Raw genomic sequence first — 72,089 nt, 5'->3', positions numbered from 1 at the left:
TAAATATATATGCATGCAATACAGGAGCACCCAGACTAAAGCAAGTCCTTAGAGACTTACAAAGAGACTTAGACTCCTATACAATAATAATGGGAGACTTTAACACTCCACTGTCAACATTAGACAGATCAATGAGACAGAAAGTTAACAAAGATATCCAGGAATTGAACTCAACTCTGCACCAAATGGACCTAATAGACATCTACAGAACTCTCCACCCCAAAGCAACAGAATATACATTCTTCTCAGCACCACATCACACTTATTCCAAAATTGACCACATAGTTGGAAGTAAAGCACTCCTCAGCAAATGTAAAAGAACAGAAATTATAACAAACTGTCTCTCAGACCACAGGCAATCAAACTAGAACTCAGGACTAAGAAACTCAATCAAAACCGCTCAACTACATGGACACTGAACAACCTGCTCCTGAATGACTTCTGGGTACATAATGACATGAAGACAGAAATAAAGATGTTCTTTGAAACCAATGAGAACAACGATACAACATACCAGAATCTCTGGGACACATTTAAAGCAGTGTGTGGAGGGAAATTTATAGCACTAAATGCCCACAAGATAAAGCAGGAAAGATCTAAAATTGACACCCTAACATCACAATTAAAAGAACCAGAGAAGCAAGAGCAACCACATTCAAAAGCTAGCAGAAGGCAAGAAATAACTAAGATCAGAGCAGAACTGAAGGAGATAGAGACACAAAAAACCCTCCAAAACATCAATGAATTCAGGAGTTGGTTTTTTGAAAAGGTCAACAAAATTGATAGACCACTAGCAAGACTAATAAAGAAGAAAAGAGAGAAGAATCAAATAAGCACAATAGAAAATGATAAAGGGGATATCACCACCGACCCCACAGAAATACAAACGACCATCAGAAAATATTATAAACACCTCTATGCAAATAAACTAGAAAACCTAGAAGAAATGGATAATTTCCTGGACACTTACACTATCCCAAGACTAAACCAGGAAGAAGCTGAATCCCTGAATAGACCAATAGCAGGCTCTGAAATTGAGGCAATAATTAATAGCCTACCAACCAAAACAAGTCCAGGACCAGACGGATTCACAGCCAAATTCTACCAGAGGTATAAGGAGGAGCTGGTACCATTCCTTCTGAAACTATTCCAATCAATAGAAAAAGAGGGAATCCTCTTTAACTCATTTTATGAGGCCAGCATCATCCTGATACCAAAACCTGACAGAGAGACAACAAAAAAAGAGAATTTTAGACCAATATCCCTGATGAACATCGATGCAAAAATCCTCAATAAAATACTGGCAAACCAGATCTAGCAGCACATCAAAAAGCTTATACACCATGATCAAGTAGGCTTCATCCCTGGGATGAAAGGCTGGTTCAACATATGCAAATCAATAAACGTAATCCAGCATATAAACAGAACCAAAGACAAAAACCACATGATTATCTCAATAGATGCAGAAAAGGCCTTTGACAAAATTCAACAGCCCTTCATGCTAAAAACGCTCAATAAATTCGGTATTGATGGAATGTAACTCAAAATAGTAAGAGCTATTTATGACAAACCCATAACCAATATCATACTGAATGGGCAAAAACTGGAAGCATTCCCTTTGAAAACTGGCACAAGACAGGGATGCCCTCTCTCACCACTCCTATTCAACATAGTGTTGGAAGTTCTGGCTAGGGCAATCAGGCAAGAGAAAGAAATAAAGCGTATTCAGTTAGGAAAAGAAGAAGTCAAATTGTCCCTGTTTGCAGATGACATGATTGTACTTTTAGAAAACCCCATCATCTCAGCCCAAAATCTCCTCAAGCTGATATGCAACTTCAGCAAAGTCTCAAGATACAAAATCAATGTGCAAAAATCACAAGCATTCTTATATATCAATAATAGATCAACAGACAGCCAAATCATGAATGAACTCCCATTCACAATAGCTTTAAAGGGAATAAAATAACTAGGAATCCAACTTATAAGGGATGTAAAGGATCTCTTCAAGGAGAACTACAAACCACTGCTCAGTGAAATAAAAGAGGACACAAATAAATGGCAGAACATACCATGCTCATGGATAGGAAGAATCAATATTGTGAAAATGTCCATACTACCCAAGGTAATTTATAGATTCAATGCCATCCCCATTAAGCTATCAATGACTTTCTTCACAGAATTGGAAAAACTGCTCTAAAGTTCATATGGAACCAAAAAAGACCCCGCATTGCCAAGACAATCCTAAGTCAAAAGAACAAAGCTGGAGGCATCACACTACCTGACTTCAAACTATACTGCAAGGCTACAGTAACCAAAACAGCATGGTATTAGTACCAAAACAGAGATATAGACCAATGGAACAGAACAGAGCCTTCAGAAATGATAGCAAACATCTACAGCCATCTGATCTTTGACAAACCATACAAAAACAAGAAATGGGGAAAGGATTCCCTATTTAATAAATGGTGCTGGGAAAACTGTTTAGCCATAAGTAGAAAGCTGAAACTGGATCCTTTCCTTACTCCTTATATGAAAATTAATTCCAGACGGATTAGAGACTTAAATGTTATACCTAAAACCATAAAAACCCTAGAAGAAAACCTAGGTAATACCATTCAGGATACAGGCATGGGCAAGGACTTCATGTCTAAAACACCAAAAGCAACGGCAACAAAAGCCAAATTTGACAAATGGGATCTCATTAAACTAAAGAGCTTCTGCACAGCAAAAGAAACTACCATCAGAGTGAACAAGCAACTTACAGAATGGGAGAAAATTTTTGCAATCTACTCATCTGACAAAGGGCTAATATCCAGAACCTACAAAGAACTCAAACAAATTGTGAGAAAAAAACCAAACAACCCCATCAAAAAGTGGGCAAAGGATATGAACAGACACTTCTCAAAAGAAGACATTCATACAGCCAACAGACACATGAAAAAATGCTCATCATCACTGGCCATCAGAAAAATGCAAATCAAAACTACAATGAGATACCATCTTACACCAGTTAGAATGGCAATCATGGAAAAGTCAGGAAACAACAGGTGTTGGATAGGATGTGCAGAAATAGGAACACTTTTACACTGTTGGTGGGATTGTAAACTTGTTCAACCATTGTGGAAAACAGTGTGGCGATTTCTCAAGGATCTAGAACTAGAAATACCATTTGACCCAGCCATCCTATTACTGGGTATATACCCAAAGGATTATATACTATACTGCTATAAAGAGACATGCACACATATGTTTATTGCAGCAGTATTCACAGTAGCAACGACTTGGAATCAACCCAAATGTCCATCAGTGACAGACTGGATTAAGAAAATGTGGTACATTTGGGAGGCCGAGATGGGCGGATCAGGAGGTCAGGAGATTGAGACCATCCTGGCTAACACGGTGAAACCCCGTCTCTACTAAAAAATACAAAAAACTAGCCAGGTGAGGTGGTGGACGCCTGTAGTCCCAGCTACTCAGGAGGCTGAGGCAGGAGAATGGCATAAACCCGGGAGGTGGAGCTTGCAGTGAGCTGAGATCCAGCCACTGCACCCCAGTCTGGGTGACAGAGCGAGACTCCGTCTCAAAAAAAAAAAAAAAAAAAAAAAAAAGAAAATGTGGTGCATATACACCATGGAATACTATGCAGCCATAAAAAAGGATGAGTTCGTGTCCTTTGTAGGGACATGGATGCAGCTGGAAACCATCATTTTAGCAAACTATCACAAGAACAGAAAACCAAACACCACATGTTCTCACTCATAGGTGAGAATTGAACAATGAGATCACTTGGACACAGGAAGGGGAACATCACATCACACACCGGGGCCTATTGTGGGGAGGGGGTGGGGGGAGGGATAGCATTAGGAGATATACCTAATGTAAATGACGAGTTGATGGGTGCAGCACACCAACATGGCACATGTATACATATGTAACAAACCTGCACGTTGTGCACAGGTACCCTAGAACTTAAAATATAGTTAAAAAAAAAAAAAAGAGAAAAAGAAAAAGAAAAGTTTGACTTAGTTTTCTCCCAAGTACAAGAGAAATTACAGGAGAAGTATTTTTCTTAAACATGCAGAATTTCAGGCCTAATCCCCACATATTAAAAACAGCTGTGTGGTCTTGAGAAGTTACTGAAGTTTTCTGTGTCAGTTTCCTCATCTGAAGATCCCAGCAGTACCTGCTATGGAGCTGTTTGAGAATTATAAGGATTTCTCCTTTTTTTGTGTTCCTCTGATTATTATTATTTGTATGAAGTTTTATTTATGAGCTATTACATTTAGAAACACATGGCTTTTTAAAATGCTATTGTCATATATGTCATTTAAATTTTGAGAAGTGGAGACTTTCCTACAGGATCGAGACTCTTGGTTTTCTTTCTCTGCCCAGGATGTTAAATCTTGAATATAAATCTCAGGTCCATCTTTAAAAGCTGTTTTAAGATAATTCACAGTCAAGTTGCAGTTCCCGCAGGACTGGTGTCCCTTCTCACTGTCATACCTCTGCTCCATGCTGCCTTTCTAGCAAAGCCAGCCTCTGGGTAATCACCACTCAGGCCATGCAATTTGACCTGTGCTGGGCTGGAATGTATTCCTGAGAAGCAGTAGGTAATATGACCTAATTTGGCTTGAGCCTCTCATGAACTGAGATGAGATTACCAACTGAGTACAATTATAGAGGGTGATTTGGTGCTTCTGACCTACAGTCAGCTGGAGACTGAAGTTGGATCATCTCACCTATGAAACTTCCCCCAGGGCTTCCAAATAATGATTTTAAATGCTAATTACTACATGTAGTCAATGCTCTGATAAAATTGAGAGCGTTTTGATTTATGATGGATATTAAGTAAGAGTAAGAATGAAACCCAGTAGAGTTAGAGGATTTAAATATACTTACAAGGTTTTGGCACTAAAAGAAAACCACAAAACCCTTCCTTTGCAATAGTCATATTTATTTCAGTTCAGAAACATGGTTTTTCTTATTACTTCTGTGGATGCCACCATAGAAATTGATGAAATTCTGTCCAAATCTACAATCTTTGTTTAAATTTTAAAAGAAGTGTCTTCTCCAGTTTGGCAGTAATTCTAGGCACAGCCAGAGGCAGATTTGGCTCCTATACAGAAGATTTTTGTGTTTAGAGAGATCCAATCCTGGGCTTAATAGAATTTGAAAGGCAGGACCAATCTGTGGATAGTTCTTCCTGGATCTACATAGCTGAAAGCACACCAAGGATGATCCAGGGGAAGGCACCGGGGTTTCTAGCCTCAGATTCACACAACTCTAGATTCTTAGATCACATATTCAGTTTTGTGATATACATTTTGGCATGGAGTGTTAAACTAAACAGTATTCAATAAAAACTCTGATTCTGGTCTTTATTTGTCCTGTAAACGTGGTCAATCACTTGACCTCTCTAAGTTTCAATTTCTGCAAAAATAGGGATTATAGTACTAATTTATCATATGTAGTGATACGCATTAAATGACTTAAGTGCCTAGCACAAAATGAGTGCTGAGTGTATGCAAACAAATATGATTTAATATTATTTTGGGGACCTGGGTTTGAGTTTCACTTTTGCCAATATGTACTCTTGGGCAATAATGTTTTACCCTTTAGGCCTCAATCTCCTCCTCCGTCAAATGAGATGATGAAGCTAGATTAGTAAGTTCTCAAACTTTGTTTTAAGGAGCTGTCATATTCTACAAAAATGTCTCTAACAGTATGACTTGGGTCTCCCTCTAAAAATATATTTTAAAAACTTTAATAGAATAACGTGCATCTACATCCATATTTTACTAAGTTGACAGAACTTAATAACCTAATAATCTGTCAATATTGTACTTGGAACTTGTAAAACTGATTTATCTAGTGTCCATATTAACTACTGGGGATTTTTCATCAGATTGCCTTTGAAATAAAGGATTTGATTGCTAAAACATTTTCAAGCCATTGAGCTAATGATCTCTGAGGATCCATCCAGTCTAATATTCTAAATAATTGATTTTATTAAATTCATGTGAATAAAGACAAATACAAGTGTTCCTTGGCATTCCCTTGATGCACTAGATATGTTGGAGTACTGAAGGCATTTGAAAGTCAACATCCTCTACATCTCTCCCAGATGTAAAACAAATGTTCCTGCAGATTTCTTTGAATGGTTGCTTAGCTATTTATTCAGAGAGAATATATGTGGCATGGCAATTAATGCAGCAACACCTTCACAATTAGAATATGAGATAAATGTGGATGGCAACACTTTTGCCTACATTTTAAAAAACAAAAATCTGATGATGACAAAGTCACTATTCTTATGGAAACCTCACCCTGAGCTTTGGAGCCAGATTGATTTTTAAGAATGCTCTGGCCCAGGCTTTGTGCAAGAGAAGGATTGTTGCCATTTTCCATGTTGAAATAAGGACAAACAGTAAAGATCAGTATCAACTCTATTTCAGCAAGGTTTACATGTACCCAGCCAGTTGCTTAACTAGTACAAAAGGAAAAAGAATTGTCATTGTTTTTTAGTGGAAATTCTTTAAGAATGAAGTTAGTCTTTGTCTTAGGGACTGTTTTCATAAATCAATCTGTGGTTGAGTCCCTATGGAAAACATATTTCATTTATAAACTTTTTCTGTGTCTTTTTGTTGGGAGACAAATGTGATTGATTTTACAAGACTGATGGTTTGATCAGATTAGTTTATTGGATTAGCCTTTTAAGATGACTATGATTTGTTTTCCATGAAGTATTTATTTAAGTATTTTATTGTTGCTTATCCTTGTACAATTTTTGAAGATTGAAGAAAGCACTGTGAGTATACAAGTCAACATTTAATTATGATATGGGGTGAAGGCTATATAAATTGTATGAGAAAGACTCCATTAATTTTTACACTTAACTGGGCACACTATGGTCATTTTAAAGTAGTGACGACTTAGGGGAAAACAAGATGAATTGTATTATGTACTAACCTATATTTAATGAAGTAAAATTCATGGGGGGGGTGGGTATTAAGTCCCCCAATTTAAAAGCAATAGGCATTTTTTTTCCTACTGCTTAGGTTTGCAGTTAAGTCAGCAAAGTCCTCCATTCACCTAAAAGGGAATAATTCTATAAAATATTCTGGCTCAAAAGTCAAGGAAATCAAATTTACTTTCAATCAAATATTTATTAAGATTAAGCTAATTACAGCATATATTGTGAAGGACTTATCTATATTGTCATCAGAAGAAAAGATTAAAATGTTTAATATTTTTATTTCTCTGGGAAGAAAGTTCCCTTCCAAAATTTGGGTCTGGCTTTTAAAAATATGTTAAGGATGCTTCACATACAAATGTAGAAACTACATGTACTAAGGTTAAGCATTAAAAAGGCAGAAACCAAGTCTGTATTGTTCCATGGTATTTTTTCTCTGCTTTTCATAGACCTCACACTCAGGATCCATAAATCCTTGTTGAATGAATGGTAGGCATTAGTTGAGCAGAGTAGCATTGCAGTAGAGCAGCTAAGGGCATGCAATTGGGAAACACAGGAGCTCTGTAGAAATTCTCACTTTACCAGTACCAGTTCTGTAAGCATATGGCTTAACTTTTCTGAGTTCAGTTTCCTCATCTGTAAAATGAGAGTGATAATGTTTGTTTCAGAAGGTTGCTGTGAGGATTAAATGAGATAACCCCAGTACAAATGTTAGCACATGTCTGGCAAGTGGCAAATGTTCAATGAATGCTAGCTCTGAGTATTCTCAGTAAAGCACAGAATGTTTTCTAGGTAACGGATTTATCTTTATTTTTTATGTTTTCTAGTTTCATAGTGTATTTTGTATTATACAATTATAAAATATACTAGTCACATTCTCCCATGTCAAACAGAATTCTCTCATTTTCAAAAGTCTGCTGATGGTACACATCTGATCATATAATTACATGATGCTAATGTGTAGTTAAATGTCAAGTATTCCTAGTTCCATAATCTTTCCAGTTTTCCCAAGATGTGAAGATCATTTGAAACAGTTACACATTCAAACCAATAAATGTTTCCAAAGATATATTGAATAAACTATGATCAAAATACATAAACAAACCTACAAATCTAGAATGCACTCATCATGAAATGCCCAGAGTTAATACAAGCATATAATTTGAGACTGCAGAGCTGTGGATACAATACTAGACATTCTCTGCCCTTGGGTGTATGGTGAGTTCTAGAATAGAACAGGAAAAGAACTGGAGAACAGACACGTTCCACTGGAAAATCAAGTAGAAGAAATGCTTCTGCAAAAAGTGCTAGAGGGGCCGGGCGCGGTGGCTCAAGCCTGTAATCCCAGCACTTTGGGAGGCCGAGACGGGAGGATCACGAGGTCAGGAGATCGAGACCATCCTGGCTAACACGGTGAAACCCCGTCTCTACTAAAAATACAAAAAACTAGCCGGGCGAGGTGGCGGGCGCCTGTAGTCCCAGCTACTCCGGAGGCTGAGACAGGAGAATGGCGTAAACCCGGGAGGCGGAGCTTGCAGTGAGCTGAGATCTGGCCACTGCACTCCAGCCTGGGCGACAGAGCGAGACTTCGTCTCAAAAAAAAAAAAAAAAAAAAAAGGAGTGCTAGAGGATTTTGGCATTGTTTCCTGTTGTTGTTGTTTTTTTTTTCTACATTAGACCATGCCAGAAGTTTTCTTGTGACTCATATGAGATTACAATAGCCCCAGTTGTTGAGAAGAGCTCCAACAATGACAGATAGAGCAACTGTATCAGAATCTCCTGTTAGAGCTACATAAGCCAGGCCCCCAAAAAGGATGAAGAGATTACTTTCATGACAATTAACCTACTTGGGGTTGCCATCCATCTTAGTTTTCCCAGGACCATCCTGGTTTTAACACTAAAAGTTCTGCATTCCTAGAAACCCCTTATTGCCAGGAAAATCGGGGCAATTGATCCCTGCCCTCCACATGCTTCTGCCTACACTTGCTTTTCAAAATGACCACAGAGTGTCTAGCCTGCTTCTTCCCAATCTGTGTTTTCTCTTGGACTGATACTGTCTCACACACATAGATGCATTGAGGCAGGGGAACACACACAGGAATGCGAGATGGAAGAAAGGCATTTATCTGCAATTTTCAGAAGGCAGACTCTTGCAGATTCAAAATATAGTTAGGACCCTGGTCTGAACTGTGCCCCCTTTCTCTTTCATAGGGAGCATAATTCAGAAACAGATTTAAGAACTGAAGATGAATACTTTTGTGTGTGTGCAGACACAGGCAACACTTCATCTAAAATACAATTTTACATCATAGATACACGATAATACATCATTGTACAAATGTGATACATAAGGTACATTACTGTAAACGTCTTATGATGTTCTAACCCTGAACTCTGGCCCAATTTTCTGACTAAACATGTTACTTATTGTCACTTCAACAATTTAGTGACAAGGCCTTTGTCTTCTTGGATGAAGTCTGTGCACAATTTCCTGGCAAAAAGGCCAGAGTTAGCTCGGAGATAGATCTTTGATCAAACAACATCTGGAGACACTGAAGAGACTGGTGAGTAAACTAATTAGACTGTTCTCAGATGTGGAGTCAAGGAACTAATGAATCAGATTTCTTAGTTGCACAATGATCAGACTCCATCCTGTGAATGGGGTTAGGTAGAAGTTAGCCCTGCTGTTAACAAACTGGACCCTATTTCAGTTTCACACCATTCTTTCTTGAGGTTGTCTTCATTCTCATATGCTTGCAATTTTATTACACGTAATACCACTCAAGAATGTTAATTGACTCTCATTACTAGAACCACATTTTAGAGATGTGATTTAACATTTAGCACTGAGCTGAAGAAATCTGATTATAAGGTAGCCAAGAATTATTCAATCAGTTATGCCTAAATAGTGTACAGTATAAAGCTCTAAATTATGTACAATGCATACCAATCATTTCCAGTAAGTTTTCTACAATTATATAATGATTTTGGTGCAAAGTTACTCACTTTGATGTAGTGGAACCCTCTTGAAGAATATACAAATCTATAGATGTTACGCTCTTTAGTGGTAGTGTTTCTCAGAAAATGGAGAATTTATTCAAGATGACAGGACTCCAGGACTTTTCTGACTCAAATGCCAGGGGTATAAAACTCCTTTGGAAAGAAAATGTTAGCTACCATGCAATATTCATTTTGTACTTTTCAAAATGCTGAAAAACCTGTGTAACACCCAAGAAGTACAGGAAGTAACAGGAGGCAAATTTTGCAAAGCAAAAAGACCACACATAAAACAGACCATGGGATAATCATTCACTTGTTTATTAATTTTATACATCTATTAAATGTTTGGTACAGTACAAGACACCAGGAAGATTGGATTTTTTTTTGTCCTAAAAATCTTATGTTCTAGAAGAGGAGATGAAATTTTTTGAATAATAAATGATAAAAAGCTGACTTAATTACTATAAGAAAACAGAGATTAGAGAAATATTTTCTTCTTCCTCTCTTCCTCTCTTTCTTCCTTCCTTCCTCTCCTCTTGCTTCTTTCCTTCACTTTCTTCCTCCTTTCCTTTCTTTTTTACCCTGTTCAGAGTTTCATGGAAGATTTCTAAAAAGAGCTTCAGTTTTGTGATCAAAAAATAATGTTTACATATGTTAAAGCATTCAGAATAAAAAAGACATACAGTGAAAATCAGCCTTGAGTTTCTTTTCCTAGAAGCACCCCTTTTGCCAGTTTCTTGTGCATCCCTTCAGTGTATGGGCAAATATTTGTAAACATTCCCTCTTTTTCTTTTTACATAAATGAAAGTATCACAAATATGCTGTTTTGTCCTTGTTGTTTAAAAAAGTTAATATATTTTAAGACTTCACGTATATTTAATTAATGTAATTTTAGTACAGGAAAATTAGTCTTTTGCCATATGTGCTGTAAATATTTTCTCAGTTTATCATCTGTATTTTGACTTTGTTTAGGTATTTTTACCATGCAAAATTTAAAATATTGTATTTGGTCACATTTATCAATTTTTTATGACTTTTTTGCTTTTTTTTTTTTTTTTGGTAAGCCTTTCTCAGATTAGAGATGAAAAATAAATCCATGTGTTCTTTAAATGCTTTCATGGTCTTAACTATTTTTCGCAGTTAAATCTTTTCTCCACCTATGATTTATTTTGGGGTAAGACTTCATTTTAATCCAGTGGCTAGCTGCTGAACCCCAAACTAACTTTGAAATAATTGATCTTTCTTTTCCCATCGATATGAAATGCCAAGAATGTCAGTTTCAGAACTTTTAGAGAAGGAAACAAAAAAATCCTCAGGCGGTAGGAAAAATGTGAGACAAAGAAATCTATACCAGTCTTCTAACTCCTCAACCTATGTCCACTGTTTCATCTCAACATTTTCTGAAAAATCTCCTCTGAAATTCAAAACCCCTCTCACCACTACTACCACCAGAGTACTTATTCAGTCTTCATTGTGTATCTGACATAGTGTATTTTACAGGTATCACACTCAATCATCACGTCAGCTGGGTAATGTAACTGTCTCCAATCTTAAGGCAAGGAACCTGGGAGAGTGAGGCTAAGTAATTTTCCTAAGACCACACATCTGGTAGATATCGCAGCATGAGCCTGAACTAACTAGGCTGTTTGACATTAGGTCCTATGTTTTTAAACCCTGAGTTGCACCATATCTCAATAGCCCCACTTGAACAAAAACCCAGGTTTCCTCTGAAAATATTCACTTCCATTATGTCCTTCTAAGTGATAATTTATTATTTTCCAATACAGCAGGTAAAGAAAGACGGAATTCAAAACTGGAGGCTGAGAAACAACTTTGGAGGCTATTCCAGAAGTTCAGGGAGCCGTGTGAAATGTCTGAATTAGTCTAATTAGAATGGAGAGGACAGGCTATGTTTCTGAAATATAGAGGCGATGTAATAGGCCACATTTAATGGTTGAATGGTTATAGAAGGGAGAAAGAGAGTTCAAGGATGACTCTTACATTTTTAATTTGGTTGACTGACCAGGTAAATGATGTTTGCCATTAATTGAGGGATAATTTAGAAGGTATAAGCTGGATTTGAAGGACAGAATTAGATGAATTTAGTTTTTGACTGAAAATACTAAGCTGTTTTATTACAGGCAGTCTATGTGACTCTGAAAGCCAGAGACTCATATAGGAGAATTAAATTTGGGAAATGATTAGTGCATGGATAGAAGTTTAAATTTTGGAAGTGAGTGAGATCACCTGGAAAAGGAATAAGGCATGAGAAGAACTTCCGGACACTTCAGAACTTTGGTGAACATCAGCATGCAAAATATAGGTGGCATGGAATACTACACAGCCATAAAAAGCAAAATCACGTCTTTTACAGCAACATGGATGTAGCTGGAGGTCATTACCCTAAGCAAACTAATGCAGGAAAAGAAAACCAAATGCTGCATGCTTTCACTTATAAATGGAAGCTAAATATCAGCTATGCATGGACATAAAGATGGCAACAATAGACACTGGGGGCTACTGTGGTGGGAGGCAGAAGGCATGGGTTGAAAACTAACTATTGGGTACTATGCTTACTACCTTCATGACGGGATCAGTTGTACCCTACAACTCATTATTATACAATATATCTAGGTGTATTGCACATATACCCCCTGAATCTAAAATAAAAATTGACAAAAAATGTAGGTAGCTCATATCAAAAGGGATAGAGGAAAAAAATGGAAGAAACTAGAGAGTATAGTGTCAACAAATAAAGTGACCAATAGAATAAAATGTAACTAAAATCAGTGATATCAATAGACAAACACTATTTAGACAGCAATGATGAGGTCACTGGTGATTTTAATAAGAATATCTTCAACAGAGTGGAATACAGATGCACAGATGTAGTCATTAAACTCTGAATAAGAGGTTATGTTGAGGGGACCATCCAGCTTACTATTCTATGTAGTCTAGGAGAGAAACAAAGAATGGTAACTTGAAGAGAATGTGAAGTTTGGAGGTGTGTTTTGTTTTTTTTTTTAAATGAAAAACTAGAGAATGTTTATTGGCTGAAAGGAGAGGAACTAGCATAGAGATGAATGAAAGACAACTTGTTTTCATGATACACAAAGAGTTCAAAGACACAAGTAGTATGAGGAGGATGGCTTCATCTTTTAAAGATGAAGGAAAATATTTTTGATGGATGCAAGGTAGACAGATTTGTGTATAGGGGAATTAGCAAATTGAGGGAGATTTGAAGAATTTTCTCTTAATGACCTTGATTTTTGTCCTGTAATAGATAAACTTATTTACTGAGAATGAAGGAGCTAGAATGGTGTCAGATGCTTGAGAAGAGCAATAAAAACTTGTTAATGCTTGATAAGGGCAACACAAATGTTGGAATGATATATTTCTGACTAAGAATATATAAAAATCATTTATTGGCAGTTCTGGGTACCTCGCTGACAACAGAGACTGAATTTTTTGTCATGCCAAATCATATTGTTGTGTTGTTTTCTTGGTGTAGAAGAGAAGGCAGAGTTTGACAACATTGATTTTGTGTTGTTTGGATAAGCTAAAGATGTAAGGAAATTTAGCATATCTGCAAGATAATGAAGATGATAGACATTTCAGTACAGGGTACATAAGGAAAGTGATGAGCAAGAGGGCAAATAAGCTGGAAGACAATAAAAAATTGATGTCTCTACGAGATGCAAGAGTGATGTAGTCAGAGTTTGAGGGTAAGGGTAAGGGTTACCGTCAGAAAGTGAGGTGGAGTAATTCTTAATGATAACTGAATTGAGAGTTTGGTAAAGGTTATAGGTGAATCTCAGTGAACTGGAGATGAGGGTCACTTGATAAGAAAGGTTCAAGGATTTGAAGGCAAGTTTAAACGATAGGTTATTAAAAGAAACTGACTTCACAGATTACCATAGTAAAGGAGGAAGATTCTGAGTCAGAGGACTGACAGTAGCCAGGAGGTCAATAATGAGGATATAGCCCGATGGCATGAGTATTGAAGGTGATGGACAGTTTTACCTGTAAAAAGAGGTGTAATTAAATGATAAAGAGAGAATCTTCAAGATAAATTGTTTAATGAAATAGCATTTCACTGGAGAAAGTTATTCGGATATAGATAGAATTAGATACATAGTGTGAGGACCATTGCCATTTTAACAAACATATTTGAACTTATGTTGATGTTTTTCATTAACAACGATAATTCATTAACCCTTTGACACACCCTCCCAAATAAGACAAGGGTTTGAGTATGTTTTTACTTCTTCCTTTTTGCTCACCACCAGATTGTTACTTTTTTAATCATATTTGTGGCACTATTTTTTACGTATCTTTTCTTAGTGTAGTCACTTTAAAATATGTCAGTCTAATTCCTCTTCCCTTGAATTTGGCCTGGTCTGTAGCGACTTGCTTCTAGTGAATAGGAGCTGGTGGAAGCTATGCTGTATGATTTCTGAGGCCAAATCACAAAAGAGATACAGCTTTCACTTGGTTTTCTCTTTCTTGGAATAGTTGCTCTTGGAACCTAGTTGCCGTGCTGAAAGGAAGCCCAGGCCACATAGAGAGGCTTCATGAGGTGTTTCAGCGAACAGTCCCAATTTTTAGGCAGTATCAAGTCTCAAATATGAGTGAGGAAGTCATGGAGATGACTCTACCTCTAGCCATCACTTGATTGCAATCACATTAGCAACCCCAACTGAGAACCTTCTAGTTGAGCTGAGTCACTTCCATAACTTTTATAGATAATAAAAATAAGTGATAATTTTGCACAACTAAGTTTGGGGTGGTTTTTCTGCAGCTATGATCAGAACACTCAACAACTGAGTTAATTCTCACAGTTCTATTATCAGTAAGTATTTAGATGTAACCATGTATTTTATCGATTTGTATTAATCCATCTCATGTTATCTATTTCTTTGTGTTCTTTTCTCATTCTGCTGAAATATTTATTAAAGGTTTTTTCCTCTCAGAATAAACCCTGTGTCCTTACATGTCTAAAAAGTATTTGAATGGTAGTTTGACTTTTTACAAAATCCTAGACTTAAAATTATTTTCTTCTTTTTCTGCCAGGTAATTTTAAAGATGAGAGTTCTCATTCCAGAGTCATTCTCACTCCAGGATGGTTGATGTTTCCTATGTATATGTTTTTAAAGCTGTGGTTTTTGGAAATTTCACCTGATATTCCCTCTGCTTGGCATACTTTTCTCCCAGATCTCTTCATGGCTAGCATTTTCCTGCCATTCAGCTCTCAACAGCAAATGCCAGTTCCTCAGAGGTACCTTCACTGCTATCCCAGTATAAAGTAGCTCCACATGGTCATTATTTATTATTACCTATACTTCTTTCTTCAGAGAATTTATTTCTTTTTGACTTGTATTTGTTAATTAATATATTTTATCTCTGATCTTTACAATGTAAGATCCATAGAGGGAGAATTTGGTCTGTCCTCTTCATGGCAGTCCCTAATCCCTAGAATGGAGCCAGGCATATAGTAAATGTTACATGAAATCTTTGATAAAGGATGAATGAATGAATGTGTTTGCTTGTATTTCATCTTACTAGATACCCAGCATGCGTTTCAATGTGAAAACTGGATCATTTTCAGGTCATTCTTCTAAAAACTATTTTTTGATTATTTATTTTCTCATTCCTCTTCTCTCCTAGTATATGAATATTGGATAGAGTGGAACTCTTCTCCATATCTCTGTAATGTTTTTATATTTTATTTCTTTTACTCTTGATTTTACATTCTTTGGCAACATCCTTTCACTTATTCAGCCCGTCTATTTTTTAAAAATTTTACCTAACATGCTTTATTTCCAAGAATCCTTTATTTTTTATTGCTATTTTTTTAAATTAATTTATTATTATTATACTTTAAGTTGTAGGGTACATGTGCATAACGTGCAGGTTTGTTACATATGTATACTTGTGCCATGTTGGTGTGCTGCACCCATCAACTCGTCATTTACATCAGGTATAACTCCCAATGCAATCCCTCCCCCCTCCCCCCTCCCCATGATAGGCCCCGGTGTGTGATGTTCCCCTTCCCGAGTCCAAGTGATCTCATTGTTCAGTTCCCACCTATGAGTGAGAACATGCGGTGTTTGGTTTTCTGTTCTTGTGATAGTTTACTAAGAATGATGGTTTCCAGCTGCATCCATGTCCCTACAAAGGACACAAACGCATCCTTTTTTATGGCTGCATAGTATTCCATGGTGTATATGTGCCACATTTTCTTAATCCAATCTGTCACTGATGGACATTTGGGTTGATTCCAAGTCTTTGCTATTGTGAATAGTGCTGCGATAAACATACGTGTGCATGTGTCTTCATAGCAGCATGATTTATAATCCTTTGGGTATATACCCAGTAATGGGATGGCTGGGTCATATGGTACATCTAGTTCTAGGTCCTTGAGGAATCGCCATACTGTTTTCCATAATGGTTGAACTAGTTTACAATCCCACCAAGAGTGTAAACTATTTTATTGCATCTTGTTGGTTTTCTTTTGTAGATTCAGAGTCTTTTTTAATCACTCTGAAATTATTTAAAATGATTTAAGTTTTATTCTCTTTTCTATATATCTCTGTTTCCCCCAGTTGTTCATCTTTAGCATTCTTTTTTATTTTATGTGTGTTTCTTGAATGGTGATCTTTGTTTCCTGTGAAACGATAGGTGAAAGAATACGTTGGTGAGTTTAATTTTCTGGGTTGTATTTTCTCTGAAGCTGTATCACTGTCTCCCAAGTAATTCTCTCCCTTGAGTGAATCCTTGGCACATTCCTGCTCCTGAGATTTAAGTTGCTAAGAAGTTTTGTTGGGACAAATGGGTTCTAACCAGTAGAATTTTCTGTGATTTGTGTTACTGTTTTATTCTGCTGAGTATATGTAATTCCATTTACTTTCCCCCTCATATACCTCAAATTTATTTTGTCTGCTAATGGCACTCAATAATCTATATCAATAGATATAAATGTATAGCTGCAGATATGGATTTACAGTGAAATGACTATTAACATTTTAACCAACATATTCACCCAACATTGATAATGTATTAACCCCCATAACTGTCATCCAAAATAAGACAAAAGTTTGAGTATACTTATTTTTCAGCACTGTCATAAATTCTAGTTGTAAATATATTTCCTATCATTTCAGTGAGAATGTGAGTGTAAAACATGTGCAAGTCAACCATCCTTATGTAGACACTACAGCTTCTAGACTCACACGTACATTTTCAATTCACTCGGTGCACATCTGTCCTAAACTTAATTCAATCTGGTTTGTGTCCACAGCAGTCTACTGAGACTGCTCTCCCTACTGCCCCAATGACTGATTAATCATCAAAACCTGTGTCAATTTGTTATTCTCCAATCGATGTTCAACACTATTGATCCCTCCCTAAAGATTCTTCTCTCTCGAAGATTTTGTGGCACCATTTTGTTTTGATTTTTTTCCTAGCCATTCCTTTTTTTTTTTTTCCTGTTTTACTGACTTCTCCTAGAAATTACTTAATTCTTTGATACTACCATGGAACAAGTGGAAATTCCTCTGCTGATGAGTCACTGAACCTATTTAACTCTATTCACTGATCTGCAAATCCTGCCCTATACAGGATGGTCACTTTACCATCCTGTAAGTCTACCATGCTTATTTCAGACTCCGAGCATTGGCTTATATTACGCATCCTACAGAAATTGCCTGCCACTTTGACTATCTTTTCTAATCTTATCCGTCCTTCTAAAAGGAGCACAATTCTCCATCTTCTATGAAGCATTCCACGTGAAGCCCAAAGCAGTTTCTTCTTTGAATGGTTATTTTTGGTCTATCATGAACTTCCACTTACCATTAATTCCCTCTAAATTTATATTCCATCTCTGTGGTTAATTTCTGCAAGAGCAGAGTCTGTGTCTTCTTCTTTTTTTTTTTTTTTATGGAGTTTCACTCTTGTCACCCAGACTGGAGTACAAAGTGTCGCAATTTCAGCTCACTGCAATCTCCACCTCCTGGGTTCAAGTGATTCTCCTGCCTCAGCCTCCCGAGTAGCTGGGATTATAGGCGTGTGCCACCACGCCTGGCTAATTTTTTTGTATGTTTAGTAGAGATGGGGTTTTAACATGTTGGCCAGGATGTTCTGGATCTCCTGACCTCGTAATACGCCCGCCTTGGCCTCCCAAAGTGCTGGTACTACAGGTGTGAGCCACCGCTCCTGGCCTGTGTCTTACAATTTTTAAATTTCCCCTCCCTCTATACATATTCTAGTAATATGAACGTAGAAAGCATTAACATTTCGATTGAATTAATAAACAAAAAGCTAAGTGATCTATAACTAGTACTGATTCCTCTTTTAGCTAGGGCAAAAGAGATAAAAAACAATTGGGAGTTAAGGATTAGGTCCACCTTCGAATAGCTACAGGTGAAAAGTGTAATAGCATTTTAATAATGACTTAATAGGGAAAGCACATTAGCCTGCTTAACAGAGTATCAAACAGCATCTGGGTGTTTTCTTTTTTGGGTTTTGTTTTTAGGTTCTAATTTTACTATGGAACATTGGAATATCAAAAAATTCTCATGCTTATTTGGCACAGATGTTTCCAGGAGAGATGCCTATGACCTACCACTTAATGAAGATTTCATAGCTTCATAAAATTGTATAGAAAACGAAAACACCTGTTAGGTCAGCTACCTCAGATAAGAATGTTACCATGCTTGCTCTCCAGGAGATAAGTTGCTATGAGAACTCATTGATTCTGAGTGTAATGTTTCAAATAATTACGATTTTAAAATAAACTTATTTTTTAAAAAAAAAAAAAAATTTGGGCTTCTCAGCTCATGAAACAAAGAATTCTTGGCAAAATAGCTAATTTATCTGTTTTATCTATTTTCCAAAATACAGCTTGCTAGAATTTAAGAATCTTAAAAGTGTGTGTAGATAATCAAGATAGATATTAAGTGAAGGAAAATTCATGTAATATCTAGAAAATACCTTTGTAAGAAACAAATTATATTGTCATGGAACTTAACTCCTTGATTTTTCAAGCTTTCTGAGATTCTATAATCTAGGTATCAGAAAAGTTTGTTTGACTATCTGGTTTGGAATCTGGGTACACATGGTTACATATTCCCAGTTGACTTTATGCACTGAGGGTTTTAAGAAGGAATTGCCATAGAAGTAGGAATTTTCCAAACAACTTTTTGAACTTAATAATTTTTCCATATTTATTCTGTAGAATTGTTTTTAAAAGAAATTATTTTCAATGAAAGAACATTTGAGTCAGTCTTCATGGAGTTCTCATAATGGTATTTGTTCTTGTTTATGTTCTTGAAATCTACCTAAACATACATTGCCAAGAATAAATAATTCAGAGAGATTATGACAAATTCTTTGAAGGAATATCTTTTTCTTTCTACAATTTTAGCAACTGAAAAACAATGTCATTCACTAGCAAGGTGATATTATAGTGACTTACAGTGAGATATCATGATGCTAATATTTGTTGCTGCCTCAGTTCTTTACAATGAAGTAAATGTAACTCCAACTGCCTTGAAGCTGACCTTTCTGAAGCTTAGCTAACAATATTAATATTAAAACCCCGTTTTTGTCTTGTATTATCAGGGAATAAAGCATTCAATATTTGCTTTTGTTGTCTGAAAAATTCAGGTAAGCTTTTAAGCAGTAAAATTGACTTCAGTAAATTTCTCTAGATTTTTCAAAGTATTTCAAATATTCATGGCGTTGATTCAGCAGAAAACACTAAACAAAATTTAATTTTTTTTTTTTTGCATGGTTTAGTGCCATCATTGTAAACAACAGCCTGTGTAATCACAGTGTTCATCATCTAAAACGAATGGGCAAAGTATGCCCCGGGGCCAAATCTGGCTCGCTGCCTGTTTTTGTTAATAAAGTTTTATTGGAACACAGCCAAGCCTATTCATTTACATTTGTCTGTGGCTGCTTACACAGATAATTTTTCTTGCTATCCCAGAAAAGTTGAGTAGTTGTGACAGAGGCTGTATGCCCCCTTAAATCTTAAAATATTTACTATCTGGATGTTTATAGAAAAAATTTGCCAAACTCTGATCTAAAGCATGGTCCTCTTTTTATTGTTCCATGAGATACTAGATAGTCCCTGGAAGTCAGTTTTAGTAATTTCCTTTAGTATACCCCATTTACAATCCAAAATAGAATGCTTCTAAATATCTCTTATTTACTTCCTAAATATTTACCTTCTAACAGCTTTTTGAACTTTTTTACTTCTGTCCATTTCCACTACCAGAATTCTAGTCAAACCATCATCTTCAGCTGCTATGTTATTGTAACACACTTTTCACTGATTTTCCAGCAGCCAATCTTGCCCCATGTAAATCCATTCTTCATGCTAAAAGGTGATGTTTTAAATGTACAGGTTTCGTTATATTGCTCCCTTTCAAAGCACTCTTCAATAGTTTCCCTGTATTTGTTGGGATACAAATGGAATCCATAGACCCTGCATCTACCAGTCATGTAAACTTTGTATAATCTAACCCCTGCCTACTTCTCCAGCTCATCTTAGATGATCTTTCTTTCTTTCCTTTTTTTTTTTTTTTTTTGAGATGGATTCTTGCTCTGTTGCCCAGGCTGGAGTGCAGTGGCGTAATCTCGGCTCATTGCAAGCTCTGACTCCTGGGTTCACACCATTCTCCTGCCTCAGTCTCCCAAGTAGCTGGGACTACAGGCACCTGTCACCATACCCAGCTAATTTTTTGTTTGTTTGTTTGTTTTGTATTTTTAGTAGAGACGGAGTTTCACCGTGTTAGCCAGGATGGTCTTGATCTCCTGATCTTGTGATCCGCCCACCTCGGCCTTCCAAAGTGCTGGGATTAAAGGCGTGAGCCACCGCGCCCGGCTGTGATCTTTCTTTCATTTCCTCATGTTCCTCCCACCTCAGGGCCTTTGCACAAGCTATATTCTCTGTATGAAATATTTTTGTGCCCTCCATCTATACCCCTATCTTCCAAAATATTAGTTTTCAAACATCTAGACATCCTTCAAATCTCAGATAAAAGCTCTCTTTCTCAAGGAAGCCTTTTATATATATATTTAAACCTTTTACAGATCCCATTTTTTTCCTATTTATCACAATATTAAAATGTCTTTTGCATAATATTTACATTAGAATGTGCATCCTTCTATAGGCTCTAAAGTTCAGGAGGGCAAGCACCAAGTTTGTTTTTCTCATTGTTTTAGCCTCAGCACCCAGCAGGGAGTAGGGCCCTAATAAATATCTGCTGACTGAATTTAGGTTCTAGCAGTGTCTTCTGCAGTTGTTTTGATTCCTTGCCCCTCATGAGCAAGCATTTTGATTTGCCGGAATCCTTGCCATAGACTGTGTTTTCTATCTTGCCAAGGCTTTTAGAAACTGGCATTTAAATTTGAAATACTGTGTCAGTATCTAAAGAAAGCATAGAGATGTTAATGATTATGTGAGAGGCACTTTTGTGAGGAAAATCCACAAATATTAGCAAATATTTTACTTCTGTGGGGATTACCTACAGAACATTTTTATTTACAAGTTCTCTGGTGATTTCTCTATTGTTGAGTATTTTGGGTATGAGGCATTCAGTTGTCATGTGCTGCTTTAGTATTATGCCATATCATCTTTTGCCTACCTACTCCGAAGGGCAATGTAGAAACTTCTATGTCTTTTCATAATGTCTCTAAAAGAGAGAAGCCCACCCATAGGCTTACTTCCAAAGGCATGCACTTCTGAGAAGACACAACATTCCTGAGGGTGTTACACATGTGCTTCTATAGCAAATGAGGGAGTCCAAACATGTGTCTTCATAGTCCCTTGATAATTAGAAGGACAAAGAACACAGGTTTTCTGTCATGCTCTCATCTCACTGTGGAAGCTGAAAAATTAGAATAATAAGGCAGAAGGAATCACAAGAGGTCATTTAATCAATCTTTCTACCTTGAGACATTTGTACTTAAACCAATAGTAAAAATACATATGGAATTATCAGGCTGATGCCAGAAAGAGTAAGAGAAACTGTGCTCTGGGCAAATAAAATATTTATCCAAAACTAAAACATTCTCTTTTCATTTTGTTCACATTGATGGTATCTCCAGATATATTTGTAAGCAGAAAAATCTAGAAACAATTTTTAATGCAAATATCCACTCTACCTACAAAAAAATGACTGAAACTACCTGAGACAGAGAAAGGAGTCTGCTCCATTTTTAAACTTTTCACAATTCTATATTGAGGATTTTACATTGTCCTTTGATAATCCATCTTAGAGAATATCCCCCTAAAGCTACAGTGTTCTTCCTTATGTCTAACATAAACTCTCTGGTTATAATTTAATCCCATCCTTCTACTTTCAGCAGAGAGGAGAGCAGCTGGCAACATACTCTATCCTAATAATCTTTCACATAATTACAGATGGTCAGTTACCAACCCTTAGCTTTTCTTGTCTACAAGAAATCAGCTCAGCATTTTTTTCCTTTCCCCAGAGGGCATTTGTTCTTTGATATTTTTACACATTTGTCTGTTATAGATTTTCTTAGTATCCTTTTATTTTTCTTGCTGTTTCTTTTTGCTCAATATTCAAGGTTATGGAAAACAAACCTCATGCACACTGGAAAAACTGAGCCTGAAATTTTTAAATGGCAGATACTAGGTATAAAAAGTCTATTTTAGGCATACCAGGTCTAAAGGTCAACCTAATTGCATTGATAACAAAGGCAGAATCCAACAAGAATTTAGCCTTGCTTTGAAAAGGGACTACTGGTTTGTTTAAAATCTAATCCATTGCAACTTTTACTCAGTACTAATAGTGACAGTGAAAACATTCAGAGAGGGATTGTTACCCATTCTTTTAAGAGCTCTGGCAAAGAGAAAAATGTGACTCTTGAGAGGAGAGAAATATGGAAAATAAAAGATGTTAAATTTGAGAGACTTGAGCAGAGTTTATGAGAAAAAGACAGGTAGAGAATAAGAAAGAAAAGAGAAAGCGGGAAACTGATGAAATGAACTCCTAATAAGCGACGGGGGGAGAGGGAAGAGGTGCAAAGATGGGGTTTCACTAGCGAAGGTTTCTTTTTAATAAGCAAAATTCTACTATGTCACGATGACTATATAACACTATATTATTTTGCATTTTATTCTCTGATTTTATAAGTAATTCATGTAGGCTGCTAATTTCCTAGCAACCTTTTGGGGAAAAAAACACAACTCTTTTTTTCATCTTGAAGCAATTGTTTACTACATTTTTATGACAATGTTTTTCAGGTAATATCTGGACCAAGTAACGAACTCTTTTTCCTTCTTGAATTCCTTGTTAGCTTAGGCTTTAAGCTATTTTTTTATTTTATTTTTGAATTTTTTAAACTGTTCCATACTTAAATCATTGTATTATTTTAATTGTATTATCACTTTTAATATGTAAATGGTCTAATTAGCTTACAACTGTAATTTTCCCTTTCTGAGCATTTATAGTTTTCTTCATGATTTGTCTTTTTATACTTTCTATTTCTTTGCAATTCACACCTTCCTTTAAAACAATCAGGTGTCCCATGAATCTACCAAAATACACCAACAATCCCAGAAACCCCCCCAATTTTTAGATCCCCGGAAATGCAGCCTGCTATGTGAACAACAGCTTGTGGTGGCCTCTTGCCTCAGGGGTTCTCTTTTATGGGTGATATCAAAGCAAAGGATGTGATTTGGAGTCAACTGAAAGCAAATCCATTTTCTTAAGCTGGATTTTAATTAGTCAAATGGGACATGTTAATATTTTTCACTTGAGGTTCCAGGAGAAGGGACCAAAACACTGAGGAACTTAGCATAGAATCTGATTGGGCATCTCTAACTTCTCTAAAATGTGGGGTAGCACACCCTTTTATTTATTTATTTTTCAACAAAAGCATCAGAAAAGAAAGACAAAAATTGTGAGAGGCTAAATGTTACCCAAGAATATAGTAGCATATGTGCCACAAAGCTGCTAAAGGCTGAAGTACCAGGCTTAACAGCATTTCTCTGCAGCACAGTTGCTTATCAATGAAGCGTGTATGCAGTCTAATTAACATAATTGGAACTACTATAATTATGCTATCATTTTGTTTACTTTAGCACATTCTGTTGAGGTATATGGGTAGCAATATTTGCTATTGAAATATTGCCCCCTTGCTGCATGCTGGTTGTTTAATCATCCTGTTTATTCTACCTTCCTTGTGGTGCTGCCCTGCTACTCAAAGGTGAGTAAAGTGTTAAGTCCTTGTAGCCAGGAAAGTAGAAGAAGAAAAAAAAAGACAATTAAACTAATCAGGAGCTCACAGTCACAAAGCTCCAAGAGTGGACAGTTTTGCAAAAGCACAATGGGAAAATAATACTTTCCAGTTCAGAGCAGTCAATCTAATAAAATGATGAAGGAAATTGATTTCAAACAGAATGCGTTCATCATACGTGGTTTGCCCCTGTGTTTTAAGCAATTGAAACAAGTTATATACTATTTTGGAAAACTGAGAATAAAGTCATAAATGCTTCATAGAGCTTGTTCCAAGATATTCATTACTAAAATGGGACCAAAAGATTTTATTTGCTTTGACCTTTTAAGTGAGGCTACAGTGAGGATGAGAAAATGATACTCAACATTCCTTCTCCTAGCTCTTGCATTTAGAGGCACTAAAGATTTTATTTTTCCTGATGTCTCAGCAGAACCAGGTAGGAGATAAGAACTTCACAGGTCATCAGGCCCTTGTATGACCACGCCTTTCCAGAATCTTCAAAGAGAGACAGAGAGCAGAAGGCTTGATTTTCAGAATCAGCTTACATGCCTGTTCTATGGCACAGAAGAGGTTACACAGGTGTTTTGGGTCTTTGAAGCTTTCTTTTTTCTCATGTTGTTTCCAAAGAGAAGGTATGGGCTAAAGCATTCCCAATGGTTCCTACCAGAGGCGTCAAGCCAAGGCAAGCAGATGTCAGTGTCACATTCACAGCCAATGAGTGTAATATCTGGGTTTTCATAACTACTCTTCTAAAGAACATAAACAGAACACAGTATAAAGATCAATAAAACAAGGGGAGACATGCTCAATGCCCTCTCATCCCACTGAGTTCTCCGAATGACACCACATCCTCCTGCCTACATTTCCTAAGCTCCCCGTTAGACATCAAAAGTCACTGAAAGAGCTATTACTGTGTGTGCTCCACCTTAAAGGTACATCACATATTCTTCACCGAGGTTCAATATGGAGATCTTAATCATCTACCAGATGTTTTTATTTACTAGTTGTTATTTAAAATAGCTTGTAGGGTTCCCTTTTTATTTCATCCTGATCTCATTCCATTTGGAAGTCTTTAAATGCATGCAACACATGTATTCCTGAAGCAGAGACTCGGCGGCAATAATCAGGGTTGTAAAAATGGTTTGTGAAATCTACACGGAACCGGTCAACTGCATGAACAAGTTGAACCCTATTTCACACAAATCTTGAGGAATGAATAACATGAGAACGTTTTAATGGATGGTAAGTACAGTGGATGCTGTCAGTGTCTGGCAAGATCCCCTTTTCCTGGGCAGTGTATCTACCCCACAGCTTCTGTGAATGTTGCTGGTTAATAGCCTATAGTTGCCTCCTTCTCTGGAGAATTTTCCTAGGCTGAACTAAGTGTTCTCCATGAAGGTTTTACACACACACACACACACACACACACACAGCCCAGGGCAGCCCAAATTCCAGTAATTGAGCAGCATGGGAGTATAAAGGTCCAGTACCCCTGACAATGGCAAGTCACGCTCCCAGAGCTCCCTGTAGGATTGGACTAAATCTGGACACCAATTGAGATGACATTCAGGTTTAAATAAATATTTCCCCTAACCTATCCTGCCTCCCTGTCATTCTCTTAAGAATATTCCCTGATGTATCCAAATTCTTGCTCTGCTACTTGGTAACCCAACCTAAGACAGTGGGGATATCTAAACAATTTGCACCATTAGCACTGAGGTTATAAATCAATCAAAACATAGTGTTTACTCTGAAGAGAGAACAGAGGTGGCAAAGCATAATACATATACAGAGTCTGGCACTGAGCAGCCATCCTATTATTTCTTTCAAAATAGAGGAATAAAGAAACAAAAATTAGTCAAAGACTGTTATGGTTCTGTTAAGAGGCAATAACATCCATCATTAAGAACTCAGGCTCTGCAGCAGACATCTGAATTCAAATCCGGGTGCCTCCATTGTCTGGTGGGCTGTCCTTGAATAAGTCCCTGAACTTCTTTATTCCTTAGTTTTCTCATTCGGATACTGAGGATGATAACAGAACCTACTTCACAGAGTTGTTATGAGCATTAAATAACTTCTAAATGTAAATTTTGGCATAGTGTATAGTACAAACTAAGTACCGAACAAATGAAGTTTTTACAATATCATACACGTCACAGAAAAGTCCTTATCAACAACCATTGTAACTGTTGCATGTGGCACATTCCAAAGGCTCCAAAATGACAAAGTATTCTTCTCTGCTCTGCATCTTCAGGAGGCTGGCTGAGATTTGATATAATGGGTCCAGAAAGCAGCTCCAGGCTTCACAGGACACAGCAAAGTTTTATTCACTTACTTGACAAACATTCTGTATCAGGAACTGTTCTGGACATTGCATATGCAACGATGATCCAACTAGGTCCCTGCATTGATGGAACTTACATTTTAATAGTGAAGAAAAACAATAAACAAATGAAAGTGGGATTGTCTCAGACAGTGAAGAGCTCTGAAACTAGACAGTAATGATCTGGAGCAATGTTGTCCAACAGAACTTTTTGGATGGTGGAAATGCTATATCTGCACTGCCTTGGTGGCCACTAGCTATGTGTAGCTACTAAACACTTGAAATGTGGCTAATGTGACAGAACTAATTTCTAATTTTATTAAATTTAAAATTAAATTTAAATCACTTTATGTACATTTGGATTTGCAGAAAGGCAAGTGGGAATAAGGAAGCAGACTTCCCATGTGAGGCCACTGGAGCTATGACAAAAGTGGCACTATTCAGAGAACACTTCTGAGTGAGGAACAGATGGATTTTTCAATAAATGGTACTGGGTCACTTGGATGTAAAAGTGAAAATACAAAATTAAACTTGACACCTACCTCATCACACAAATAAACGAATGCTAGAGATTGTGTATGTGAATGTTAAAAGCAGAACAATAAAACTTCTAGAAGATAACATAGGAGGATGTCTTTGCCACTTTGGCATTTGTAAAGATTTTATAAACAGGACTTACAGATCTCTAGCTATAAAGAAAACAATTGATAAACTGAAGTTCATTAAAATTTTAAAAAGACCCATTCATTAAGATTCCACTATGAAAAATTTTTAAAAGCAACCCATAGAATGTGAGAAGATATCTACATTACATAAAACTGATAAAGCACTTGCATCCAGGATATATAAAGAATACCTACAATCATATCGAAAATAATTTAATAGAAAAAATGAGCAAGACTTAAGCACGCACTTCACAAAAGGGGATATCCAATTAAGTGAATAAACATGTGAAAAAATGCTCAATCTCATTCATAGTCAAGGAAATGCAAATAAAAATGCAACATGAACTACAACTTAAACATCCATCAGAATGGCTGAAATTAAGAAGACTGATTATTGTATTGGTGAGTATATGGAGTATTTAGATCCTTCAATAAAGTTGTAGGAACTGTCAATTAGTATAATCAATTTTAGAAACCATCTGCAGACTCTCTACCCCAATTCCACACCTGAGAATACACCTAAGAGAAATGCTTACAAATATGCTCCAAATATGTATACAGTAACACTCACAGCAGCACTAATTACAACAGCCCCAAACAGAAAACAATGAAAACGTTCAGAAACAGAAGAATAAATTGCGGTGGATTCATCTTGTAAATTAGTATACAGCAATAAAAAATGAATAAGCCACTGCTATATTCAACAGCATGAATGAAGTTCACAAACATAATGTGGAATGAAATAAACCAGTCGGAAAACAGTGCATACTGTGTGAACAATACATGCGCTGTTTACAGAGTTCAGAAAGAGACGAAACAAATCTATAGGGTTAGAATCAAGGAGTGATTATCATGGGGAAGAGGGAAGCTTCTGGGGAGCAGAGGATATTTTGTTTCTTCATAAATGTTGGTAACACTTAGCTGTGCAATTTTCTATATGTATTTTTTAATAAAAAGATTATTTTAAAAAGCACATCATAAAACAGAATACACAGTTTGATCCCCTATTGTGAAAATAGATGTGTGTGCACCTATGCAGAGAGCTGAATCCTCTGTGGACGTTTAGAGAGAATTACTTAGCATTTTTTTTTTTTTTTTTTTTTTTACTTCTCTGATATTTTCTAATTCATCTGTAACAAATATGTATCACTTGACAATAAAAAACTAATTGTTTCTATTTATAACAACAGTAACAATATTAATAGGAATAACAAAAAAATAAAGTGAATCTTCAGCTTTGACACAACTCAAGTTAAGAAAATCAGAACAACTGTTGCTGAAGAGAACAAGCTTTGGGTAGCCAAAGAAAAGACTGGTAGGTCAAAGGAAATATTTGTTTTTAGAAGAATGAGGGACCTGATTGTCTTTATATACTAAGTGGGAAGAGTTAAGGGAGGCAGGAGCTGAGAGATCTTCATTTTGTTTGGTCACCGTGCAAAATGAAACCACCATTTTTTCCATGGATACTATGCAAAGGACAGATCCAGTCCTAGTATATGCAACTGGCTAGAATCTGCCTTGTACAGCAGCAGTGGCACAATCTTGGCACACTGCAACTTCTGCCTCCCGTTTCAAGTGATTCTCCTGTCTCAGCCTCCCAAGTAGCTGGGACTACAGGCATGTACCACCATGTCCGGCTAGTTTTTGTACTTTTAGTAGAGACAGGGTTTCACCATGTTGGCCAGGTTGGTCTTGAACTCCTGACCTCAAGTGATTCATCAGCCACAGCCTCCCAAATTTGTTGGGGTTACAGGCATGAGGCACTGTGCCTGGCTTTTATTTTTTTTTAGACGTTGTCTCGCTCTGTTGCCCAGGCTGGAGTGCAATGGCGCGATCTTGGTTCACTGTAACCTCCGCCTCCCAGGTTCACACCATTCTCCAGCCTCAGCCTCCTGGGTAGCTGGGACTACAGGTGCCCGCCACCATGCCCAGCTAATTTTTATATTTTTAATAGAGACAGCGTTTCATCATGTTGGCCAGGATGGTCTCAATCTCTTGACCTCCTGATTCGCCCGTCTTGGCCACCCAAAGTGCTGGGATTACAGGCATGAGCCACCACACCCAGTCGCCTGGCCTCTTTTTATGAGCTTTCTTCTCATTTCCAGTATAGCCAGGTACTCCTAATTACCACCTTTGAAAAGCAGTTAATTCTCTGTAAAAAAAAATAAACAACCAACAACACCAAAACAACAAACACAACTACACAAAACACCTATGTTTACTTTGCCTATAGCATAATCTTCTGGTATTTTAGTATGATATTCAAGGCACTTCATAATGTGGCACCAACTCTGTTTTCTTGCCTTATTTCTCGCTGCTCACAACAGCCCTGTGCTGCTCTAGGCATATTGAAATATGTGTATGCCTCTTGCTGTTTCGTATTTGTTTTGATCTAGCCCCCTTTCCTACCTGGCAAAATTGCCCTGGTGTTTTCACACTCAGCTCTCATGACAACTTTTTAAGGAAATTGTATAAATTCCCCTAGTTGTAAAAGCTAACATCTCCCTATGTGTTTTCTGAACCCTTTGTAATAGTAAGAGCTACCATTATGCATCAGGGGCTGGGTGTGATACTGTTGAAAGAAAAACTTCAGCCAAATTACATTTAAGAGAGTTTAATTGAGCAATGAATGATTCACAAATTGGGTAGCCCCCAGAATCACAACAGATTCAGAGAGACTCCCGGGATGCCTTGTGGTCTGAACAAACTTATAGGCAAAAAAGGGGAAATGATATATAGAAATAGGCAGTGAGGCACAGAAACAGCTGGATTGGTTACATCTCAGCATTTGTCTTATTTGAAGACAGTTTGAACACTCAGCAGTGTATGAGTGGTTGAAGGATGGCTGTTGGGATTGGCCAAGATTCATCTGTTATTACAGGAGCACACTCCTAAGTTAGGTTTGCAATCTCGTCTACCTATTAAGTTAGGATATGGTTTGTCCACAAAGTCTCAAATATAGAAGTATGGAGTCTTTCTCAGGTCATATTTGGTTCTCTTTAACAAGACCAGTATCACTAATTCTCAAGGCTACTCTACTAAGTAGATATGATTACACCTTTTTATCAAATAAGATAACTGTCCAAGTTCACTTAACCAGTAAGTGGACGAGCCAAGATTTTACCTCTACCTGTCATCTCTATGTCACTAGTCTAGCGTCTGTGTCTGGCTCCCCTATTATATTGTGCATCTGAGGACAAGAATCTCACCCTATTAGTTTTGTTTTCCCCACCCTGGCACACACACAAAAAAATCACCTATATTGTAGTTTAAACTGCTTGTGGAACTTCACTGAAGTAATCTCAATTAGGTTCCTTAACAGGAAGCATAATATCACGTTATGGACTGAACCTCATCCCCACAAAATTCCTTTGCTGAAGTCCTAGCCCCTAGTACCTCACAATGCAACTGCATTTGGAGACAGGCCCTTTCCAGAGTTAAGTAAGGTAAAGTGAGGCCATATAAGTGGGCCCTAACCCAACATGTCTGGTGTCCTTCTATGAAGAGGAGATTGGGACATAGACATGCACAGAGGGACAACCATGTGAGCACAGAGAGAAAGATGGTCATCTACAAGCGAAGGAGAGAGGCCTCAGAAGAAATCAACCATGCCAACACCTTGACCTTGGACTTCTTGTCTCTAGAATTTTGAGGAAATCAGTTTCTGTTGTGTAAGCCACTCGTTCTGGCACTTTGCTATGACAGCCCCTAACAACTCATCCAGCTGCTCTGGCCATGTCCCCCTAACATGCGCCCTATCTGAGTCACTGTTCTGCTTTGGAGTCCTTCTTCTGGGTCTGTAAATCTTTTCATTCCTGACTTCTTTTTTTAAACCAACCATTCTCCCACTCCTCCCATCACTTTATCTTTCTTTAGAATTGGTATCTTCCTGTATTTTACTCACATATGTGATTTTTCTCTACAGCTTCGCTTTCTTATCAGTCTTGTTTTAGCCTTGCTTACCTGATGCTGCCTGTGGCTTTTATTTTAGATTATTGTCTGACTACTATTGCCAGATTTAGTAAACAAAAATTAGTTCTTATTTATTTGAAATTCACATTTAAGAAGGTGTCCTGTATTTTATCTGGCTGCCCTCTATGTAACCCTTTGCCTGTCACCATAGTCATCAGTGTCTTTGCTGTGGCATAATTAATTTTAAAAAGAAGAAAATATTTTACTTGCAGTTTTAAAAAATTAGTATCAGGATTTAGAGCAAGGCATTCAGTTCAAATTCTGTCATCTCTGCTGACTTTCCAAGTAGCACAGAACAATTAATTCATTGTATCATGCAAAGTCTTTCTTCATGCTGAAACCATCAGTGAGTTGCTTGTCAGACCTAGCTAAGAAAGGAAAGACTTAATCCCATTCTATTTACAATCATCAGCTGCATAACAATGACACATTGTTATGTGTCAGTCAACATGAACAAGGATGGTTTCGTAAGATTGTAGTATCATATTTTTACTGTACCATTTCTATGTTAAGACATGTTTAGATACACAAAAAAATTTACTCTTGTGTTACAGTTGCCTACAGTATTTGGTACAGTAACATGCTGAACATGCTGTACAGGTTTGTAGCCTATGAGCAACAGGCTATGTATACTATATAACCTAGGTGAGTAGTAGGCTCTACCATCTTAAGTTTTTGTAAGCATACTCTATGATGTTTGTTCACACAGTGACAAAATTGCCTAATGACTCATTTCTCAGAATGTGTCCCTGTCATTAAGGGACCCGTGACTATGTCTGTCCACCCAGTTCCTCGAAATTGTTGGGCTCTTTGCTATCTTTGAAATTCTTCATCATGCTCCCTCTAACCAGAACTGAGGCAATGTCAAAATGCTAGTTTGTTTCATTTGCCATCTTTATAGCCCTCTCTCTCCCCACTCCCAATTCCAAGGAGTGTTTTTCCATTCATTCCTTTGCTATGAGCTGTTGGAAACATACCCACAAACCATTTACAAATCCCTCCTCATAACTCTATTCCCCACCCCAGTGTTGGCATCTTCTACAAACAATTCTTTTGGAAAAAGAGGCTCAATTGTTTACCAACTTCATAAAGCTATTCTGTAAATAAACCAGTTTAAGTTTTGCTTGTGATTTGCTTTTTATTCAAAGAGCTGAATCAATAGTATGTTTTGTGACTCTGCTTAAAGGAGACACAGTTAAGAAGTTTAATGGAGACAGCATGGGCCATACAGCAGTTGCCCAGCTCCGTAGATGTCGATTAACTCCCAATGTTCCCTTTTAGACAGATGTTCCCTAGGAAACTTGCCAAAACACATGCATGTTCTGTTAGCAGTGAAGAAGTCAAATAGAAAGCCACTTCCTCCCTTCCCTGAATGCATGCTTGAAAATCAGAAACTATAATTAAATGCATATGTGGCATTTTTCACAATATGTTAGGTTGGTTGTTCTAATTATTATCATACGTACCATATTTGATCTGGTAGAACATGTGAAAATGTTTATATACTTTTACATTATGGTTTAACAACACTTATAAACATTTAGGTACAAAAGGATTATAAATTTTGTTAAAGGCATTGAATTACTGTCAAAAAGAGAGAAACTTTAGCAATTATCCCTGTATTTTTTGCAAACCTTTTGTCACAGAACAAACTGTTTCAGAAAGTAAAACTGTAGGAGAACCCAAATTGAGGAAATGAGACTGAAATGTGTCAAATAAACAGAATATATTTTGTAGGAGCAGTCTTTTAGGGCTCTGCAATGATCGGAGAATTTAGGGACCAGGCCCAGTTCTGAGCTCATGTATCTCTTGCTTTACTCACGAAAGGGGAAGAAACAGAAAATAGAGGGGGTGGGAATTGACCAATGTCACAGAGTAGACTTCTGTTCATGAATGATAAGAACCTACTATGTTTCAGGTACTATCATACATGAATTCTAATCTTTACAACAAACTGGCTCTCACATTACAAATGAGGAAACCAGTTTAAAAGTTTTAAGTAGCTTTGCCATTGTTGCTTAGCTGATTAAAGGCAGAACCTGGAGTGACAGCCAAATGCAGGTCTGAGAGTAAAAGCTCCTCCTTCTGCATGACAGTAGGCTTAGTCTGAGATTCCCCTCCAAAATGTTAGCATAAAGGTCTCAATTGTTATGTCTGTGACTTGAACTAACTTTGTATTGCTCACTAGAAAGATGGCAAGTAACATGCAAACTAGTGTTTGAACAAATTTGCATCATCAATCCATAAAATGTCAAAGCTAGAAATACCTTTGAAGGGCATCTGGTCTATTCCCTTCATTTTAAAGAGAGTTGAGGTCAGTGAGCTGTGTGGCTTGGGATGAGCAGCACTGCGCCATGGTGTTTGGAAATATTGCCCTCTGGCATCATCACATCTCCACTTCCAGCGGAGAGGAGTTAACAGATATAGGGTTCTGTTGTGACATCTATGGGAATGATCTGGGTAGGCAGCCCCATAACTACTGCACAGATACAGAAATACCTCCCGGGATGTTTAAGCATGTAGATGACCCAGACAATTTGGGCAGTTTTTTCTACTTTTTTTCTTCTTAATGTACAGCATCAGTTAACCAAACACAAACTGCTCCAGCTAATGCTGGCTATTTCCTACCTAACTGACAGACCTGGAGTGCTTACCATAAGGAGCCTCCTCAATCCCCAGTCGTGGTAGCAGATGAGTTTTGTGGTTAGAAGGAAGTTAAGATGCCCTGAAGTCTAGACACAGAGACTCATCTTTAAAGGTGAAATAAGGAGCCGTGGAGAGGGACAGTTATAAAAGCACAGTTCAGGAATCTGCTGAACTAATAATGACTTGAAGCAACTACCTTAGTGCTCTCTTCTGACTCAGATTATTAGAGGTAACCACTGTGATTCACAGAGAAATGGGATTAGAGACCAGCCTCCTTCCTTCTTTCGTTCCACCCATCCATCCCCCCTTCCTTCCTTTCTTCTTCCTGTTCTCCTAATGCATTTTGAAGTTTGGTGATACCGTAGGAGCCACTTTCATTCATTTCTAACTGTGAAGTAGATCACAATTACCCATTATAACTGCAAAGTAGCTTTAAAAATCACATTTTAGAGACTGTTTTAACACCATATGGTTGAGTACTGACAGGATACAGCACAAAGGCAACAGAAAGTGTTTAGTGACAGAAGCATTTTCATGAAATCCACCTTTTCCTTCTCTGGCTTCCCATTTCCAAGGCTGTTTTGGACAGGGATTAATGTGAATTCTCAGGACAGGACAACATTGCTACTAATCTCACAAGGAATGAAGCACATGTGCTGAAGAGGCCATGGGGTGACATTCAGACAGCCTGCTCTTTACATTGTGTTCACACGCGGAGTGTTCCCTAGTCCATCTCTTTAATTTAGTCACTCCCCAGGCCCTCACTTCCCATGGTCTTATTTCTTTTATTCTTTTCCCATTAAGTGCATCAATGGGGGAAAAGCTAATTGAAAACAGGATATGAGAAACTACTTCAGAAGATGATTCACTACATTCTCAAAGGCACCCAAACTTGGGTCCATCATAGCAGATTTAAGTATTTATTGAGAACAAACTAAGTTTAAGTGCTTACTAAGAGCTGTGCAAAATAAAAAAGTATCACACAAAATACAAAAGTAATGTAAGGAAGAGAATGGATGTTGATTGAAGTGGTAGGTTGTGGGAATGTGTTGACAAGGATGCTCATAGGAATCTGGCTCACTAGGAAACCATGCCGCGCTGCTGACTGGAGATCTTCACCATGGACTTGCGTCAATGTCTTAACAGAAGCCTCATAGCAGCCCCACAGAGGAGAAATTTTTCTTCTCCAATTTATAGACTGGTAAACTGAGGATCAGAAAAATCAGATAATTTTCCTAAATGTGCATAGCCAGAAAGGTAGATCCAGGTTATCTGACTTTCAAGTCATATTTTATAATTTAATTTTTAAATGTGTGTACCACAATTACGAACTTCTGGGCAAGACAGTGAGTTGAGTACAGTTGTGTATTTATCCTATAGTGCAAAAGTACTAGAAAGTAGATAGAGGAGACCCAGGAATATGTAACTGGCATCCCTTAAATCAGAGAGGAAAGGGCTAGAGGCAAGAGCAGGTCAAGCACGATACAATGGAAAAATATGAATTCCACAATGCAATGGGACACCTGCTGGACAAAGAGCTTCTGGGCAGGGTGCCCTTGGGCACCTTAGCAGTGGCCAAAATGAACCTGCAATGCTACCTTGGATGAGAGGCAAAGTTCCCTATAATGATAACCCTGAGCAAACTTCCTTTCCACTACTCCCAGACTCAGAATACCAAAGCCAGTCAAATAAAATTATGGTCAACGATAAAATTATCTAGTGTTTTTCCCCCTTTTTCACATGAAAATAGAAGAATTGGACAGAGACCCACATCAATTTCAACTCCAAAGTTATTTTAAGTCAATCTTGAGTGAACATAGACGGTCTTATGCAAGGATGAGCAAGAAGAAACCAGCACGCTTTTGAAACTGTATCACAGTTCTAAAGAAAGGGACAAGCCTGAGATGATTACAAGCATCTTCCTTTGAAATAGATTTATTGCAAGGACAAGGATTTTTTCTTAAATTCTAACTTGGGTTCTCATATACCCACAAGAGAATAGTAAATCAAATAAAATGCAGTATTAAATCACAAAGAGAAAATAATCTTGGTTAAGAAAATTTGTACAATGTGAAAGACATGATTTTGTGATTAAAAATTATAGTGTTGTCTTTCCATGGCATATTGGATATAAGATAAAAGGATTTTTTTAGAAAACAGCAGAGGACAGATTTAATATCTTAATATATTCATAAAAACATGGTAAAGATATATTTTGGGTTAAAGATGACAGGCTAGGAGAGGAGATACAGTGGAATACACAGAATATGTATTTAGCATTTACATTTCTGTGTGCAGGCACCCAATATTTCAGACATCCAAGAGGATCAGAAAATATAATATTTAAGTTATTCTTGAAAGTTGTTCCTGAAAGCAACTATCTGAATATAAGCTCTAACCTTTTTATCAAGGTTAATACATAAAATAAAGACACAAATCAAAATAAAAATTTGAGAATGGGGACTACGGGTATAAAAGATCTGAGATGAGCAGTGCGATCAATTAAAAAGAGTCTATATAATTTCCAATATGGCCATAAAACAATGTAAATGTGAAAATGGTCTTTGAAGACTAGATTTATAATATAAATTTGTAGCAATAGCAGTGAAGTAAAATCTAATTTATACATGTTACATATGCAGATATGTGTTTTTTGATGTGTATATAGTTATATACTAAAAATCTGTATCAGGTAGACCTGGGTTTGGATCCTGGCTTTGCCACTAAGTTTCCTATGATCTTGCCTGCATACACCCACACACCTAAACATATGCTTAACGTACTTACAATAGGACAATCCAACAAAATGCTAAAAGTATTTATCTCTAATCAACAGGAATTATGTGAAAATTTTATTTCCTTAATACATTTCTATCACTTCAATAATCAGAAAAATGTTATTAAATACAAGAAAAGTGATATTAAAATTTTAAACTATAATTCTAGCTAAGGATATTCTTTTCCAAAAATCAAATCTACATAATTAGGAACCTGGGTTGAGTTTATCTGAACTTATATTGGTAAGCTTAATAACAACAGATGCCATTTTGTGTTGAGATAAGACTTGGAATTTCAACATCACATCATTAGGATTACTGGCACTGCTGAATGGGCTGTTGGTTATTGACATCGTGGTCAGTTGGCCTGGGTCTGTCTCCTGCTCCATCCTCACTCAATCATACTATGTTACGCAGAGTGAGCTATGTAACCTCTCTAGACCTCACTTTTCTAACCTATAAACTTTGAATAATAGGGGTGCTTGTATTATAGGTTGACTGTAGAAATGAAGTTAGATAATGGCTGGTGAGGAAGCTGAAGGTTAAGGAAGCTGCAGAGTCAGTCTTCAGAGGGAGAGGTGACCAACTCCAGAGCCTGGCCCTGCTGCTTTGGTTTCTCCCTAGCCCTGGAACCCAGTCATGAGGCTCAGCCCCCTGCCAATTTTTGAGAGCTTGTTTGAAAGTTCTAGCAGGGGAGTGCAGCTATTTGTATGTGCTTGACTGAACACCAGTCTTCCTCTGTTAGGAATAGTGGTCCTCTTCGACCAAGTGTGCAGCTTCAGGAGGGAGGCACATGGAGCAGTGAGGTAGGAAGGGGACACCCGCCTAGTCAGCCAGCTCAGATGAATCAACCCTGGCAATCAATGGGGTGACACATGTTGCAGCCATATCGCCCTCACATCCAACCCCCTGCCAATTTTTAACTTCATCTTCCTACTTAGATTGTGTGTGACTAGTGTTTTAGTTCTAACACCAGTATTCTTTCATTTATTGACAAATTATTTATTTGGTATTTTTTGAAACCATGCATTTGTTGTTACCATATTCTGACCACCTGAAGTTTCTATATGATACAACATCTGTGTGTTATGAATACAATAGCAAAAAACAAACGTGATTTTCCTTTTAACTCTTAACAAACCTATTACACAGACATCACAGCCAAGAGTGGTGTATACTTATGGCCTCTCAAGCTCCTTTAAAATTCTTACAACAGCCGGGCGTGGTGGCTCACGCCTGTAATCCCAGCACTTTAGGAGGCCGAGACAGGCAGATCACGAGGTCAGGAGATCGAGACCATCCTGGCTAACTAACACGGTGAAACCCCGTCTCTACTAAAAATACAAAAAAAAAATTAGCTGGGCGTGGTGGCAGGTGCCTGTAGTCCCAGCTACCCGGGAGGCTGAGGCAGGAGAATGGTGTGAACCCGGGAGGCGGAGCTTGCAGTGAGCTGAGATCCGGCCACTGCACTCCAGCCTGGGCGACAGAGAGAGACTCCGTCTCAAAAAAAAAAAAAAAAAAAAAAAAAAAGACAAAAACAAACAAACAAAAACATTCTTACAACAGCACTAAATGCTCTCTGTGTAGATAGATGGATCTGTAGAGAAACGGAAGTTTGGTCAGAGCTGCTGTGCCCAGAGGCTTCAGAATTTGTTTTGCAGTTGTTATGTTGTGAATAATCACTCTTCTCATTCTGCACTTGGCTGCTTTGTTTTTTATTTATTTTTTATTTGTTTCTGTCCCTCTTGCCCAAGTAGAAGCAAGTCTGAATACTGATGGCTGATAAATTCCAAGCCATCATTTGGAGGTAATTAATTTGGACAGAAAGCGTAAACCTAGCACTTGTGGGGCTAATTTGAGGTTCGGTGAATTCACCAGATGAATTATTTCATTTTTAAGTAGCTACTTTTCCAAAGACCTATTAATAAGATACGTGTTTAACCTCTAGATCCACATTTGACTCAGTCCTGGGATAGCACCAAGTTTCCTGAATACATCAATAGAATATTTTGGTGTCAGTTTTTAAATTTAACTGTCATGTGGTCAAGTGTTTAATTAATTTTACCTTTTTTTAGGTAAAAAAAAAAAATCTATCAGGAACTACCAAACAAGAATAGAAGTGGAAGAGGACATTTTCAATTATTCTCACATCAGAAACTAGAAAATGCTGTGATTGATCTTGGCTATGGAGCAATGATGAAACATATAACCTACATTCCAAAAGCATACATTTTATATCAGGGAGCTATATGACTAGTTCCCAAAAAGTACTCCCTCTGAAAAGTACATGACCCTTAAAATGTTGCTCAGAAAACGTTTGCAGCATTATACGAATACTCTTAAAAAACTGAAATTTGCAATCAGCAACTTCAAATGTTTCAAGGACATCCTCACAAGGAGAACACCATATTTTCCAACCTGAAACAGCTGTGCAACTACTTGAGGCTGAGTTCCTTAAGGCCCTTTTTGTACTGTGAAGTATCACCCAGATGTTGCTACCTGGAAGGCCTTCGATGACTTGCATACTTTGTCTAACATAAGAGGAGAATGGCCCAGCTCCTTAGTTCAGAGCTGCAGCACAAATGTACCAGAAAATGCAATCACACAGCATGGTAGGCAGTCACTGGTCTCTGCTTTTACCTTGGTAATAAATGGAATCATGTTGTCTGACTAAATATTGGACTCTTGTGTTCATTTATTTTTGTCATGCTCCACTACCATACGGTTAGTCAAATGGACAGAAGTTAACCTCAACCTCTCCATTCTTCAGAAACACTTAATTCTGTTTCAACTGATTTAATATTAGCACATATGTGCCTTACAAATCTTTGTTAAAGACCACTAACCTTAATGTCCTGAAAAGGGCACTGCTGAATCTGATAAACTTAAAACATGGAAAGATGAAAACCAAGAATTTTCACAAGATTTCTTCCTTTAAATGTGCTTTATTAGTGAAGACTGCCAAATGAGGAATGTATCAAAGTTAATGTTACTACAAAGAAGGGAAGTACTCTTCTTCCCCAAACATATGCTTTGCAGCTGAGCCATGCTCTCTACTTTGAATCTTGTTTCATGTGGCAGTCTGACTCTCTTCTTTGGCCCAAAACCCAAGCATCTCTGACCACACCTTCCCTATCTTTCCACCCTATAGAGTGAGATAAAGAAATATTAAACTAAACACACTAAAGTAATTAGCATGAGATTGAGTCTCCATGTAACACAGTGCTCAAATAACATGCTTATCCAAGGAAAAGGTAAAGCAAGTCATTTTTGCTATTTGGAAAAGCATTTGGGGATGTGTGTGTGTGTGTGTGTGTGTGTGTGTGTGTGTGTGTGTCTGTGTTTTCTTTTCATAAATATTCCTTCCTCATTATTTTGAAAAGTGAGTGAAGTGAGAAAGAAAATAGAAAGAATGAAAGAGGATGGAGAACTTTTGCAAATTGGCAGAACAAAATATGAAGATTCAAAAATGGCGTTGACGGATACAGAAAGGAATGTCACAGTACAAGGAAGAGTGGTTAGTATTGTTAACAGAATTTTTTAAAGTGCATATGCATTAATGCTAATTCAATTGAAATAGATGTTACTGTTTCTAGAGGATGAAAGGTTAAGGTTAGCTTCTATATGTTCTGCTAACCATATGTCAGTGGTTTATGACTAAAATAATTGCTGTAGTGTTTCCTCCACTCAGAATGAGAGAAAATATAGGGAAAAAGGAGCACATTTGCAGGCTTGCTCTTTCATGAGGTTTTATGATTCCTCAGCAAGACTGGCTCTGTTCTTGATGACAATGAATCCTATTTTTGCAAGTTGCTTCTCAATGTTCACAATACTACTACATTTTATAGAGGAGACTGACCTTTGCATTCTGAACATTCTCTTTATGAAACCCGAGTTTTCTTAGGTTTTGTTATCCTGTGGGTGACAAATGAGATCATACAAACATTTGTGCTGAAATTCCATTAAGCCACAATCCCTATCTACTTCAACAGCACTTCAGCCCTTCCAGCTCCTCCCTGCTCCACTGCACCTCCTTTTGTTCTTGGGAGGGTCCGGTGGGTTCATGGACAAGTCTACTTCTGTGGTAGACATGATACTATACAAGTCATCAATGCTCCAAGAAGAAACAGTCTCTCTACACTTCTGTGGACACCACTCTGTGTGAACATTACTGCTTTCCTGGGACCTACAGGCACTAATCTGCTCCATGATCCTCTACATCTGCTCTCTGTACTCTTTCCCTAAGTACTTAGAGATTTTTATTGCCTGGGTCCTTTCCTGAGCCCTTTTCTGTGGCAGAATTATGAAGATGGTGTGTTCTTCTCTGGGTCACTGTTGCAAACATTCTGAAAATATAGTTGTTTAGGCCACAGTGGGCTATGGCTTTCAGTGAAAGTGCTATTTTAGTTTTATTTACTGAATTCTCTAAGGATTCAGATGTCTCAGAAAATTGGAGCTAGAAATACACTTATGTGGCAGACAATGTAATCAAAATCCATACTCTCTTCCAAATGTCTATTCTATATTCACAAGCTCATCCTGCATGGTTTCTCCTTTCCTTGAAGAGAACCCTCACCCCTCCTACCAATGGGCATCCCTTGAGTGATCCACCAGAGCACCAGATTTGTCAAGGAAATCCTGCACTCTGTTAGAAAATGGTCTTCTCTTCTATGCAACAGACATTCTAAGTCCATATATATGTTACAATTCTCTTAAAACTGAAGCCAGTTTCACCTCTATTTTTTAAATGGGTATTTAAATGAGTTATGAAGATTCAATAGATTTGATATTCCTCAAACAGATACCATATCAAGATACAAATTTGCGAAGAAACGTATATGAAAACCAGCTTCATGACTGTTACCTCCTCACCTAGCTTGATGTTTGGGTCAAGCATGCAGATGGAGAAAGGCATTTTAGAAAGGAACGCCGTGGAGAGAATTATGATGTGACATGGGTTCCACCATTCTGAGGCTTGGAGAGAGGTGCTTCCCAAGATCTCTCAAATAATGTGATTTGTGTCTCCTACAGCTGGAACATTTCCAGTGAATTCATGTTCATGCTTTCTTATTAAATATAGAAGTAGACTGGCTAGATGGCTGCTGCAAGATTGAGCAATGGTTGCAGGGTCAGAAATGGCTTAAGTCCCTGTGATTTGTCAAGGTCAAATTTTCAAGGCCATATGAAATAGGGAGGTTCTGTCCAAGAGGGACACCTAAAAGCCCAAATTGACCTCAGAACAAAGAAGCTGAAGAAGTTTGGCCAAACTGGGAAGGCTAAAGACCAGTCTAAGATAGTACCAGTGAAACAAAAACTCTCCTACGTTCCTTATCTGTCCTCCTTCCAGATCATCTCTTCCTACTCCTGCCACCCTCCGAAGTCAGTAGCTATCAAATGCGGAAGGAGGTAAGCCAAAAAGAGGGAAAAAGCTACCCATATGTGTGTCCTCCAGGGCGGACTGCTCACTTGAAAAGCTGTACCTACTTGTGGAATAGAAAATAAGGCATGCTCTTGAATGAAGGACCTGAATGCTCTATTTTCTAAATTGAAACGTATTTTATGACCTGAATAGACTATAAAGTCCCTGACTAGAGAGTCATGGAACTTTCAAATTGTTTTTCAGAGCCATGGAAAACTAACAAAGATAAAAGTACAATGAGAATACAAAATAAAATCACTTTATGAAAATATTCCATTAGTCCATGGAGTTTGCTCAATACACTAGGTATGTCATTACAAATCCTACATGTTAAAAGGGAAAGTATCACACTCATAGTCTTAATATCTGGTTGGATCCCTTTTCTTCTTAATCATTTAAATCTATGTGAAATTCCACATTTCTAATTAGAGCAACTTCCATAATGTTTTCAATCTTACTGATTATACCAGGGTTTTATAATTATATACATTTTAAGGCTATAAATAACTTTAAGAGGATCAAATCCAATGGTTCCCAACCTTTAATGTACAAACAAGTCACCTAAGACCTTGCTAAGACACAAATTCTAATTCAGTGTGTCCAAAGAGGCCTGAGATTTTGCATTTCTAAGCAGCTCCCAGATGATGTTAATGCTGCTAGCCATGAGCCATATTTTGCACAGCAAAACTCTATATACATCTACCCCACTATTATAATATAACCAATAAACTTAAAACCTATAAATGAAGAATTGGAAGTCCTCATATGAGGCAATGAAACAAGGAGCAGATTCTAGAACTGGGGCCTCTGACGTTTGCCTCCTTAGGCCATGTACTTCTTCACTGTCATTACTCTTGTCATATGTAATAACCAATCCAGGAGCTTTGTTTTCCAGGTATTACATGACCTGTGAAACTCCTCATCCATATAAAAACATGATATAGGTTGTACTAGCCAACTGAGACCAAAAACAATGATGGTAGTTACTGAAACTTATAAAAAACAATTAATGTACTCAACTAGACCCATGGAAAGAAAAATCTGACTGAAATCTGACTGCACTAAGAAATTTCACCTCACTTTGCTGACATGCTTCTATTTGTGCCATTTTTTCCCCACCAGGAATACCTTTCATTCTTACATATTTTAAATGCTTTAATTTATGCATAATCCCTCTTAAGAAGCCTTACCTGAAAGTCCAGACTTAATCACATGACTATTCACTGTTCTCCAAAGTATCTTGTGACTGCTTCAACTTTAACATTTACTATGTTAATTTGAAATCAGCCATTTATATATACGACTTATCTTGCTTTTGATGGCTGGGATTATATATTACTATTTGTGCTCCTGAGTATCTAGCAAAATTCCTGGGATATATCAAGTGTTCAATAGGTATTTATAGACAAAAATAGACTTAAGACAAGAAATTTTTCTGTAGACAAGGAGAGAAGTACTGACTTAAAAATCTGACTGTATTAGGGAGATATAATAATTATAAATGTAGATGTGCCTAGACACTTAAAATATGTGATTAAAAAACTGACAGAACTGAAAGTAGAAATAGATAATTCAACAATAATAGCTGGATATTTCCATAATCCATTCTGAATAATTGAAAGAGCAACTAAATGGAAAGTCAGCAAGATTATGGAAGACTTAAAATGATACTATCAACTAACTTGACTACCTAACTGAGACATAAAGAACTCTTCATACAACAACCATAGAACATACATTCTTTTTAAGTACACACGTAACATTCTTTAGGATAGATCATATGCTAGGCCCAAAGAAATCTCAATAAATTTAAAAGAATTATAAACATACAGAGAATATCTCTGACCAGAGTGTAATTAAATTAGAATCAACAACTATAAGAAATAGGGTAATCTCCAAGTATTTGAAAATTAGACAACATACTCTTAATCACTGGCCAAAGCAGAAGTAACAAGAAAAATTAGAAAATATTTTGAGCTGAATAAAAACAAACATATCAAAACTTACGCGATGCAACTAGAGCAATGTTTAGAGAAAAATATAAAACTTTGAAATGACTTTGTCCAAGAGGGAGAGAATGACATCAGCAAGGTAACAGAATAGGAGTTATTACCATCATCTCTCCATAGTGCACTGATTTTGACAACCACCCACTGACATTTGTGTGAGTTCAGTAGTCTAGTGGAGAAGTTCTAGCACACTGTTGGAGCAAAATATTTGGGAATAGACACACTGACGAGGGAAGAACAGCTTTGGTTTATCCACATTACCCCCCCTTCAAGGTGGCACAGCTCAGTAGCAAGAGAGATCCCCCAAGCATGTGATCCTTCCCATGGGAGAAAGTAAGAGCATAATAAGTAAGCACCCAGGTCTCTGAGCTATATGGGAGTCTGCCCAAGAGGTTCACTACTTTTTTTGCCCCATGCAAAATTCTGAGGAGATCAACATGGCTGAGTAGCTGGGAGAGGCTGGTAGTAGGAAAGAGAGGTAAGAACTCACAGCAGGAATTCACAGCAACTAGGGTGTGAAACTCTATTATAAAGAGTCACGTATCCTACTAACTGCCTCATGGGCTTCCCTTAAGAAGCCCTCCCATGAACTACTTGGGACACTTTGTCTCCAGATCCCCCCCCCCAAAAAAAAAGAAACTGGCCCATGGGCTTCCCCAAATATCTTCTCTGTGGCTGACTCCCCATCTTCCTCCACTAGACATGGAGTGTGAGCCTTTACAGATGACTCATGAACAAGCACAGTCAGATTTAGCACGATTGAGAGAAGGCACACAAACTTGAGCATTTCAGGGCATCACCCTAGGGAAAACAAACAGGAGACTCTCAGCACCAGGCCTACTTTTGTGGGATCAAGACAAGGCATACAATTTTAAGAATTCTTACCTAAGAGGGAACAAGAGGGATAGAGTGGCTGCATCCATAGAAAAAGTCTAAAAGAGCCTCAGAATCCCAAGCCCAGGTGATTGGTGAAGGTGTTTCTCTCCCAAAGCCAGTTAGTAAAATATGTCTTTACTTATTCAAATATAAAGACAGCAATTCAAGACTTCAAGAAACATAAAAAAGGAAACATGATACTACCAGAGGACTACAATAATTTCCTAGTTACCACTACCCCCTCAAGAGGGGTAAGAACTGCCTGACAAGTAATTCAATTTTTTTTTTTATGGAAGCTCAGTGAGAACACAGATTGACAACTTAGTGACATCAGAAAATGATTTAAAAAGTGTGAATTTCAATAAAGAAATTGTCTTAGTCCCTGCTATGTCAAAACACCATGGACTGGTTAATAATACATATTTTTTTGTTCACATTTCTGGAGGCTACGAAGTCCAAGATCAAGGTGCTAGTAGATTTGGTGTCTGCTACAGGCTTTCTCTCTGCTTCCAAGATGGTGCCTTGTTGCTGAATCATCTGGAGGGGACAAATGCTGTGTCTTCACATGGTGGAAGGACTAGGAGGGAAAAAGGATCAATGCTGTTTGAAGCCCCTTTTACAAGGGCATTAAAGTAATCCACAAAGGATAAATCCATACGACCTATTTGCATCCTAAAAGCCTCTCCCTTAATACTATTGCATTAGGGGTTATATTTCAACATAAATTTAAGGGGACACAAACATTAAAATCATAGCAGAGTTACAAAACATTTTTAAATAACAGAAATTCTAGAGCTACATACAGTAAATTAAATGAAAACTGTAATAAAGAGATTTCAACAGTAGGCTTGAGCAAGGAGAAGAATGAATCTGTGAACTTAAAGACAAGGTCAGTTGAAATTATCCATTGAAAGGATATTTTAAAAAGAGTGAAATTGAATGAAGAAAGTTTGTGGGATTTATGTGATACCATCAACAGAAATAATTTACAAATTACGGAATTCCAAAGAAGACAGAGACAGAGGGAGCGTGGGGTGGGTACAGAATGCTTATTACATACAAGGGGCTCATTACATACAAGGGGACCTTCATTAGACAGAGCAGATTTCTCAGCAGAAAACTTGAAGGCTAAAAGTGGGGTAATATATTCAAAGTTCTGAAAGAAAAAAAAATCCAACCAAAAATATTTTGCCCAAAAAAGCTGTCCTTCAGAAATGAAGAAAAGATAAAGGCTTTTCCAGACAAACAGAAGCTGAAGAAGCCTATCACCAACAGGCCTGTTAAAGAGAGTTCTTTACCAAGAACTAAAGTCTCTTGATCATTTAACAAAAACTCATTTAATAAGAGTTCATTTAACAAGAAATGCTAAAGGGAGTTTTTCAAGCTCAAACTAAATTATACTAATTAGCACCATGAAACATATGAAAATATAAAACTCATTGGCAAAGGTAAATATATAGTCAAATTCACAATATTCTAGTCTGTAATGATGGTATATAAATCACCTTTAGTCTAGTATAAAGGTTAAAATACAAAAGTATTGAGACTGACTATAGCAATAATAATTTGTTAAGGGATATACAATATAAAAACTACATTAAGAAATTAAAACTTAAAATGTGGGGAGAAGGGAGAGCGAAAGGTACAGTTTTTAATATGTAATTGAAGAAGATTGTTATCAGCTTAAAATAGATTGTTATAAGTATTAGAGGTTTCATGTACACCTCATGATAATCACAAAACCAAAACCTATAGAAGATACACAAAAGATAAACAGAAAGGAATCAAAGCATACCACTCCAAAAAAAAAAAAAAAAAAAAAAAAAAGATCAAATGACAATGAAAGAGAGTACGAGAGGAAGAATGGACAAAGGAACTATTAAAGAATAAGAAAACAATAAACAGAATAGCAGCAGTAAGTTTTTAATCTCAAAAGTACTTTAAATATAAATGGACTAAATTCTACAATCAAAAGAAATAGGGAGGCTGAAAGGATACAAAATAAGACCCCAGTATACACTGTCTGCAAGAAACTAACTTAAGCTCTAAGGACACACATAGGCTGAAAGTGAAAGGATGGAAAAAGATATTCCATGTGAATGGAAACAGAGGAGAGCAGGGATGACTAACTTATATCCGACAAAATCAGTTAATGTAATATACCATATGCATAGAAAAAAACACCAATAGATGGACAAAAATCACTTGACAAAATTGAAGACCCAATTATTAAAAAACAAATTCTCAACAAACTATAAAAAAGGGAGCATCCCCAATTTGATAACAAGCATCTAATAATTTAAAAAAATACCCACAGCTAATATACTAATGGTGAAAGACTGAATTCAATGCTTTCCACTTAAGATTGAGAACAAGGCAAAGATGTCTGATCTTGACAATTTTATTCAACATTATATGGAGTAGCCTCTAGTACAATAAGGAATAAAAAAGGAAAAGGATAGAAAAAAGAGACAAAGTTTTATAAAGGGACCCAGATAGGAAAGAATGAAGTAAACTCTTCTTTAGCAGATAACACACTATTAGAAAATCTCAACTACTTAAAAAAATTACAATAATTGAGTTTAGCAAGGTCATGGAATAAAAAAATCAAAATATACAAGTCAACTATATTTCCATATGCTAGCAATGAAAAATTTAAAATAAAATTAAGAAAACAGTTTTATTCAAAATAGGATGAAAAGAAGTACTTCAGAAAAAATTAGGAAAAATGTAAGACTTGTACACGGAAACTATAATAATATTGTTGGGTGAAATTAAAGCAGACACAAATAAATGGAGAGATAGCTTATGTTCATCAATTAGACAATTTAATGTTGTCAAAATGAAAATTCTCCCCAAATTGATCTATCTATTCAGTGCAATTAATATCAAAGTTCCAGTTGGGTTTTTAATAGAAATTTGCAAGCTGATCCTAAGCTGTATACATACACATACACATATATATACACATATATATATACATATATATACACATATATACACATATACATACATACACACACACATATATATGTATATACACACAAAAACCTAGAATTGTCAAAATAATTTTTAAAGGAAAAAAAAAACTGGAGCCCTTACACTACTAATGTCAAAACTTACTATAAAGCCATAGTAGTTAAAACATGTGGTATTGCAACTCCATTCCAAGATGACTGAATAGGAACAGCTCCAGTCTGAAGGTCCCAGCATGACCGACGCAGAAGACAGGTGATTTCTGCATTTCCAACCAATGTACCTTGTTAATCTCATTGGGACTGGTTGGACAATGGGTGCAGCCCAATGAAGGGTGAGTCGAAGCAGGGTGGGACATCGCCTCACCCGGGAAGCACAAGGGGTCAAGGGAATTCCCTTTCTTAGCCAAGGGAAGCCATGACAGATGGCACCTGGAAAAATGGGACACTCCTGCCCAAATACTGTGCTTTTCCAATGGTATTAGCAAATGGCACACCAGGAGATTATATCTCGCACCTGGTTCAGCAGGTCCCATGCCCACGGAGCCTTGCTCACTGCTAGCGCAGCAGTCTGAGAGTGACCTGTGAGGCACCAGCCTGGCAGGGGGAGGGGTGTCTCCCATTGCTGAGACTTGAGTAGGTAAACAAAGCAGCGGGGAAAGCTTGAACTGGGCGGAGCCCACTCCAGCTCACAAAAGTGGGCTGCCTCTGTAGTCTCCACCTCTGGGGGTACGGCATAGCTGAACAAAAGGCAGCAGAAACTTCTGCAGACTTATATGTCCCTGTCTGACAGCTCTGAAGAGAGCAGTGGTTCCCAGCACGGTGTTTGAGCTCGGAGAACAGACAGACTGCCTCCTCCAGTGGGTCCCTGACCCCTATGTAGCCTAACTGGGAGACACCTCCCAGTAGGGGCCGACTGACACCTCATACAGGTGGGTGCCCCTTTGAGACGAAGCTTCCAGAGGAAGGATCAGGCAGCAATATTTGCTATTCTGCAGCCTCCACTGGTGATACCCAGGAAAACAGGGTCTGGAATGGACCTCCAGCAAACTCCAACAGACCTGCAGCTGAGGGACCTGACTGCTAGAAGGAAAACTAACAAACAGAAAGGAATAGCATCAACATCAACAAAAGGAACATCCACACCAAAACCCCATGTGTAGGTCACCAACATCAAAGACCAAAGGTAGATAAAACCACAAAGATGGAGAAACCAGAGCAGAAAAGCTGAAAATTCTAAAAAAGAGAGAGCCTCTTCTCCTCCAAAGTTTCACAGTTCCTCACCAGCAATGGAACAAAGCTGGATGGAGAATGACTTTGACAAGCTGACAGAAGTAGGCTTCAGACGGTCGGTAATAACAAACTTCTCTGCATTAAAGGAGGATGTTTGAATCCATCGGAAGGAAGCTAAAAACCCTGAAAAAAGATGAGACGAATGGCTAACTAAACAGTGTAGAGAAGGTCTTAAATGACCTGATGGAGCTGAAAACCATGGCACAAGAACTATGTAATGCATGCACAAGCTTCGATAGCCAATTTGATCAAGTGGAAGAAAGGGTATCAGTCATTGAAAATCAAATTAATGAAATAAAGCGAGAAGAGAAGTTTAGAGGAAAAAAGAGTAAAAAGAAATGAACAAAGCCTCCAAGAAATATGGGACTATGTGAAAAGACCAAATCTACGTTTTCTTGGTGTACCTGACAGTGATGGAGAAAATGGAACCAAGTTGGAAAACGCTCTCCAGGATATTATCCAGGAGAACTTCCTCAACCTAGCAAGGCAGGCCAACATTCAAATTCAGGAAATACTGAGAACACCACAAAGTTACTCTTCGAAGAGAGCAACCCCAAGACACATAATTAGCAGATTCACCAAGGTTGAAATGAAGGAAAAAATGTTAAAGGCAGGCAGAGAGAAAAGTCGGGTTACTCACAAAGGGAAGCCCAGCAGACTAACAGCAGATCTTGCGGCAGAAACTCTATAAGCTAGAAGAGAGTGGGGGCCAATATTCAACATTCTTAAAGAAAAGAAATTTCAACCCAGAATTTCATATCCAGCTAAAATAAGCTTAATAAGTGAAGGACAAACAAAACCCTTTATAGATAAGCAAATGCTGAGAGATTTTGTCACCACCAGGCCTGCCTTACAAGTGCTCCTAGAGGAAGCACTAAACATGGAAAGAAACAACCAGTACCAGCCACTGCAAAAACATGCCAAATTGTAAAGACCATTGATGCTAGGAAGAAACTGCATCAACTAACGGGCAAAATAACCAGCTAACATTATAATGACAGGGTCAAATTCACACATAACAATATTAATCTTAAATGTAAATAGGCTAAATGCCCCAATTAAAACACAGACTGGCAAATTGGATAAAGAATCAGGAACCATCAGTGTGCTGTATTCAGGAGACCCATCTCACATGCAGAGACACACATAGGCTTAAAATAAAGGGATGGAGGAAGATATACCAAGCAAATGGAAAATAAAAAAAAAGCAGGGGTTGCAATCCTAGTCTCTGATAAAACAGACTTTAAACGAACAACTATCAAAAGAGACAAAGAAGGCCATTATATAATGGTAAAGGGATCAATTAACAAGAAGAGCTAACTATCCTAAATATACACGCACTCAATTCAGGAACACCAAGATTCATAAAGCAAGTCCTTAGAGACCTACAATGAAACTTAGACTCCCACACAATAATAATGGGAGACTTTAACACCCCACTGTCAATACTAGATCAATGTGACAGAAGGTTAACAAGGATACCCAGGACTTGAAATCAGCTCTGCACCAAGCAGACCTAATAGACATCTACAGAACTCTCCACCCCAAAGCAACAGAATATACATTCTTCTCAGCATCACATCACACTTATTCTGAAATTGACCACATAGTTGGAAGTAAAGCACTCCTCAGCAAATGTACATGAACAGAAATTATAACAAACTGTCTCTCAGACCACAGTGCAATTAAACTAGAACTCAGGACTAAGAAACTCAATCAAAACCGCTCAACTACATGGAAACTGAACAACCTGCTCCTGAATGACTACTGGGTACATAATGAAATGAAGACAGAAATAAAGATGTTCTTTGAAACCAATGAGAACAAAGATACAACATACCAGAATCTCTGGGACACATTTAAAGCAGTGTGTGGAGGGAAATTTATAGCACTAAATACCCACAAGAGAAAGCAGGAAAGATCTAAAATTGACACTCTAACATCACAATTAAAAGAAGTAGAGAAGCTACAGCAAACACATTCAAAAGCTAGCAGAAGGCAAGAAATAACTAAGATCAGAGCACAATTGAAGGAGACACAAAACACCCTTCAAAAAATCAATGAGTCCAGGAGCTGACTTTTTGAAAAGATCAACAAAATTGACGGACCACTAGCAAGACTAATAAAGAAGAAAAGAAAGAAGAATCAAATAGACGCAATAAAAAATGATACAGGGGATATCACCACTGATTCCACAGAAATCCAAACTACCATCAGAGAATATTATAAACACCTGTAGGCAAATAAATTAGCAAATGTAGAACAAATGGATAAATTCCTGGACACATACACCCTCCCAAGACTAAACCAGGAAGAAGTTGAATCTCTGAATAGATCAATAACAGAATCTGAAACTGAGGCAATAATCGATAACCTACCAACGAAAAAAAGTCCAGGACCAGATGGATTCACAATCGAATTCTATCAGAGGCACAAAGAGGAGCTGGTAACATTCCTTCTGAAACTATTCCAATCAATAGAAAAAGAGGGAATCCTCCTTAACTCATTTTATGAGGCCAGTCTCATCCTGATACCAAAGCCTGGCAAACACACAACAAAAAAAGAGAATGCTAGACCAATATCTCTGATGTATATCAATGCGAACATTCTCAATAAAATAGTGGCAAATCAAATCCAGCAGCACATCAAAAAGCTTATCCACCATGATCAAGTTGGCTTCATTCCTGGAATGCAAGGCTGGTACAACATATGCAAATCAATAAACATAATACATCACATAAACAGAACCAATGACAAAGACCACATGATTGTCTCAATAGATGCAGAAAAGGTGTTGACAAAATTCAACACCTCTTCATGCTGAAAACTCTCAATAAACAAGGTATTGATGGAATGTATCTCAAAATAATAACAGCTATTTATGACAGACCCACAGCCAATATCATACTGAATGGGCAAAAACTGGAAGCATTCCCTTTGAAAACTGGCACAAGGCAGGTATGGCCTCTCTCACCACTCCTATTCAACATAGTGTTGGAAATTCTGGCCAGGGCAATCAGGCAAGAGAAAGAAATAAAGGGTATTTAATTAGGAAAAGAGGAAATCAAATTGTCCCTGTTTGCAGATGACATGACTGTATGTTCAGAAAACCCCATCATCTCAGCCCAAAATCTCCTTAAGCTGATAAGCAACTTCAGCAAAGTCTCAGGATACAAAATCAATGTGCAAAAATCACAGCATTCCTATACACCAATAACAGACAAACAGAGAGCCAAATCATGAGTAAAGAGAGTAAAATACCTAGGAATCCAACTTACATGGGATTTGAAGGACCTCTTCCAGGAGAACTATAAACCACTGCTCAATGAAATAAAAAAGGACACAAACAAACGGAAGAATATTCCGTGCTCACAGACAGGAAGAATCGATATCCTGACAATGGCCATACTGCCCAAGGTAATTTATAGATTCAATGCCATCTCCATCAAGCTACCAATGACTTTCTTCGCAAATTGGAAAAAACTACTTTAAAGTTCACATGGAACCAAAAAAGAGCCTGCATTGCCAAAACAATCCTAAGCAAAAAGAACAAAGCTGGAGGCATCATGCTACCTGACTTTAAACTATATTACAAGGCTACAGTAACCAAAACAACGTAGTTCTGGTATCAAAACAGAGAGATGGACCAATGAAACAGAACAGAGGCCTCAGAAATAATACCACACATCTACAACGATCTGATCTTTGACAAACCTGAGAAAAACAAGAAATGGGGAAAGGATTCCCTATTTAACAAATGGTGCTGGGAAAACTGGCTAACCATAGTTAGAAAGCTAAAAGTGGATCCCTTCCTTACACCTTATACAAAAATTAATTCAAGATGGATTAAAGACTTAAATGTTAGACCCAAAACCATAAAAACCCTAGAAGAAAACCTAGGCAATACCATTCAGGGCATAGGCATAGGCAAGGACTTCATGATTAAACACCAAAAGCAATGGTAACAAAAGCCAAAATAGACAAATGGGATCTAATTAAAGAGTTTCTGAACAGCAAAAGAAACTACCATCAGACTGAACAGGCAACCTACAGAACAGAACATTTTTGCAATCTACCCATCTGACAAAGGGCTAATATCCAGAAATCTACAAAGAACTTAAAGAACTTAAACAAATTTACAAAAAGAAAAAAAAAACATCAAAAAGTGGGCAAAGGATATGAACTTGAGACACTTCTCAAAAGAAGACATTTATGTAGCCAACAGACACATGAAAAAAATGCTCATCATTGGTCATCAGAGAAATGCAAATCAAAACCACAATGAGATACTATCTCACACCAGTTGGAATGGTAATCACTAAAAAGTCAGGAAATGACAGATGCTGGAGAGGATGTGGAGAAATAGGAATGCTTTTACATTCTTGGTGAGAGTGTAAACTATTTCAACCATTGTGGAAGACAGTGTGGTGATTCCCCAGTGATCTAGAACTAGAAATATCATTTGACCCAGCGATCCCATTAATGGGTATATACCCAAAGTATTATAAATCATGCTCCTATAAAGAGACATGCACACGTACGTTTATTGCAGCACTATTCACAATAGCAAAGACTTGGAACCAACTCAAATGTCCATCAATGATAGACTGGATTAAGAAAATGTGGCACATATACACCATGGAATACTATGCAACCATAAAAAAGGATGAGTTCACATCCTTTGCAGGGACATGGATGCAGCTGGAAACCATCATTCTGAGCAAACTATCACAAGGACAGAAAACCAAACACCACATGTTCTCACTCAGAGGTGGGAATTGAACAATGAGAACACATGGACACAAGGAGGGGAACATCACACCCTGGGGCCTGTCATGGGGTGGGGGTTGGGGGAGGGGTAGCATTAGGAGAAATACCTAATATAAATGACGAGTTAATGGGTGCAGCAAACCAACATGGCACATGTATACCTACGTAACAAACCTGCACGTTGTGCATATGTACCCTAGAACTTAATTAAAAAAAAGATATGTGGTATTGCATAAAGATAAATGAAACAGAATTGAGTCTATAAACTCTTATATTTACAGTCAACTGATTTTCAACAAAATGCTAATGCAATTTAAAAGGGGAAAGAATATCTTCAACAAATGGTGATGAAACAATTGGATGTCTATGTGCCAAAAAAGAACGTTACCTCAAACTATAACAAAAATTAACTCAAAATTGATGACTTAAATATAAGAGCTGAATATTAATAAATAAATAAGAGGAGGATTTTTTTTATTCTGGAGTAAGCAGAGAGTTTTAGAAACAGCATAAAAAAACACAACCCATAAAACAAAAATTGATAATTGGGAGCTTGTCTAAATGATAGACGTTTGTACTTTTAGCAACACAATTAAAATAAAAAGAGAAGCCACAGTATGGGAGAAAATATTCACAATCAAAAAGCTCATACAAATCTTATGTAAAGAATATTTAAGGAACCCTTAGAACTCGATAAATAAGGCAAACAACTCAATTAAAAACAGGCAGAAGATGTGAATAGATATTTTACTATACACCCTTTAGAATGGTTATAATGAAAAAGACAAGTCAATGGCAAATATAATATTTCCCCCACAAATTGTCAGTTTCACTTTTTTTCCAGATTTAAGTTACCCATGGACAGTCAAGGACTGAAAATATTAAATGGAAAAATTACAGAAATAAACAATTCATAAGTTTTAAATTGTGCACCACTCTGAGTAGTGTGATGAAAAATTGCATCTTCCTTCTACCTGGGACGTGAATTGTCTCCTTGTCTAACAAAGCCAAGTTTGTCTCTTGGTCATGGCTCAGTGATCCTCTTTCTGTCCAGTGTTCAAAAGGTCAATGGTAGAGTAATGCTATGTTACAATGCCTGTGTCATTCATCTCACTTCATCTCATCACATAGACATTTTATCATCTCACATCAATACAAGAAGGGTGAGTACAATACAATAAGAAATTTTGAGAGAGGGACCATAGTCACATAACTTTTATTACAATATATTCTTATAATGGTTCTATTTTGTTATTTGTTACTGCTGTTAATCTCTTACTGTGCCTAATCTATATGTTAAACTTTAACACAGGTATGTGTAAATAGGAAAAAGTATAATATATATAGGGTTCAGTACCATTTACAATTTCAGGCACTGACTCCGGGTCCTGGAATGCATCCCTTGCAGGTAAGGTGGAGGATTACTGTATTAAAGAAGGGTACTTTAAAATTGTACAACCAGTTGGAAGACAGTTGGTGGTTTCCTTAAAAGTTAAACATAAAGCAGTCATACAACCAACCCAGCAATTCTGCTCCTAGGATTCTACCCAAGAAAAATGAAGACTTAGGTCCACACAAAAACATTATGAATGTTCATAATGGCATTATTCCTAGTAGCCCCAAACTGAAAAAAACTACAAATACCTAATTGGTTAATGGATAAATAAAATGCATACAAATGGAATACCATTCAGCAACATAAAGGAATGAACTACTGACCCATGCTTCTACACGTAAGACTTGAAAGCATTATTTTACGTGAAATAATGCAGACACACAAAATACTAGATATTATATGCTTCTATTTATATAAAATGTCTAGATAAGAAAAATATGTAGAGACAGAAATCATATCAGTACCCAGGGCTAGAAATGAAAGTATGGATAAATTGCAAATGGACACAAGGGAAACTTAGCGGTTTATGAAAAGTTCTAAAACTGGATTGGGGTGATGCTTGCACAACTGAATCTATTAAGAAAATCTCTAATCAAAAAAATATTATTTTAGAGGTTGAGGATAAGGATTAGAAATAAGATTTCTTTCTTTTATTATTTTAGCACTTCACCCTACTTTGGTTTAACATACTTGTTAACAAAGACATTAACTGTCTAACCAGTCCAGGATACCAGTCATTATATATCCTCTTTAAAAAATATGTTGTTGCAACAGGCAAGCAATTCAAACAGTGTGATTGTTCTATGGGGACCAGCTGAGCACCTGCTCTACATGAATTCCTCTCACCTAATATTTTTATGCTGTTTTAGACAAAGTCTGAAGCAGCAGTGCTTCTCATGCTCTACCTTTATCATGATTAAGTGACTTCTGGTCCTGCTCTTTCCTTCTTTTTAAAAGTGCCAAGGCTCCTTATGAGTGTTACATTGTACTCTGCTCCAGGAGTTTCCAGTATGTCACAGTGTTCACTGAGCCAAGAGTTTTAGTCACCTCCTCTTCATCACATTGGTGAAGAAGAGACTCTCACCCTAGGTTTATGAAGATGGCCAAACACGTGAATGCCTGACACTGGACAGGTAAGGGCAATAGCAGTTAGTCACATATACTTATAACCTAGGGGAGAAGGATATCATATGTCACACAAAGCCCATGGACATTGCAATTGGGAATATAATGAACAACCAGGGGCTGTGGGGGGCAGGCTTTGTACTATCAAGACAACAAGTGCCCAGTCTCCCTGAGAGAGTGTGATTGGCTTGTATGATTTCATGGGCCAGCAGGAAACTGAAACCTGCTCTTCAGTGAAAAGTAGCAAGTTCACCTGGTCTGTTTGATAAGGATGGTTGTTTGGATAAGGGACTTTATTCATGCGAGGAGAGTGGTGAGGGAACTTGCAGTTAGACCTGTTGAAGCCCTCCCTGTTTAATCAGATGTCCAGGTAGCATACAATATTGAGTCTTAATTTTAGGTCTTGTATCACACTAAGTTAAACACAGGGAACATTTTACTTTCTATAAGTGATTTTATATCCAGAAAAGTGAATCAACTGTCCTGTTCAAATTCTCTATTTAGCCACTCCATGCCTGCATTTGTAATCACAATATCTGTGAATTATATAAGTTGGAGGAAAAAAAACCCCACAAGATTAATTATCAAAAAGTCATCTATAAGATATTTTATATGCTTGCAAAGAAGAGCAATAAACATCATTGTATATATTATAGGCCCTAAAATATAGGGAAAAGGTAGGAATTTTATATGGGTCTTAAATGTTCCCACCAAGTATTTTGTGCATCTCTATGACCCTACAACACTGTTTTGGTGGCTTCATTTCCCTGAGGATGGAGCCATGTTTTGTTTGTCATGGCGCCTCCAGCACCAAGCCTAATATCTGGCAAAATACTTCTAATGATGCCTAACAGTTAATGAGAATGTACCATATTCCAGACAACGTCCTAAACAGTATGTACACATAGTCCCATTTAATTGTCACAACCACCTGTGAAGTAGGTACTATCATTATTTAAGCTTATTATATCAGGGGTCAGGAAAATTTTTCTGTGAGGGTTCAGACAGCAAATATTTTAGGCTTTGTGTACCACAGATTGTGTGTTAAGACCACCCTACTCTACTCTTAAGACTATAAAAGCAGCCAGATTATACACAAATGAGTGGCCATGACTGCATTCCAGGCAGTGGGATGGATGTGGTTCACAGGTCAAAATTTGCCAACCCTGCCTTAGATCATGGTACTAATGCTTGGTGTGTTCAGTAATTAGCTCAAGGTCACACAGCTCGTAAGAGGCAGAGCAGGATTTTGTACCCCAAATCCTGATTTGTTTGACTCCAAAATTCCTTTTCCTAATTACTATTCTGTACTGCACCAAACTACTGCACTAGTCTATAGGGCCCCATACATATATGTTGAATAAATTAAAAATTCTATTATATTCACTTTACTATAGAAAAAGTTGAGTCTAATTTTATTAAGTCAGCACATAATCAGGACTTGTGATTCCTATCCTAAATCGTATTTAAAATATAATGAAAAGTTAATCAGTCTGGGATATTTTCACTAGGCCTCTGTCTACTCATTTAATGGCAAAACAAGTCTATATCTAGTAAGAAAGAGCAGCTGTTAACAGAAGAGAAACAGACCCTGGTCTACAGGCCTTATTTTCCATTATCTGGATTCTCATCTGTAGCGGCATCACCATGCTTCATGATCATTTTCTTCAGGCTCTGTCTACGGACTAGTACATATGACTTTCCAGGGCTGTTCAATCCTAACCCTACTCACATTCTCTTACACTAGGAATTCAAGTACCTCATAAACTAGCTCTTTTTCTCTCTTAAATTTGTTACAAAATACTAACATTTTTTCACACTTTGTTGAAAAATATGCTTCCCAGCTAATACAGTATTTTCTAATTTTTAAACAAAAATTCATAGGATGAAGAATAAAAAATTGCTAACACATATTTAACTGACTATGCCTGGAATAATGGCATTTCTAAGATGATTCAACTATTTTTTTTTTATAAACAGGATGAATGAATAGCTACAGCATTTTTACTTATAATTCAGAGCTCACTGTTATTTAAAAAAAAAAGACATGTGGCATCCGGAAAATGTAATTAATTTGATGGTATAAGCCTTCATAAATTATCAAGTATTCCCAGTAGCAGCCATGAAAAACTTAGAGAGAACATGAGCTGCCTTTAAATTGCTAGTTTTCTTACAGCCAGAATTATTTTAAGGTGGTTGTGTTGCTGTTGGCATTGAAAGATATTTGAATTATTATTACCATTAATGGCTGACTCCACCTTTATATAAGGTGATAGAGATTTGGAGTCACACACAAGCCAGTATCATTGTCTCAAGGCTGTCATTCTTCTCGCTAATGAACTGCTGCTTACAGAAATTAATTACAGGGGAAAGGCTGCTGTTACCCCCACCAGGAATGAAGTCTCCAGATTCCAAATCAAGTGTTGTTGAGGAGGAAGTGCAGAGCTTCCTGTGGCTCCACCTCCCAAAGCTCTGCTCATGTTGTGCTCCTTCTGCCAGGCACAAACAACACACTTGACTGCACAGTGGGAGAAAAATGATTTTGGGAAGTTTTTCATATTTACAATCAGTATACAAAGCAGTCCCAGAAAGACAGCACAATCCAGTGACTAGAACAATTTCTTGGGAACCCCAAAGAGTAGGTTCCAGGCTAGGAGATCTGGGAGACCATGAATCTACTTTTGAATGTCCACATGGTATTTGCAAAATCAATAATGTTATATCTGACCTCTCCAGCCTTTCTAGAAATATGTCAGTTTCAATTATTAATAATATAATGCATTGCATAATTCTATCTTCTGAAATAATAGAAGACATTGATAGTTTGCAAAGTATTTAAGTAAGATCTGAAGACCATCTATATTACATTTGCTACTCAGTCATGGGAGAAAAGCAAATTGCATTATTTTCTCCATTTGACGGTGGAATAGCTAGCCTTCACAGGAAGTTAATTGATGCGTCATCCTAGAGATATTAAGGCCTAAACTGTATGCCCACTTTTTGTCAATTTGTATGGAAGTTTCGAGTGTATCTATGAAGTTCAGGTATTGGGTATTCTTGAAGTCCTTTTAAATCCTGTTGTGTTTTTTTTTTTTTCCATTATGTAATAAGACATATGTGAAAGGGATGGGGAGTTAGAAAATTAGGAACTTAAATTATGTGACTTAGGGCAACATAATCAAAATCTTAAGACCATTTCCAATATCATCAAAAATATTTTCTAAGTGGGGATGAGAGAAGATGATCTAAGAATAAATCAGCACACATTAGAGAAGGAATTTCGAGCCTTCAGAGTTACACTGGCCATTTTCTCAGCAGCACAAGTGCCTATAGCTGATTTGCAAGCAATTTTACAGACACCCTTGTCCTTTCACTAGCTGGAAATAAGAGGGAAAAGATAAATGAACTCTGTGGATCACGTATTTGAGATAGGGTTGCTAGGGGTGAAGAGCACTAATCTGAAGTCATTGATTATTAATATGCTTCCTATTCACAGGCAACATCAGGGTGATGAGGCTGTAAAACTGAAAATTCTAAAGAATGTTATGAAAATGATATAACCATCAACTCTTGAACACTGGATGAAAGAATTTTCATTCTTCTCTTTATGTGTTTACTTATAATTACAGGATATGTTAAACAGTGACAACAATCACTCGAGCACACACTTGCACACACACATGCACACTGAAATGTACAAAGAATGAAAGTGACCAATTGTATAAATGTATTTTTTTTTCTGCAAAAAGAAGATAAAATGAGGTCAGCTTGTGCTTTCAGAAATCCAGCTCTGCTGCTGGTTGACAAAAATTTTGTGACTATGCACAGGGGCACCTCCTGTGCCTCAGGATCTAAAAGTCTGATGGCACTGTGTACAGTCATGACTTGTAGAGATACTGCAGTAAACACAGCCATTTATAGCTGTCTATCTATCCATCTATCTCTATTTATCACAATATATGGACCCAGCCCTGTCTGACATGGGTTACTCTCCAGTCAACTATACCTGTCTGACAGTTTAGCAGAAGTTCACTCTTAGCGGTTACAATAAAAGATCTTCCAATTTGCCACAGAAAGCTAGAAAAATGGTAAAGAAAATTTCTTAGTTCCCTTCATTTTATTTGAATAAAAGCCACATGTGAAGTTTCAGTTTTTCCTCTTTTTTAAAAAAATGTCCATTTAGAATCCAATGTACAGATTGTGAGACAAAGTAACAACAAAAGCTGTTTGCTCATTTCTGTTTGCCAACACAACTTCACCAAGTCCCTCACTCTGCAATGACGTGCAGCTCTCCAGAAAGATGCTTCAAAGACAAAACAGAAGAGAGCACATAGGTCCCCCATGTCTCTTGCCTGAGTCACTACACTCCTTAAAAGATAAATGACCTGGTCCTTGCCTTGTCCTCCACATAAGATAATGTCAGATGGGGTTAGTGATTATGCCTCAGTAATTTATAACCAGATGTACTTTTACACCCAAATCTTGATGTGATTCTGCTTTAATGTGAGTTCTCAGGAAGTTTGATGTGATTTAGCATGTACTGAACCCCCATCCCCCTCCCTCCTCCACTTGTACATGAGATATGAACTCAAACACTGCTTTGGAGCAGTCTGAAAGAACTCCTAAGCGATAGGCCACAGTAAGACTTCAGAAAAACCTAACTTTAATTCTTTAAAAGTTTGGCTTCTTTCTTTAGTCAATAAGATCAAGGAAAAGTGACAAAATAACATCTAAAGGATAGAAAATGAAAGTACCCTTCTTGGGTATTAGGAGAAATGCAAAAGTAAAAAGGCTATTTGTACCCTCTGTTGAAGGAAGGAAGTACCTGCTAAATTGTCCTAAATAAAGCCATATTGACCTTGACAGAAGCATCTTTAACTACAAAAGTACTCTCGACAAAAAGTACTCCCAATAAAAGTATAAACATGAATTGATCAATTTCTGTTTTTTAAAATTATACTTTAAGTTCTGGGATACATATGCAGAATGTGCAGGTTTGTTACATAAGTATACACATGCCATGATAGTTTGCTGCACCCATCAACCTGACATCTACATTAGGTATTTCTCCTAATGCTATTCCCTCCCCTAGCTCCTCATTCCCCGACAGGCCCTGATGTGTCATGTTCCCCTCCCTGTGTCCATATGTTCTCATTGTTCAATTCCCACTTATGAGTGAGAACATGCAGTCTTTGGTCCCTGTGTTAGTTTGCTGAGAATGATAGTTTCCAGTTTCATCCATGTCCCTGCAAAGGACATGAACTCATCCTTTTTTATGGCTGCACAGTATTCCATGGTGTATATGTGCCACATTTTCTTTATCTAGTCTATCACTGATGGGCATTTGGGTTGGTTCCAAGTCTTTGCTATTGTGAACAGTGCTTCCTTAAACATACGTATGCATGTGTCTTTATAGGAGAATTATTTATAATCTTTTGGGTATACACCCAGTAAGGGAATAGCTGGGTCAAATGGTATTTCCGGTTCTAGATCCTTGAGGAATCACCACATTGTCTTCCACAATAGTTGAGCTAATGTACACTCCCACCAACAGTGTAAAAGTGTTCCTATTTCTCCACATCCTCTCCAGCATCTGTTGTTTCCTGACTTTTTAATGATCACCATCCTAACTGGCATGAGAAGGTATCTCATTGTGGTTTTGATTTGCATTTCTCTAATGACCAGTGATGATGAGTTTTTTCACATGTTCGTTGGCTGCATAAATGTCTTCTTCTAAGAAGTGTCTGTTCATATCCTTGACTCACTTTTTTATAGGGTTGTTTGTTTTTTTTCTTATAAATTTGTTTAAGGTCCTTGTAGATTCTGGATATTAGCCCTTTGTCAGATGAATAAACTGCAAAAGTTTTCTCCCATTCTGTAGGTTGCCTGTTCACTCTGATGATAGATTCTTTTGCTGTTCAGAAGCTCTTTAGCTTAATTAGATTCCATTCGTCAATTTGGCTTTTGTTGGCATTGCTTTTGGTGTTTTAGTAATGACGTCTTTGCCCATGCCTATGTCCTGAATGGTATTGCCTAGGTTTTGTTTTAGGGTTTTTATGGTTTTAGGTCTTATGTTTAAATCTTTAATCTATCTTGAATTATTTTTGTACAAGGTATAAGGAAAGGGTCCAGTTTCAGTTTTCTGCCTTCCCAACAGCAATCATTAAATAGGGAATCCTTTCCCCATTGTTGTTTTTGTCAGGTTTGTCAAAGATCAGATGGTTGTAGATGTGTGGCGCTATTTCTGAGGCCTCTGTTCTGTTCCAGTGGTCTATGTATCCGTTTTGGTACCTGTACCATGCTGTTTTAGTTACTGTGGCCTTATAGTATAGTTTAAAGTCAGGTAGCATGATGACTCCAGCTTTGTTCTTTTGGCTTAGGATTTTATTGGTTATCCAGGCTCTTTTTTGTTCCATTTGAAATTTAAAGTAGTTTTTTCTACTGTGAAGAAAGTCAATGGTAGCTCCATGGGAATAGCATTGAATCTATAAATTACTTTGGGCAGTACGGCATTTTCACAATATTGATTCTTCCTGTCCATGAGCATGGAATGTTTCTCTTATTTCCTTGAGGAGTGGTTTGTATTTCTCCTTTAAGAGGTCCTTCCCATTCCTTGTAAGTTGTATTCCTAGGTATTTTATTCTCTTTGTAACAATTGTGAATGGGAGGTCACACATGATTTGGCTGTTTGTCTATTATTAGTGTATAGGAAAGTTTGTGATTTTTGCACATTGATTTTGTATCCTGACACTTTGCTGAAGTTGCTTATCCACTTGAAGAGATTTAGGGCTGAGATGATGGGGTTTTCTAAATATACAATCATGTCATCTGCAAATAGAGACAATTTGACTTCCTCTCTTACTATCTGAATACCCTTTATTTCTTTCTCTTGCCTGATTACTCTGGCCAGAACTTCCAATACTTCGTTGAATAGGAGTGGTGAGAGAGGGCATCCCTGTCTTGTGCCAGTTTTCAAAGGGAATGCTTCCAGTTTTTGCCCATTCAGTACGATATTGGTTATGGGTTTGTCATAAATAGCTCTTATTATTTTGAGATACGTTCCATCAATACCTAGTTTATTGAGAGATTTTAGCATGAAGGGGGGTTGAATTTTGTCAAAGGCCTTTTCTGCATCTATTGAGATAATCATGTGGTTTTTGTCATTGGTTCTATTTATGTGATGGATTACATTTATTGATTTGCATATGTTGAACCAGCCTTGCATCCCAGGGATGAAGCCGACTTGATCATGGTGGATAAGCTTTTTGATGTGCTGCTGGATTCGGTTTGCCAGTATTTTATTGAGGACTTTTACATCGATGTTCATCAGGGATATTGGTCTGAAATTCTCTTTTGTGGTGTCTCCGCCATGTTTTGGTATCAGGATGATGCTGGCCTCATAAAATGAGTTAGGGAGGATTCCCTCTTTTTCTATTGATTGGAATAGTTTCAGAAGGAATGGTACCAGCTCCTCTTTGTACCTCTGGTAGAGTTCAGCTTTGAATCCATCTGGTCCCGGGCTTTTTTTAGTTGGTAGGGTATTAATTACTGACTCAATTTCAGAACTTGTTATTGGTCTATTCAGGGATTTGACTTCTTCCTGTTTTAGTCTTGGGAGGGTATATGTGTCCAGGAATTTATCCATTTGTTCTAGATTTGCTAGTTTATTTGCCGAGAGGTGTTTATAGTATTCTCTGATGGTAGTTAGTATTTCTGTACAATCGGTGGTGATATCCCCTTATTATTTTTCATATCCAGCCAAACTAAGTTTCATAAGCGAAGGAGAAATAAAATCCTTTACAGACAAGCAAATGTTGAGATTTTGTCACCACCAGGCCTGCCTTACAGGAGCTCCTGAAGGGGTCAGGCACGGTGGCTCATGCCTGTAATCCCAGAACTTTGGGAGGCTGAGGCGGGCAGATCACAAGGTCAGGAGATCAAGACCATCCTGGCTAACACGGTGAAACCATGTCTCTACTAAAAATACAAAAAAATCAGCCAGCTGTGGTGGAGTGCACCTGTAGTCCAAGCTACTCGGGAGGCTGAGACAGGAGAATGGCATGAACCTGGGAGGCGGAGCTTTCAGTGAGCTGAGATTGCACCACTGCACTCCAGCCTGGGTGACAGAGCAAGATTCTGTCTAAAAAAAAAAAAAAAAAAAAAAAAAAAAAAAAAGACTCCTGAAGCACTAAATATGGAAATGAAAACTTGGTACCAGCCACTGCAAAAACATGCCAAATTGTAAAGACCATTGACATTATGAAGAAACTGCATCAACTAATGAGCAAAATAACCAGCTAGCACCATAATGACAGGATCAAATTCACACATAACAATATTAACCTTAAATGTAAATGGACCAAATGCCCCAATTAAAAGACACAGACTGGCAAACTGGCAAATTGGATAAAGAGTAGACCCATCAGTTTGCTGTATTCAGGAGACCCATCTCACATGCAAAAAACACACATACGCTCAAAATAAAGGGATGGAGGAATATTTACCAAGCAAATGGACAGAAATAAATAAATAAATAAATAAATAAAAAGCAGGGGTTGCAATCCTAGTCTCTGAAAACAGACTTTAAACTGACAAGGATCAAAAAAGACAAAGAAGGGTATTAGATAATGGTAAAGGGATCAATGCAACAAGAAGAGCTAACTATTGTAATTATATATGCACTCAATACAGGAGCACCAAGATTCATAAGACAAGTTCTTAGAGATCTACGAAGAGACTTAGACTCCCACACAATAATAGTGGAAGACTTTAATACCTCACTGTCAATATTAGACAGATCAATGAGTCAGAAAATTTAACAAGGATATCCAGGACTTGAACTCAGTTCTGGACCAAGCAGACCTAATAGACATCTACAGAACTGTCCACCCCAAATAAACAGAATATACACTCTTTTCAGTACCACGTAGCACTTATTCTAAAATCAACCAAATAATTGGAAGTAAAACACTCCTCAGTAAGTCCAAAAGAATGGAAATTATAACAAGCAGTCTTTCTCAGACCACAGTGCAATCAAATTACAATTCAGGATTAAGAAACTTACTCAAAATCGTACAACTACATGGAAACTGAGCAACCTGCTCCTGAATAACTATTGGGTTAATAAAAATTAAGCAGAAATAATTAAGTTCTTTGAAACCAATGAGAACAAAGCCACACTGTACAAGAGTCTCTGGGGCACAGCTAAAGCAGTGTGTAGAGGGAAATCTGTAGCACTGAATGCCACTAGAGAAAGTGGTAAAGATCTAAAATTGACACCCTCACATCACAATTAAAAGAACTAGAGAAGCAAGAGCAAACAAATTCAAAAGCTAACAGAAGATAAGAAACAACTAAGAGCTGAGCAGACCTGAAGGAGGTAGAGACACGAAAAACCCTTCAAAAAAAATCAATGAATCCAGGAGCTGGTTTTTTGAAAAGATTAACAAAATAGATAGAACGCTAGCCAGACTAACAAAGAAGAAAAGAGAATAATCAAATAGATTTTTTAAAAAAATAATGCAGATAGTAAGCCAAGTAAGGAGTTTTCCTGAAGTTTTCCATTTAGCAAAATACAAAGGGTTTGCAATTGTTTTCCATGCTTCCATAGAGAATAGCTTCATTTTTCTAGTTCTTCAAAAGAAGCATTTTAAGGATTGATGCAGACGAAAAAGGGAGTGAATTCATCAGGCATGGAGAGCATGACTCCCAACCAGAAGCGTAGACCACATGCAAGCCCCAGAATGGAGCCCGGCAATCTCAAGTCCAAGGTCCTCACTTAAAAGATGAGGACATGTATGTTCAGAGGAGCAAAAGCAGTATTTCTCAAACTTTAAGGTTCACAGAAAGCATCCTGAAATCTTCTTGAAATGATGCCTTCAATCTTGTAGTTTTGATTAGGACTAGGATTCTGTGCTTCCTACAAGATTCCATGTGCTACTGATACTGTGCTTCCCAAGTCACACTGGAGCAGTGTAGAAAAAGATGCTTTTCCATTTTAGTTAATGGAACAAAGAGGATTTGGCTATACCCTGCCTACCTCTGATTAATTTTTTTAAGTTATACAGCTATTGCCTATATTTGACAACTGAATTAGTTATCCTAGTTATTCAGTAGTATGCTGGCTTTATTCCCACCACAGAGAAGTATTATACACTTATTTGGTAACCGGATTCTGCTACAGGCTTTCTGAGTTTAATCCCAGTCTTGCCACTTACCATCTATGTGATCTTGATGAATTTTCTACCTTCTCCTTGTCTCAATTTCTTCTGTAAAATAATGGTGAGAATATTATCTATCATATACAGCTTTTAGTTTTGTTTTGTTATATTTTACAAGTAAAGCTCTTAAAACAGTCCCTAGCATAAGCTAGCCCTCAAAAATGTTAGACTTATCAAAAAAGAGTGGAGTCTGACTGATTTTGATGGATCATCTCACTTTATAGATATGAAACTTGAGACCTAGAAGAAAAGTAGGACAGAATCAAAATTAGCATTACTTTTGACTGCCTGTGACACTAGAAGACACAAAAGTTCAAAACATAACTTGTTCTGGAGTAGGAGAGAAAACTGCATGTGCTGAACACTGTTTTTGCCTGACGTATCAAATAAATAGTATAATCTTCAGTTTTCTTAACAGTCTTGTGGAGTTGTCTTATCACCACTATGTTTTACCTGAGGAAACCAAGGTACACATGTTAAGTGACTGGCCAGTGGTGGTTTAGCCACAAACACAGCAGTTCCAAGATTGGGACTCACGCTTGACTGACTCCAAAACTTCTGTGAGTTTACTAGGTGTGAGCCCTCTGATGTGGGAAACAGGGGTCTCCGTGAAACTAAGTAGGGAAAGGTTACCAGCACCTTGCAGGGTCATCCTCCTAATCCTTTAATAGGTGATCATACATTGGTGATTGCTCAGCCAACACTTCCAAACTCATAGCAATTACCTTGCTTACAAGAAACAAGTTGTTTTCCTCTGCCTGGATGAATCTTTTTTCCATTCTAGGCATCAGAGAAGGAAGAAAAGGGAATTTTTGGTGTTTCTTTCTGCCCCAAGCCCCTCCAAAATTATCTTTCTCTCTCTCTTTCCCCCTCTTTCTGTCTCTCTCATACCTCTACTTTTCCATCTGCCTCTCAAAGGAATGTCACCATCATGTCCCCACATCCCCATATCAGTCTCTATTCTTGCCTAAGCCAATGTAGTTACAGAATTTAACCTTTCTCAGGATCACCATAAAAAACAGCGCCTCTCGAAACTATTGGTGCGCAGTTTACAATTTACCCGTGACTTCACAGGGGTGATGGAAAAGAGGATTTACATTGGAAACACTTCAGCAAACTGCTTGAAATCATTCTTCTACAGGTTCCTTTCTTCCCACTTCGCAGAGATCCTTGGACCCCATTTCTTACCCCCATGGTAGCACTCACATTTGCTGGTTTCTTTCCCCCAGTGGCCTCCCCAACTTCTGCCAACCTTCCTTAAACATCATTTAGGAGAATGCCGGGGCTCTCTCTCAGACTTACATGTTCACACCTACCTTGGAGTAAACTATGGCCATTCAATCACAAGGACCTGCCTTTCCTAGAAAGCAGTGAAGTGCCTGTACAATAAGTTTTCTGGCCAGTCACAAAGTTGATAGGTCGCACCACTAGAATGGCAGGTGGAAACCATACGCAGCAAGAAGCCAGTCTTCCTGCCACCCCACAGCCTTTGCAGTCTGGTGAGAAAGAGTCATTCATTCAATGACTTCACAGTGCTACAAGGGTTGTAAAATGAAGGCCAAGCATCAACTGAAGGGAGAGCCTGTGTCAGGAAAGGTTTCCAGAGGGAGGAACTACAGGCAGGAAACTAAAGGATGAGGCAGAATCATCCAGATGAAGATGGAGGGAGGAGGACTCCAGAAAGTCCAAAATGTTCTAGTTTCTTGATTCTCCATGGGAGGACACCCTTCCTTCCTGTAACCCTTGCTCACCAGCTTACAGGTGATATGTCCTAAGTAGGTTTAAGGCTCATTATAAGCCTTCAAGAGGCAGTTCAGGGAAATATAGATGACTCATCCTAATCCAGGCGGCGGTACCCTGGTATCTCTCTGAACATTATTACACATCACCTTTAATCTACCCAAATATTAGTATATATGGATGATTGCATATGTCTAATAGTTTATTCTTGGAGGTTATAGGGAGCAATAACTATAAATGTCATTTGTTATAAAACTTTATGGAGCTATGTATGTATTTTGGTGATATGTATAATTTGCATATTTTTTAAAAGGTTTTTGTTTGCAACAATTTTCCAACAACGCTATATAAATGATTATAATTCTCAGTACTAATGGTATCAACAAACCCATCGGAAGTTTTACTTAAAGTTCCCTCTCCATGACCTCTGTCAGCCCTATACGCCATCAAAATTTTTAGAGACTTGAACATTTGAGATTCTTCAGAATAATTTTCCAGGGTCACATCACTTTTGAATTCCAGTCTCTGCCCTTTTAGTCTTCACATTTGTTTCTTTACTAGGAAATGATGAGAAAGACCAATGACTTCTATCTCACTCAAGGATAAAGTCAAATTCTTACAAGGATTTGCCAGGCTGTGCTGTGGTTCTCTGCTGCCCCTCCAGATCCCCTGGACACTTTCTTGCCCTCTACTCTGTGTCCATCTAGCATGAAAGCTTCATGAGGGCATACATTTTTGTCAGTTTTGGTCATTTTGGTATCCCCAGATCATACAAAAATGCCCGTAGATCATTACATGAAGAAAAGTTTTTTTAAAAAAACTGAGAACAGTAATTGTCATACCTGAGTCATTAGTGAATCTCAATCCATTGGTCTTTCTCTTCATCTCTTATAGTATCCTGAGATGTTATTAAATAAAAATAGCCTCAATATTTTATTCATTTTTATATAAATATATATGCAAATAGACACCTATCTTGTATTATTCTAACTTTATATTGCAGTTGTCTTCATTCCTTTTACTGAATAGTAAACTCTTGGAGTAAGTGGCTATGTCTGCTCAATTCTAATTTTTCATATGACCTAGAACAGTGCCTGGAACATTACAGACAATGGATGTTTGTTGAATATATGTGAAAGAACCAAAGTGAGAAAGCCTGAAACAGAGTTAATCTAAAATATAAATTGGGTTCACGTTTTCCTAGTAGATAAGACAATCAATATCCTTCCTAAAGCTGTAGTGTTGCAGGTCACTCTGTGTACCTGCATCACTGCAGGGCTGGTAAAGATTTTCATTCTGATGGCTCAATAGTTGTCACTTCTATTCCCAGGTGGGAGGAGAGTGAGATGGCAGAAGTGACCGGGCTCTCTCTCCATTGATTATACTCTCCAGCAGCATGACTGTTTTCCCCAGGATGGCAGGTGGCACAAGCATTTTGCTACTCAGCAGGAGGTGTTGGCTTGATGCTCAGGACCTCTGTGACATCAGCGGGTGCAGCAGAAGGGGAGATAACTTCCTGACGCAGATTTAACTGATTAAACTGCGAGTCCCCATAGCACCAGTGCCAGAGAGGCCCCTGGGACTGACTGCAGCCAACTTTCTCATTTATAGGTTTCCCTGTCTGTGATGCCTGACATTTTTAAGGCTAAGCTGGCAAACAATCCATGATGACAGCCTCCAGAGATGAGACTCATATTAAGTAACTATAATAGCTTGGGTTTATAGAGAATATTTCTTAGCACTTAACAAGTTATCTCATTTTATCCTCTTCATGATCCATGTCTGTGAAACACACAGCAATTCCTGCTTGTTTTCCAGCGGGTAGAGACCAATTGTGCTTTATTTATGTATTTATTTGTTATTATTATTATTATTTTGATGGAGTCTTGCTCTGTCGCCCAGTGCAATGGTGTGATCTTGGCTCACTGCAACCTCCGCTCCCTGGGCTCAAGTGATTCTCCTGCCTCAGCCTCCCAAGTAACTGGGACCACGGGCATGCAAGACTATGCCTGGCTAATTTTTTTTTTTTTTTTTAAAGTAGAGATGGGGTTTTGCCATGTTGGCCAGGTTCGTCTCAAACTCCTGACCATGGGTTATCTGCCCACCTTGGCCTCCCAAAGTGCTGGGATTACAGTTGTGATCCACCATGCCTGGCTCCAAATACATCTTTGCCTAAATGAAAAGTAAAATCTAGGTGTTCGGATTTTCAGTTGAAGACGGTTTCAGTCCAAGGGTTGGAGACAAAATAAATTGTTTTTGAAAGCCAATGAAAGCAATTTTCTGGAAAGAAGCCAATATAAATCAAAATGTAAAAAGTCAGGTACCATTGCCTCCTCTCTTTACATTTAAAATAGAAAATTCCTATAGCTGGCATGTCTCTTTAATGAATTCTTGTTCTTGCTTAGTAAACAATTTTGTGTGTGTGTGTGTGCGGTTTTAATGTGTATATGCCAGGTTGTATAGTTTACAGTTGGTTCTAAAACTGTTGAATTTCTTCAAATAAGGAGGAATTATTATTGGCCATAATCATTGTGGTTTTTTTCCCCCTTAATTCTAAGGGTCACAGAAGATTCAGATGACTAAAACCATTCATTTACAGTGTCTTATAATTTTTATTATAGCTTTTTTATTTTTAAAAAGTTTCTTATGGTACAAAGACATGGAGAGGGAGGGGGAATACTCGTAATATAAAAGAAAGTTGAACAATGAGCCACACCTTAAAACAAAACAGTGAATAATGGTGGTTTCTTCTTGCATTTTTATATTTCTTGGTTTTATGCAGTTAATGTTCCATGAATGATAAATTTTAAAAATAGTCAAAGTTATTCTAATTTTTTTTCTTACTTTCAACATAGATTGAGGGGTTGATTTCCAATTTCTATCCACTGCAGAGTACAGAAATAAGTAGAAGTGAAGCCAGGATGAAATTGAAAATCCCACTAATGCATAGAATCAGCTGCCCAGCAAATGCTCCCTCTTTCAGTACCAATTTTGCCGCCTTCCGGTTTAATTATGTCTCCACATCATAAGGAAGCATTTGTTCTTTACATAGGTAGTAAGCCTAACTGCCAAATATTCATTAGAAATTCTCAACCAAAAGGAGATCCATAGCCCAAACTACGTAAGCATCAATCTTGTTAACTCATTCTATGAAAGAAAAGGTTTTCTCTCCTTTGTTACTAAGAAAAAAAAAGGTCTCTTGAACACTTTGGACAATTTATTGTTTGAAAACTTACAGGTAACCTGTTTTAACCTTCCAAATAGCCAATACTCCTTTGCTTAGTGTAGACTTCTCTCCATGGTACTGAGAAGGCAGAATCAATGGTGAGTATTTCCAACATCTTCAACTGCCACTGATTTTTCACAGTCCACTCAAGGCTCTTGTTATTCCAGCACCTCCATCACCTATGCACCTGCAGGCATATTCTTCTATTTAACACTTTTTAAAAGCAATATTTCTTCTAGTTGTCATCAATTTTGTATATATCATAAAAAGTGACAGGCAATATCAGCATTTTCCTTCAAAAGAAACAAAAGCAGAAAAAAGGGAAGGATACTGTGTGAGGTCTTATTTGCATTATAGAGCAACCTGAATTACCGAGTCAGAATTTTCCTTAGAAGCATAGCCTCTTC

The sequence above is a fragment of the Chlorocebus sabaeus genome, chromosome 8 (assembly GCF_047675955.1).
Source record: "Chlorocebus sabaeus isolate Y175 chromosome 8, mChlSab1.0.hap1, whole genome shotgun sequence".
Taxonomy (NCBI): Eukaryota; Metazoa; Chordata; class Mammalia; order Primates; family Cercopithecidae; genus Chlorocebus; species Chlorocebus sabaeus.
Note: the sequence above shows the minus strand (reverse complement) of the source record.